This window comes from Spea bombifrons, chromosome 5 (genome assembly GCF_027358695.1).
Source record: "Spea bombifrons isolate aSpeBom1 chromosome 5, aSpeBom1.2.pri, whole genome shotgun sequence".
NCBI classification, from domain to species: Eukaryota; Metazoa; Chordata; class Amphibia; order Anura; family Pelobatidae; genus Spea; species Spea bombifrons.
Genome location: NC_071091.1, coordinates 78,527,851 through 78,588,798, shown reverse-complemented (window position 1 = coordinate 78,588,798; position 60,948 = coordinate 78,527,851). Strand labels below are relative to the sequence as shown.

At 37.8% G+C, this 60,948-nt stretch overlaps 1 protein-coding gene across 1 annotated transcript; it reads left to right on the top strand.

Moving 5' to 3' along the window:
* The first annotated feature begins 1,031 nt into the window (after nucleotides 1-1,031).
* Nucleotides 1,032-44,670, top strand: SMCHD1 (structural maintenance of chromosomes flexible hinge domain containing 1). Its single transcript, XM_053468109.1, has 48 exons — nucleotides 1,032-1,263; nucleotides 2,914-2,989; nucleotides 3,954-4,115; nucleotides 5,865-5,947; nucleotides 6,045-6,175; nucleotides 7,919-8,033; nucleotides 8,542-8,661; nucleotides 9,119-9,282; nucleotides 9,412-9,505; nucleotides 9,941-10,151; nucleotides 13,458-13,584; nucleotides 14,576-14,759; nucleotides 15,430-15,627; nucleotides 16,525-16,638; nucleotides 17,077-17,183; nucleotides 17,264-17,346; nucleotides 17,572-17,685; nucleotides 18,104-18,181; nucleotides 18,272-18,391; nucleotides 18,565-18,709; nucleotides 18,820-18,916; nucleotides 19,186-19,258; nucleotides 21,356-21,495; nucleotides 23,200-23,334; nucleotides 26,660-26,887; nucleotides 27,856-28,004; nucleotides 29,070-29,158; nucleotides 29,450-29,568; nucleotides 29,776-29,940; nucleotides 30,513-30,638; nucleotides 31,766-31,851; nucleotides 32,429-32,586; nucleotides 33,545-33,660; nucleotides 34,014-34,075; nucleotides 34,644-34,728; nucleotides 34,810-34,941; nucleotides 35,297-35,449; nucleotides 35,536-35,665; nucleotides 35,932-36,051; nucleotides 37,545-37,630; nucleotides 38,463-38,585; nucleotides 38,832-39,022; nucleotides 39,400-39,509; nucleotides 40,752-40,822; nucleotides 41,882-42,053; nucleotides 42,897-43,055; nucleotides 43,912-44,070; nucleotides 44,590-44,670. The coding sequence occupies exons 1-47, from the start codon at nucleotides 1,105-1,107 to the stop codon at nucleotides 44,028-44,030; spliced, it is 5,979 nt and encodes a 1,992-aa protein (XP_053324084.1). The 5' UTR covers nucleotides 1,032-1,104; the 3' UTR covers nucleotides 44,031-44,070; nucleotides 44,590-44,670.
* The last annotated feature ends 16,278 nt before the right edge of the window (nucleotides 44,671-60,948 follow it).

Below are 60,948 nucleotides of genomic sequence, written 5' to 3'. Positions count from 1 at the left end.
GGGTCAATATGTAAACGTGCCATTCGTAGGGAGGGAGCAGCCAACTAGTATAAGTATTGCAGGAGAGGGACTAGGAAAGGTGAGCTGAGGGAATATGGGAGGGCGTTAATGTGCTATGTTGTAAGAAGCGGGTCCTAAGGGATTTTTAGGAAGGACCGAAGGCAGGGGGAGAGACGGATAGACCGGAGGAGAGCATTCCAGAGGATAGGGGCAGCCCTGGAGAAATCGGAAAAGAGTGCATGAGAGCTAGAAATCAGAGCAGAGGATAGGAGATCATTGGATGAGCGGAGAGACTGGTTAGGAGTGTATTTAGAGATGAGAGAGGAGATGTAGGGAGGGGAACCACTATAAAAGTAAGGGATAATGAATCCTGAAGCGCACAGGCAGCCAGTGAAGAGACTGACTGAGGGGAGAGGTGTTAGTAAAGTGATGGAAGAGGAAGATAAGTCTGGCAGCAGCATTCATGGTTATGGAGGGGTGAGAGGGAGATCAGCTTAAACAGAGTTACAGTAATCAAGACGGGAGATAATGAGGACATGGACAAAAGCCTTAGTGGCATCCTGTGTTTAAGATTGATTCCACTCAGCTGTGATATTTTTGCAACAATCTCACATTTGTTTTGTTTCCACAAACAGGTGAAAGGTTTATTTACATATTTACACCCCATACCCTCGGTTTTACCATTTCGTTTTTTGTTCATTAGCTTGTTTGAAGTTCGCTGGATTCCACTGAAAATAATCTGGTAAAGAGCCCAGAGACAGCATTGCTACTCAATTAAGATGGCGCTTTATAAATTAATAATAATAATGCAACAGACAGGCAATATTTCAGCGCTGGTATTTCAGCTGCGACTCCCATGACACAGAGCCAGCCGAACAAGGTGGCGTTAAGCAAGTGTTTGTCTCCTATCAGCCGCGGTTTACACAACCGCGCTACCAAGCCTCGTACACCTTCTCCAAGGGACGGCGGGTAGGCAAGACCAGCGGACGTGACGTCACGGACTGCTTTGAATCTGTTGCCGGGTTGTTGCCTTTCCAGCGTCCCATAGAGGAACTTGAAGCCCGTTGGAGCGCTCTTAGCGCGCATCTTCGCTTTCCCTCAGACATGTCTGCTGTTAGCAGCAGCTCCAGCGACGGGCAAAGTGAAGGCGCCGTGGGCCCACAGGTCCGCCTGTTTGACCGCCGCTCCGACCAGGCAACAGAAGAAGAGAAACGTCTGCATGTCCGAGGCAGCTTTGCACTGTTCCGAGAAGATGTCTGCCAGGTGAGGGACACCTAAGGGTTTTTAGGGACACTGTGCGACATTTGGGTCCCTCATAGAAACTTCTTAAGTGATTCTCTCGTCAGAAATTACGAGGGAACTGAATGCATAGCAAGGAGCGGGGTGGATAAATATGAGTAGCCGAGGCACATGGCTTTATTTGCATGGGCTTTAATTATATCTATAACTAGGACACTGAAGTCATAAGTTACCATAAGCCTATGTTACTATCATATCCTGTCAATAGTGCAGTGTGTGTGTAGTCCTCAGGTATATTTGCCAAAGTAAAGGTAACAAAACGTGTATTTTTCAACTAATTCAGTGTTATTTGTTACTAAGTGCTGTTTATGTAACAGGTACAAGGAAGGAATAAGCAACTTCCAATATATATATATATATATCATTATGTTAAAGAAAAAAACACACATTTCATCCTGGCATTTAAATTACTGTTAAAAAATAGAATGTCTGAAGTCAATACAAATGAGTAAACTGCAACATCCTAAAAACATGAGCTAATTCAAACTAAATAGAAAAAAAACACTGTTCTTGATAATAGTAACACAAGGAAATGGTGGGAGTTCCCCTTTAAGGATATACACATTAATCCAGTGATATTCCTTTGACATCAAAAGTAATAGGAATAGACTATTATCATAGCAGATTACACTCTAAATCAGGGATTATTTCATTTAATGTGAGACTAGTATGAAAGGGGACACTTTTTGTGACAGCTGATGAGTGCAAAAGGCCAATCTCAGCAAATCAGTGATCTTTAGAAGTAGTGAGGAACCTTATTACTGTTTTAAAGTAGGAAGTGTCTGTTCCCCTGAAAATAGCAACTTCAAACTTATTAAACAGAAGATGTATTCTGGCAATTTGGGGTTATTGGGAAAAATAATTATGTTATTGTTTTTTTCTGGACAAAAAAAATCAGCATCCTTTTCCATTAATAGTAAAATATTAGGCTTACGCCACATTTCGAAAACAATTTTTTTGTTTATGTCAAACCTGATAGTTTGACTCTATTCTTGCCCACTGCGGGCAAGAATAAAGTCAAACTATCAGGTTTGACATAAACGAAAAAAACTCCAAAGCAGCTCCGCAAATGCTTCAGAAAAAAAAAAACACCCACACAAGCTAGGTTATTTTACAATACCACTTTTCAAGCAGCGATTTCTGACCATCGTCTTCTAAAAAGTGTGTTAAAATAAAAACTGAGTTTCTAAAACGCCATTGCCGTTTAGCCCAGGATTTACTTCACAAGATAGATGCCCCTGCTTTGAAACAGGACAGAAATATTCTGGGGGTACAGTAATATACCACATACACTGGTTTTTATGTCTAGGACCGAAAAGGGCTGTCATTATAAGAGGTTTACAGGTGAGCGTTGAAGACATAAGCAAATATGTTCATTTTTAAAATGATCTTTCTCCCTCTCGTTCCCCTTTTACATTTTCCTCACACTGACCCTATTTAACTTAGAAACTACTCTAAACTGGCTCCGTGACATACCAGTCAGCTTTTCTTGACCTATAACATGTTTTCTGTTTAGTATTTTTTGATTTGGCAAAAGCAGTTTGATACCCATGTATCCCCCATACTACAATACAATTGCTTGTCATTTAATTATTTTCTTTGCTCCTTTTTTAGGCTTTTGGAATACCTTCCGATGAAATGTTTGTTATCACCACAACAAACAGAAAAGCAGTCACAGAAACCAACTTTAGTAAGTTCCTAGACTAGTATGAAACAGTTGTGCTTCAAACCTAAAAGGGAGCTCCTGCTACCCTGCCCATTGTTTTCTTAAATAAATGAAGTATGTAAGTAACACATACTTAATGCTTTGTCTTATACCCCCATCATTTTTTTTTTATTTGTACTTAATGTTTCACGCGAGTATTTGCCTAACCATGATTCCCTAGAACACTTCATCCTCTGCCCTTCCTACTTGGGAGCCACCTGGAAATTGGAACACTGCTACGATTATGCCACCTGCAAAGTGGGGTGAGCCATGATTGCGTATGTATAGATAACAAATGGCATCTAGCGTCCCATACAGAAGACCTGTATTGCCAAACAGGCTGAAAAATGCTGACTTTTATATTAGCAATACATGGGTTCACATATGGTGTGTCTGGGATCTATGGTGGATAGTACAACCCTGTTAAGTCTGGAGTTTGATTAGGGGAGGTGATGCTGAATTGCTGTGAAGAAAACATAGCAAGTCATGCACATGGAGGGGAACTAAGGACACCCATGCAAAGTGTCAGGTAACTATCTACTACGGACATATCACTGGGTACCCTACTCACTGCATAACCACTAACATAATATTGTGAATATACCATCATTAAGTGGCATGCCCACAGTGTTAGTGTGTATACATATACAGATGTGTACACCAGTAGGCTACAAATGCATGGTTAACATTTCTGTTGCTGTAATCTGATTGTACAATGTCTAATATGTGTAATCTGGAAATGCACAAAGCCAGGTTATAAATATATTCACATTCTTTCACTTGTATTTTTTTTGTACATAAAATGTCTCTATAGTGCTTTTATTAATCTGATGCTAAAGATTTTATTTCTGTTTAGAACAGTCAAATATATGCATTGAATTGAAGCTCAAACAAACCTTAAATGCTTAAAAGTAATGTTTGTTACATATGTAACATATTTATTTTGTAGGTGTGGCTATCAGAGAGGGCACAACATTGTACATTCTCAAGTCTACTGACCAATTACTAATTTTATCAACAAAAGAGAAAATTGAATTTTTACCGCACTATGATACATTGGTAAAAAGTGGAATGTATGAATATTATGCCAGCGAAGGACAAAATCCATTGCGTAAGTATCTTGTGTTTTCTGCTCTGTTTGTAAATAAATGTATGACACCTGGGACTATCCCAGGGTTCAGTGCATCATTGTATCAATAGTTAAATTGTTGGCAGCTAGTGATCACCAGCAGGGAGAGACTATAAATTTAATATTAATCTAAACTCCCAATTTAAGTCTGGGCTTGCTGAGAACATGTTCATCATTAAAAATTTTAGTTTGGGCACATTGGCTTTTTACATGTATTTTGCTGTTGAATAGCGGCCTTCTAGTCATGAAAATCTTTAGGTTACTTCACATGTATTCCCCATGTCTCACACCGCATACTAAATTCCCTTACATGCAAAGATGATCACACAATGGACATTCTATTTTTTTTGTCCTGTGCTCAATCACTATCATAGATATCACCTTGTTCCCCCTCTCTGAGCACAACCTGTTACCCTGCTATCTTGCTCTGCATCCTACTCTACCCCATGCCATCTGGTCAACCTTGTCCACCCAAATAATTCTCCACAGATCTACTACCCTTACTCTTCCCATCTCAATCTCTTTGCACCTAATTTTAGCTACCTCTCTGTACAGCTTCACCTCTGTATCTGACTTGAGAAAGTAATCCCAACATCACATTTTCAACCCCGGCACACAGCAGTAACAAGCTATCTTCAATGTTGCTCCAGAACGTCTGAACGTAGCTGGTGGTAGTCTTAATCTCTGTTGAACTTCCTGCAGTATGTATTAATCCTGTTTTCCTATCACTTAGCCATACATCTTGCCAAGCAAGCCTCCTCATTGTCTTACAACCTTAAACACTTCCTTAGTACTTCTGGTTTGCTACTACGCCCGGTCACAACCACCCATTCCACTACCCTTAATTGCCTCCAACTTTGCAACTTACTTTAACCCCTTAGTGACACGTAATGTCACATCCCTGCAAAAGCATGCTTTAAGGACATGGAGGTAATAGTATGTCCGCAACCACTTTCAAAAATCGTAGCAAATTTCTGCCAGGATCGGATGGGGACCACTGCTTTTGGTCTGCCCTGGACTTCCAGCAAACAGCAGCAGTCTCTCCTCTGATCACAGTGGGAATTGGCCGGGATTGTTAAAAAGACGCAGGGGACCTAATGTTACATGCACTGCTACCTTGAAAAAAAATATTTACACTGTGGCTAAGGATCATGCAGGCTTTACTCTGAGATTGGCAGCTTCAGGGATTTCCCACCATGTGTGCAGTCAAATCATTGAAGGGGTTATCTCCTGTGTCTTCAGGTCCCACAGGTCTGTAGGGACCCAGTGACAATCAAGGCTGTGCTATAGTACCCATTATGTACATTTAAAAATAAAATATTTTTAACGTGACTCTAAGAGGTTAGTTATTTTAAATGTTTTTTAGTTAATATTGTGGTGGGGGTTAGTGGAGAATTATGAGTTGATAAAGATTTAGAAAATTTAAATAAATTAAATTTAGAAAGGAATCAAATATATTTTTGCAATTCTCCCCCCATTTATACTAAAATGAATCCTGGTCCTTTAAGGGTTGAGCAGCAAAAAGGTGGGATCGGTTGCTTTTCACTTTCTGACATAGGAAGAAAACAATAGTTTGAGGTGCATCTCTCTATATAATTTTGAAGGTAATTGGGAGAGTCTAAGGTGTTCAAGCAGTAATTGTCTGAAAAAAATCTGATAAATCAGTGTAAATATAGCAGTGACCTGTTATAAAACCAAAGCATTAATTGGCATCTTTTCATTTGTTTTAAGCTTTTGCACTGGCGGAGTTAATTGATAATTCACTTTCGGCTACAGCTAATAATCGAGGTGTTCGAAACATTCAAATAAGATTGGTAAGAAGTTCTGCTGTTTGTATGGTGTTTGTGGGAGTATGATTGCATGTAAATCTTATCTTTTTTCCTGCTTATTTATTTATTTTTCATTTAAAAGATATTTGATGAAACACAAGGAAAGCCGGCAGTTGCTGTCATCGATAATGGAAAAGGAATGAACTCAACACAACTTAAAAACTGGGCTGTATATCGTTTGTCAAAGTTTACAAGAGAAACTGACTTATTAAGGTTAGCTTTAGATGCAATCTAAGAGTTGGCTTGGGATATATGCATGTGTATATATATATGTATATATATGTGTGTGTGTGTATATATGAATATATAATGTATGTATATAATACACACACACACACACACACTATATGGACAAAAGTATTGGGACACCTGACCATTACACAACAGGGACTATTATGAATATACATTAATATGTAGTTGGTCCACCTTTGCAGCTATAACAGCGTCAACTCTTCTGGGAAGGCTCTCCACATGATTTTGGAGTGTTTCTGTGGGAATTTTTGCCCATTCATCCAGTAGAGCGTTTTTGAGGTCAGACACTGTTGAATGAGACGGCATGGCTCACAATCTCTGTTCCAGTTCATCCTGTAGGTGTTTGATGGGGTTGAGGTCAGGGCTGTCTGTGAGCCAGTCAGATTTTTCACACCAAACTCATCCAACCATGTCTTTATGGGCCTTATTTTGTGCACTTTGGCTCAGTCATGCTGGAATAGAAAATGGCCTTCCTCAAATTGGAAGGAAAGCATTTCCCAAAATGTCCTGGTATGCTGAAGCATTAATATTTTCCTTCACTGGAAGTAAGGGCCCCAAACCCTGAAAAACAGCCCCACACCATTACCAAGACTTAATCGCTACTCAATCCGACACTTGGCATTTTCTTGGCGATGTGAGGCTTGCGTGCAGCTGCTCCGCCATGTTAACCCATGCCATGAAGCTCCTGCCACACAGTTTTTGTGCTGATATTAATGCCAGTGGAAGTTTAGAACTCTTCAGCTATGGAATCAGCAGATTGTTGACGACTTTTACACAGCTTGCACCTCAGCACTTTGTGACCCTGCTCTGTGACTTTACATGGACTTCTGCTTCGTAGCTGCTGTTCCTAAACGCTTCCACTTTCTAATAATACCACTTACAGGGATGAAAATTCACAAACTGACTTATTGCATAGGTGGCATCCTTTCACTGCGCCACGTTTGTATTCATTGAGTTCTTCAGAACGACCCCTTTTCTTCCAGAAACATTTGTAAATGCAGACTGCATGGCTAGGTGCTTGATTTTACGCACCTGTGGCAGTGGATCTGATTGAAACACCTGAATTTAATAATTAAGAGGTGTCTCCCAATACTTTTGTCAGTATAGTGCATATATATAATTTTAAATGCAGGTGTATGTATGTTTGTGTGTGTGTGTGTGTATATATATATATATATATATATATATATATATATATATATATATATATATATAATTATAATCTGTCAATCAACTTTTAAATGTAATTGCTTGTATTAAATTACACATTGAACAAGGTTAAATGTGTATGAAATTACTGTTTTTTTCAAATAGTCTTTAAACATTTACTGAAATAACCCCCCTAGTTATTCTATTCAGTGACAATATGAGTTGCAGAGAGTGCATATGCTTGTGTGTGGGTTGATGTGGACTTTTTTAATAGCACATATATACTTTCTGCTTCTCATGCGCAGGCTGTTCACTTGGTGCCTAAAAGCGGCCATGCTATGAATTCTTAAAATGTTGCTCTAAGTGTCTGATGGGAGATTAACAAATCCCTAGTTTAGTGAATACATCTCACAACTGTTAACCACATATAACAACGATGGTTTTCTGTTTTCTAACCGCAGTGTACATACTCATAAATGAAATCAAATTTAATAGCAAGCATCTAAAGTTTAATGGCAACAATGACTTGTGCTATTGACCGTTTTTCTTTTCCAGCGATGAAGTATCCTATGTTCGTCCTCCACCAATGCTTCGTAGCCTTAATAGTGACATCTCCTATTTCGGTGTTGGTGGAAAGCAAGCAGTGTTCTTTGTTGGTCAGTCTGCTAGAGTAGGTATTTTTTTTTTTTTTAATAAAATGTTACACATACCTGTGATAGTTCTTTCATTATGAAGACATGTTTGAGAAACATTCTTTAAATGGCAGCAATGGGTCATCATAAGTATGTTCTATGTCTTAGGAAAAGCAACCTAGTTTGAAAAGAAAAAAAAAAAAAAGTTAAATTCAGATCCTGTTGCAAGATCTTCTGAAGCTTACCTCTTTATAGCACAATGTGTCACAACCTGTGTCCTATTGTTGTAAGATCTGCTTATCTTTTAATGTCACACGTGATCGTGAGCAAATTAGAAGAACTGCATCTCCATGGCTCCTAAAATTTCAGCCTTAACTTGTTTTGTGCTGGGTTTTTTTATACTCATCCCTGTGGAAATATCCACTATTTACTCTGTGCATTGTAGTAAAATAAAAAAGTCTGGCAAAGTAGCAGAAATATTGTACAGCTTTTGTGTTTGGAATGAAATATGCATCTAATCAGGACTACTGCTTTTATGCATTTTAGATTATCACCAAGACATTGGACTCACAGGATGTTCATGAATTTGTACTCTCCAAGGACGATTTTGAGCAGAAAGAAAAAAATAAAGAATTCATTTACAGTGGCTTCATTAGAAATAGAAAGGTAACATTTAAGATTATGTGCATTTTATTTAATTTGTTCATGAGGTACAACGTTAACCTTAATACCAGTGCACCCTTAGACGATAAACTACACATGAAATAATCCACATAAATGATAAATTGGGTGTAATCCCATTGAACGATTTATATTCATTTTTGTTTTGCTTTTTTACACACTTTTTCTGCTATGCATGTGGACTAAATATGCTTTTTAATGTACCCACACAATAACACATGCTATAACATATGCAAATCGGGTTTTAATGTACCATCTCTTGATACCATGTTTAGATATGTATAGTACAACATTTTAGTATGGAGAAAAAAAAAACTGCATTATTTGTTGCCTTTGCTGTAATGGTCATTAAAGTAGTTTGGTTGACCAAAATATATTAAATTAACCGTCTTAAATTTGGAAATGCCTTATATATTTGTTTTTTTTTTTTTCTCCAATATAGCCAGCTGATTCTACTCATGTAACAGATGACGAACGCTTCCTTCATAACCTTATTCTGGAAGAGAAAGGAAAAGATAATTTTACAGCCGTAATTATAACTGGAGTACAACCTGAGCATATACAGTACTTGAAGAATTTCTACCATTTATGGACAAGGCAATTAACGTAAGAATTCTAATGTGCTATTGTAATGGTGTTTTCAAAGTTTATGGAGAGTTTATGCATAATGTGAGTTAAATTCATTGGGCATAACGTATTTCACATTTTTTGTATTTTTTCTTTCTTTCACTTCAGGCACATCTATCATTATTACATTCATGGACCACAAGGAAATGTATTGAATGTTGCCAAAGGAAATACAAGACCAGGAAGCAATATTGACATTGAGGTGAACACTAATTCCATGTTTATGATATACTGGCTCCAGGACAGGCCATGAAGAGATTGGATGCATTAAAAGGTTAACATAAACCAGCCATGTGAATATCTGGTTGTTTGAAGTCCTCATTGTGTGGTCAGATTTTTTTTTTTTTAAATTTTTTATAAAAACTTTCGGACAGGATCTGGCATTTGTAAGGTGCTTTGCTCACCCTTTAAGTTGAGTCGAAAAAAGATAACTCGAAAGATGCATCCATATGGGATATATATATAAAAGATATATCTTTAAGTTAGTAACAAACATATTGTATGTATTTTTTAGCCAAACAAAAAATGAATAATATAAGTCAGTTTGAGGTGTAAAATGTTTGTCCACACTGATTTTGATTTGTGTAGGTCTTAACTTTGTAATTAAATTGTAATATGAACATAATTTATCTTGCAGATCTACATGTTTGAGAAAGGGAAGTTACCCCGGATTATTAACCTTAGAGAGATCAAAGATGATATGCAAACACTTTACATCAACAGTGCATCCGAAAGTTTTGAGTTTAAAGCACTTGTTGGGGGAGATGGCGTTGTTGAGGGGATTATACGTTATCATCCATTTTTGTATGACAGGGAAACCTATCCAGACGATCCATATTCTTCCTCAAGTAAGTGCTTTTTTTGTTTTAATAGGAAACCTAACTTCAACATAATGCTTTCTTTTTATGTCGTTGATAAATTATAGATAGTTACAAGTATAAGAAATTCATAGTTATTAAGAAGTACCAGCAATTGGAAACCTTGGACAGTATGTCAGAGTAAGATATAATATTGTAAAGCATTGGGTATCAGGCCCGGACTGGGACAAAAAATAGGCCCGGGCATTTAAGCCTGAGCAGCCCATATTTATTTATTTATTTATTTATTTATTGTTAAAGCCCACCCTTCATGTACCATCTTTGCATTTAATCATTCAGACAAACCATTAACACATTCATTTATGCAGTCTCACAAATCAAGCAATTCATCCTCACATGAATTCATTAATTGTCATACGCATTCACACTACCCCCTCTCTTCATCTTATCTGCCCCTTCTCACTATGTAACCCCCTTCCCCACTTCTCAATATGTACCGCCTCTATCTATCCCCTCTCCCCCTTTCTCACAATCTAACCCCCCTCTGCCCCTTTTCACTGCACCCCCCTCCCTCACCCTACTTACCTTGTTGCCGGAGCAAGCAGCAACTGCGACCGGGCCCGCGGCAGGGCAGGATTGACTTAGGGGCTGATGGAGCTGCAGCTCCAGGCCCCCACCTTAAAATAGGCCCAGTCAGGACCGGACTGACTGGGCCTATATTGGCCGCATTAACACAGAGCCCCTTAAGCCCGCCGCAACTACCCCCTCCTAACTATCTACCCTCTCCCTCTTTGAAGTTCACTTACCTTTCAGGAGTCCTGTGGTGGGGGTGCAAGGCCTCTGCCTCCCAGCTCTGCCACTGTATGGAACAGTATAGAGTGATGGGAGTTATGATGTACTTTTAGAGCATAATTAGATCATGAAAAAGACATTGGAAATGGTACAGCATAACACCCATCACTCTCACGCACATACCAATCCACACATATATACCAATCCACACGTATACCAATCCACACGTATACACCAATCCACACGTATACACCAATCCACACATATATACACCAATCCACACATATATACTAATCCACACATATACACCAATCCACACATACACCAATCCACACATATACACCAATCCACACATATATACCAATCCACACACATACCAATCCACACACACATACACCAATCCACACACATACACCAATCCACACACACATACACCAATCCACACATACACCAATCCACACACATACACCAATCCACACATATACACCAATCCACACATACACCAATCCACACATATACACCAATCCACACATATATACCAATCCACACATATACACCAATCCACACATATACACCAATCCACACATATACACCAATCCACACATATATACCAATCCACACGTATACCAATCCACACACATATACCAATCCACACACATATACCAATCCACACACATATACCAATCCACACACATATACCAATCCACACACATATATACCAATCCACACATATATACCAATCCACACATATACACCAATCCACACATATATACCAATCCACACATATACAACAATCCACACACATATACCAATCCACACACACATATACACCAATCCACTCCACACATATACACCAATCCACACATATACACCAATCCACACATATATACCAATCCACACGTATACCAATCCACACATATACACCAATCCACACACATACACCAATCCACACACATACACCAATCCACACACATACACCAATCCACACACATACACCAATCCACACACATACCAATCCACACACATACACCAATCCACACACATACACCAATCCACACATATACACCAATCCACACATATATACTGATCCACACACACATATACACCAATCCACTCTCACTTAATGCTTTCCTACCTTTCCTTTCTTCTTTCAGCTTCTTTTCCTCCTCTTCGCTCCTCTTCTTCAGTTCTTCTGTCTTCTCTATCTTCTTCCGGGTCAGAGGGCACGGACAGCGGTGGGCGCGGCTTCAGTGCTGTGCGCCGGGATCTGAAAACAAACCCCGGCGCACAACAGCTGTTGCCGCGCGGATCACAAGGGAGCGGTATCGGAGGTCTTTAACAGACCTCCGGCTCCCTTGAGTGATTTTAAGCCGGGTTCAACCCGGCTTAAAATCACTCAAGGGAACCGGAGGTCTGTTAAAGACCTCCGATATCGCTCCCTTGCGAGCCTGCTCCTCCAGCGGCGGACATTACTGTCCGTCTCTGGAGGGGTGCCGGGTGCCGCAAGTTGGCACCCCCTGATGACCCAAAGGTCGGCCCTGCCCTAAGGGGCCGGGAAGCCCCCACCAGGGCCGTCCCTAGGGGTCTGCGGCCGCACAGGGTTTAAATTAAAACATCGGGGTTTTTTTTTTCAACTTTATTTAACATCCTCCATGTTAAATAAAGTAAAAAAAAACCCCCGATGTTTTAATTTAAGCCCTGTGCGGCCGCAGACCCGCAAGGCCGGCCTTGGTGGGGACTTCCCGGCCCCTTAGAGTGGCGGACCCGGTCGCAGTTGGTAGGGTAGGGGCCTGGAGCTGCAGCTCCATCAGCCCCTAAGTCAATGCGGCCCTGCCATGGCCCGGCCCACCGGGCAAATGCCCGGTGTGCCCGATGGCCAGTCCGGGCCTGTTGGGTATAATACACATTTGGAGGTAAAACTGCAGGGACATTATGCATATGAGTTGTAGTATTTTCTATAATAAAAACTATTAAATTGTGTTTAAAAAAAAAAAAAAAAAAAGTTTTACCGTGGTCACGAAGTATATACATTGTGCATAAAAAAAAACAATGAGTATATATTTCGTAAATTATATTCTGCCCAAATATAATGAATTTTCAAATATATAAATATCTCATTATTCCAAGATAAAGGAATTTGATTTTTTTTAATGGAAAATTTATTTTTTTGTCACAAAGTTAGTATGAAATGTGGTGTGAATTATATTAAAGGTACTAATGTTGCTCCATGTATATCCTGCTCACAGCAACGACTGTTCAATTTGTGCACCAATTACTATGAAAGTTTATCTATGCACTACTTCCTACATAATGATGTTTTATAAAGGAAACAAAAACTTTTCTGAAATCCAAAAAATATTTTTTTATTGTAGAAGCTACCAGTAGCATTAATTTTAGTTGTTTCTTCAAAACACATTTCCTACAGTAAATTCAGATGATCAACTACAATGCATCAACTATGTAGTAAAACTGAAAACCCGTTGTATTTTGTAATTCGGTTATAAAGATGTTGAGGGATTCCAATTTTTCAATTTGATTTTGTAGGGGCTGGTGAAGACAGTGATGACACAGATGACGAATGCTTCATAATTGAAAAGGGAGGTCGAGGGAAAAGACCAATATTTGAATGTTTCTGGAATGGCAGACTGATTCCTTACACTACAATTGAAGAGTAAGCTTTGTGATTTAAGCCTTGATCACCTTTAGGACACACCTGTACGTCATGTATTTTTCACAGCGTCAGGGACATGCCTGCCTGGACCATTCCTGTGAGCAGCAGCCAACATTGCTGACTTTCTGCCAACCAATCGTGTAAGGGCGCTCTCACTGTTGCATAAGGAATGCCCGATTAGGCATTCCCTTCTGGTAGGTGTCATTGCATTGCTGACACCTACCAGAAGCTCTTTTTAGGAGTGGAGAGATCGAGTAGGCTCTGTATCTCCTGCTGGGATCTCTGTTTGCTCCCCTGCTGGCTGATTGCACACATTGCGATCAGCAATGCAAGGCTATGCAGCCCTGTTCGCTGATCAGTATTACAGCAGCAGAGATCGGGGAAGAGCGCAAGAATCCGTTTTCTTGAAATATAAATACAAGTTAAACAGTGATGTCATTGTGATATCAGTGGTTATACATAAGATGTACAAGAGACTCCAAAAAGCATCTATATAGTATCCTATATTTAAAAAATATAATCACTACCCCAAAAATACTAACCTATAGAGCACAACATAAATCGTCATTGTTCATCAGTGGTGTCTGCTGTGTAGAAGAAGTTCTAAGCACAACTGCCAAAAAAGCTTTTTTTATTTTAATATAGGGGGTTTTTTTTACATTATCAAACCTTGGCACAGAAAAGGGTTAAATCCCTTAGATTGGTGTAATGGTGAAAGCTTTTACTAAACAAACCTTGTTATTTTGTAACTGCCATTATTTCAGAATCACCTGAGAGGTGTGCAGAAGAAATTGTTAAATGAAATTTGTGTTCATCGGTGCTTAATAATTCACTAATATTTACATTGAAAATATACACACACACATTTTAAATCAGAAGAAGCCAACTAAAAGGGCATCACATTGTTTATTTAAAATATTGTGTGTGTCTACAAATTACACGACTTTCCACCCTTCTCACTTCTTCCTTTTAATCTTGTCTCTTTTTCTAGTTTTGATTGGTGTGCTCCCCCAAAGAAGAGGGGGCTGGGTCCGTTGGAGTGCTATAACCGAATCTCTGGCGTGTTGTTTACCAATGACAAGTTTCAAGTCAGTACTAATAAACTGACTTTTCTAGACCTAAGTTTGAAGCTGCAAGAAAAAAACACACTCTTTACAAGAATAATTAATGGACAGGTGAGCATTGTGCGCATATTGCAACTCCAGTTTCCATTTTAAATAATTTTATAAATATAGAGTAGATTATACATTGCTGCATTTTAAAGGTACAGTCCATAGCCCTACTATCAATAAGAATGCATATTAAAGTAAAATACTCTGAGTATATATTCTTCAGGAACATATATATATATAAATATAATATAATATTATATATAAATATATATATATATATATGCTACTTGCCTCTCTTGGTCTGATGATTCTTGAAGTTTGATAGAGACATATAATTTGACAGCAGATAAAAACCATTCAGCACATCTAAATTTTTTAGATTCAAACCTTAATCAGTGCTTGGTCTTCTCTAAGATTCTTTATAGCTTTATACCTATCACATGCATTTTGATGTTTAAAGCAGCTACACAGTGTCAGAAAACATCGCAATGGAAGCACAGACGAGCTTGGTAAATTTAAAAGGGGCACTGTCGTAGGACACCACTTTGCCTTAAGTCAATTTGTGAGATTCTGTCCTGCTACAGTGCTGTTATTGTAAAGTATGTGTGTATGTATGTATACTATACACACACACACACACACACACACACGCAAACGCAAATAATTGAGCTTGCGACCATGTTCAACATTGATATTTCATTATTGACATTTTTGTGCTCCCACCTCAAAACAGGAGCAGAGGATGAAAATAGACAGGGAATTTGCATTCTGGGTGAAGGAATGCCATGAAAAATATGACAAGCAGATAAAATACATTGGATACAAAGGTACCATCACACGCACAGACGTTGCCTCAAAACGTATGCAAAGTTCTTGGGCCACCTACTCGTCCATAGAATGGGATGGAAAGGCATACAGATCTGGGCAACTGGTAAGATAAATTGTCATCCTGATCCAGCAATACATTTGGGATCTGTTGCAAGGTCCATAGTTTGTAAATCAAATTCTGGTTTCATCCTGTCAAATCAGTTTATATTGTTAAATATGGCTTTTATCCTTACGCCATGAAGAGCACATCAATAGTTAAATAGAAAATAAGAAATCCCTAGAACATCTAAGTACTTCTATAACAAGCATTAATATTTAATTATCTATACAAGTAGCAGCCACGGGAAACGCCCCTTAAATACCGCCCTTGAGGTATCTTCATGATTTGTGAGCATGTTTGTCTCGCATGTATAATTATCTTTTTGTTTTTTGCATTATACAGATTGTTAGGTCTTTCACCATTACCTTAGATTGTAAGTTCCTGCGGGAACACGGCCCTTCATTCCTCTTGTATATCTCTATCAATTGCTGTATTGTACTTGTCATTATCTATAACACTTTCATCTTTGTACAGTGCTTTATAAATAAGTATAAAATAATAATAATACATCACATAGCACTGATAGCATAGCATTGATGGCTACGGTCTCTTATTTAATATGCATTATTTCCGATTACAAACCTCGTCAACTCACTGACAAAGTGAATTATAATTATGTGTGCCTTTGCTCTTAGATTATATTCACGCTGTTTTATTTATGTTTAACTCCATATTGGAATATATATACGTATACAAGTTACATAACCACTAGAAATAATTTCCATTATTATTTGATCATGTCAGACATTAGTTCTATCCAGTATAGGCAGTGGTATCTAATGTGAGCTCAGCCTGGTGTGTCAGGTTTCAGCAGCTTGTTGTGAGAATAAAGCTGAAGACAATTTGTATTTCTGTAAATTTATTATTGTGTAATAGCATTACATTTTATGTTGCCCATAGGTAAAAACTGTGAAAACTGTGCCTTTATTCTATGGAAGCATAGTAAAGTTTCTTCTACACGGAGATCATGAAGGTGATGTTTACGCTACAGGAGGCGAGGTTCAAATTGCTTTGGTAAGCATTCAAGGTTGTTTTGTTTTTTAAGGTTGTCCTATGCATTTTTTTATTTATTTTTATGAAGGAAAAATTACCCTGAAAGCCTGTGTTCACTAGAAAGCATACAGCCCTTTTAAATGTAACTGAAGTATGTTAATTTGCCACCACATCGGTTGAAAAAGCATCTCAGATCTTAACTTCCCAGTTGGCATATTTTCAAGCCATATTTGGAAACTCCGTCTTCATAGATGTGATCTTCTATTCAATTTATTAGTACTGCTAATATGTGATTGAATGAGAAGTTTGGGACAGGCATTTTTGTCAGCTGTTCCACTGAATCACTGCAAGAGACTATAGACTGAGAGAAGGATTAAATACAGTTCACGTTAGACAGACATAAAACATATGATGTGAACAGATGTCCATATCAACTAATCTTTAGTTTTTTCCTAATAGGAACCTAAAGAATTATATGATGAAACAAAATGCGTCCCGATTTCAAAACTTGACAGACATGTGTCAATAGCTTCAATTAAGAAATACTTGGAAGATGAAATGGCTCGGTAAGAGAATTGTATGTGGTTTTGTTTATTATAACATCTCAATAGTTGATCAGTTCTATATAAAGATTATCTTGTGTTAGGTTCCCCACGTCATTGTCGGTGACATGGCCTGAAGGAGACGCCTTACAAGAGAATGATGAGAAAGATGCGGGAACCCCGATAGGTAATTATCAGGAGTTGGAAAGTAAAAATACACTGCCATGTATGTTATGTCGCTTAGGTATTTTGTTTCTTAATGCAAAGTGTAATTTTCATTTTTTCACTATTACGATGGCATTTAAATCTGTTAATTATTAGCAGTGTGTACTGTTTTGTAAGGTTTTATGCATGTCTTTTGTTTTATGTTGATTAAAACCCTTTTTTTGTAATGAAACAAATTTCATTTAAGGTGCTTTAAAAGTTGAAATATTGAACAAGAAAGGTGAGCCAATGCAGAAACTTCCAGGTTCAAGCCATGGCACAGCAAAGAAACTCTTAGTGGAACTGAAAGTGATTTTACATTGTAAGTTTGCAAAATGCTGCAAAAACAATATCTATCTCTCTCTCTCCAGACTGGAATATGCTGAAGGCAAGATAGAAAGAGGTCCTTGAATTATTATATTGAGAAGCAACATTTCTCAGTCTCTAGTTAAAATAAAAATAGCTAGATGAATTTAAATAAAAACATAGCTATAGGAAAGAAATGTAAATTGTACAGGTATATTTCCAAATATCACGCAGACAGCAATCCTGCAAAGCTAAAGTAATTAGCTAAACAATAGCAATATATATAGGTACTTTTTAAAAATTGCATTTTTTAATTTGTGTTCCTTAAGGTCTTAAAGTAATGGTTTGCATCAGCTAGTATCATATTTGTTTGGAATGAATTATTAATGTATAATAGTATGAAAAGTAGCAATGTATCTATATTATATTTAAAGCTCCGAGTGGCGATAAAGAAGTTATTTCCCACATCAGTCAGCATGGTGGAAAATGGCCTTACTGGTTTAAAAAAATGGGTAAGTCTCCTCCCTCAAGTCAGTGTTTTGGGTAATTGCATGTTTTCATCATGTTTCATGTTGCCTATGTGTTGATTTTCATTGTCCTAGAAAACATCACTAAGCTTGGAGAGTATACCCTGAAACTTCAGGTTGTGCTGAATGAGAGTAATGCTGATATGCATGCTGGAAGACCACTGCCATGTAAAAATATTCTGTTTAAAGTAGTAGGTGAGTTTAAAGTTATTCAATTTTTTTTCTGCTGACATAAATGCAAACAAGATTTATCGCAAGACTTCCAGGTCATTGTGATATAGTGATTAGACTAACTGAATATATATATATATATATATATATATATATATGAGTGTTTTGTTTATTTAATTCATTTTGTCTCTTACTAGAGGGTAAACCAGTCAAGTTTTCCGTTGGTATTTTGGAGCCTCCTTTTCGGGTCGGCGTGCCTTTCAACATACCACTGGACTTGCATGATGAATTTGGTCATTCAACATCACCCGTGATTGGAATTAAACCAGTTCTTGAAGCTAGGTGTTGCTTTTTTCTCTCAATTTTTCATCTATATAATTGAAGAGGAGTCTGAGATTTATTTTCTTGATGGGGCTTTTATAAACTTTTTGTTTTGTATTTATTATGTTCAGTGACCTTACAGTTGGTTATGAATCATTAAGGATTGACCCTGGATTTACTATCAAAGGTGTTATTGCTAGAGGAAGGCTGGACAACCACCAAGGCAAGGTAAATTGTTCTAGGATATATTAATATTTATTGAATTCACTTTAGCTAAAAAAAAAACACTTTGTTTAAAAAAAAAAAGAAAAAAAACAAAAGAGGACACACATTTCTGTTTTAATATAAATGGCAAGATTTATTTGCTTTTTACTGTTAGATTTTTTTTAACTATAATAACACATTTACAGTAATGTTTTGAGGATTGTTATATTGCTTTCCCAACCTTCATGTGTATGGGTTTTTTCATTTTATTAATTTTTTCTGATTTTCTACAGAATTTCATACTGAAGGTAACACTACCTGGATTAAAAGAGGACACTCAGAATATCAAGCTACGGTTACTACCTGGTGAGTACCTTTTTTTCTTTTTCATATTTTGAAATTATTAGGTAAGCTAAACTTGAGGCTTGCAAATGAGTTCTGTATAACAGAAAAATGTAAGTCATATTTTTCTGAAAACTACAGTGACTCCTTGCTCAGCATCTCAGATAGGTTCATGAAACCTGCGACTTTAAGTGAAAGGATATAGGGACACTAAAGTGGTCTGCGGAGAAGGTAGGGAGACATTGACCGCGCGGGTGAGTGGTTATCAACATTAGAAAACGTTGCTTTTGTTTGTTCTCGCTTAACAAAGTGTCCTAGAGACTGGAAGCTGTTTGGAGTGCTGGGATTCCTTTTCTTTGTTTGTATGATTTTATATATTGTTGAATTCTTTTTGTACTGAAGGTTATTAGATACCCAACCAAAACCTAATATTAGACAAAATGTTATATTTATCGTTCTTATTTATTTACCCAAGAAATGTATGCATTATAATTTGAAAATTAATTTAGGAAAAAAAAATTTTTTTTTGTTTCCTTTTATTTGCCGCTCTGCCCCGCAGATATGCCTTATAAACCCATACATGCCAGTCTGCCTCCCTGACATGTATTTTAACCCCCTATTTGCCACTCCCCCCCCGGATATGCCTTATATACCCCCTATATGCCACTCTGCCTCCCTGATATGCCTTTTAACATCCTATGTGCCACTCTGCCTCCAGAAAACCATTGAATCCCCCCCCCCCGACTTGTGGCCGCTGCTTCAGATTTTGTGGCGTCTAGTGGGGCAGCCGGTGGAGGTCTGTGCGATGCAGAGCTCCGCTGCTGCTGGCATTTACCCCCACCGGGGCTTCTATGATGCAAACGTTCACCGGCTGCGGGATGAGCACAGACAACCTCCTCTGCTGCCAGCCCTTCTGCCAGGGCTTCTACGGTGGAGCACCGGAAGGTCATGTGATGCCGGCACTCCATCATAGAAGCCCCCAGAGGATGTGCCGGCAGGCCCTCCTGGGTTACCTTGCTCTGTACGTCATTTAGAATGTGTCCTGGAGAGAGACCATGTTGGACCATCTTTTTTCCCCCGCCTCGTGGCGAACCAGACGAGGAGTTGTCTTTGGCAGTGGTTAGGAGGGCCAGTGTGGCCCCCGCCCCAATTAGAGGGATCTTTGCGGGAGCTTCAAGACTATGCTGCCATCTTGGATCTTGGTCAGCCACTCCCCCTCTCTCTCATTATATGTGTTTAACAGACATTTTCTGTTTTTTTCTGTGTTGGTTTTTCAAAAAATGTGTAGCTGTAAATAATGAAAAATGCTTTATAGTGTAAAGCTACTGTGTGTCAAAAACTGTCTGTCCATCTTGTGTGTTTATGTGACATAAGCTTTGTTTATTAGATGACAACTTAGTTATGTTATTATTTTATTACTGGATGATTCACTTAATGATATTTGATTTAAAATGAAAATCACTTTGTACGATATATTTGATAAAAATTGCTAACGGTACAAAACACCTGAACTGTTGGGTGGTATTTTCCATCTGAATTACCATTATATGCTGCATGCATTGCATATTGGGACTGCTCTGTTAAGAGTCTGTGGGGCAAAATAGAAAATACAAATATCTGGTCTTTAGCATTCTCTACCATATAAATACTTTAATTTCCAAAAAAAAGACTTACTGTTACATGTTCTAAAAACAAAAATGCATCCCAATTTACTGTCGACAGAATCCCAAAGGCATTCAGGCAGGAAACCAATGTAGAGTGCATTCAGTGCATGAAGCAGCTGGTGCAACTTTCTTGCATTTACTGGACTGTGTGTTATCAGAGCCCTCCTGGTTTATTGTCACGTTACCCGACAATGATTCAGTTGCTATGCTTCCCACCTTTTTCCCCTGCTGCCTTCATCTCATTCCCATAGGTTTTTGGGTTGCCAAACTAAAAATGCAGTGTTCCTTATGGCTACTACCTTTAGGCAGAACAGTTTTTTTGTATTATTATTGTACCAGGGCATGTCAAAACTCCATTGATTTGTTCATTATTAAGTTTCTTACAAAAACATTAACGATGTCTGCAACCTGTGTTCTAAAAATTAAGAATTAAAATCACATCTAAATGTTTCCACAGGGCCGCCAAAGAAACTAAATGTGGCTCCGGATTCTGATGTCTTGTTTATAGAGAATGGGACACCTTTCCCTTTCCGCGTTGAAGTCTTAGATGAGTCCAACAATATTACAGTGCAGCCTAAATTAGTAGTTCAGTGCAAGGTGAGTGTGTATTGATACCTTGTTAATGACTGTAAAAGGCAATTGTTTTTCTCTTCTACATCAAGGCCAGATTAAGGAACCTGTAGCACTTACACAAAAGCACCTCTTTTCCGCGTCAACACAAATAAAACCTAATATAAAATAAAACCTCCACAGTCCCTCTTGATGTCGCAACGGTTCATATTAAGTGCTGGTAACACTATGTCCCTAATCTAAAGCCTGGTCACTACACTTGTTCTGATGCATTTCACTGTGAAATAGGCACTGCACATGTGGAAGACAATGCAGTGCCAATCTGTTGTCACATAAAGTAGGCCTGTAGGCAAGTTGCACAAGACTCCTGGTTAAGACTGCCCCATATATAATCTATAACATATTACATTTACCACACAACACAGGTGGGGGGGAAAACTAGGCTCTTATGATCCACTAAGCCTGCCCAGAGTTTTTATCAGCGTTTGCACATCAAGACACTTGTTGCCTTTGGGCTGCTGTGCTCTCATCCACAGAGTGCAAGCTCTTTCGCAGCCTTTGACTGGGCACACAGGCTCGTTAAAATGGCGAGTAATAAGAGGCGATTAATGAAGGAAGGCAGGGAAGGATGAGACTGAGCTCACTCTCTGACCCAAAGCCCTCAAATTCTTCTTTTGTAAACATGCAACCAAACCACTTTACTAATGTATCAGTTTGACATCTCTTACGGACCAGGGTATTTTTATACCCTAAACCCTGGATATATATATATATTTTTTTTAGTTGTAACATGAATGTTGCAGAACCTTGTAATCCCTCTTTATTGATAATTTCTTTTAAGGGCAGGGTTGGTACGGAATGCGTGGGGAGGTTTGTTATAACACCAAAACACCCCCCCCCCAAACTATACTGGGCTTGTGTGATTTAACATTTAACCTGTGTGTTTTATTTCGCTGGTCAGAAATGCATTTGACTTGATAAAGGGAAGGCTCCTGAAAGCTTGTCATTACAAAATACTGCTAGTCCCATAATTATTATTTATTGTTTTATATAGCACCTTCATATTCTGTAGCGCAACCACGGGTAGACAGGACATAACAAGTAGTATATAACATAACAAGAAACCGGCGAGGAGGGCCCTGCTCAAACAAGCTTACGATCTACATTATATATGTGGCATCTACATTACTGGACTAAAACAGCTACTCCGAACTACACAAGGTTAACTTTTGAAATAAATATCTCCTAAATAAATATACCAATTCACAAACAAAACAGCTATAGGTAAATTTAACCCCTTAAGGACAATGGGCGGTCCCTAAACCCATTGAAAACAATGCATTTTGAGCCCGTACATGTACGGGCTTTGTCATGAAGCGGTTAAAAAAATTAGTTCTACTAAACACTGGGTATTGATGGGTATCATGAGTGCATGATATAAATGAAAGATGGCATGGCATAAAAACGCAACCTTGAGTAGTTATTTCCTTTCTATGAACTGACAGTGTGTTAAATTCTGTCCTTTCAAACTGGCTTCCTTCCTTATTTAGCTTTGTTTGATTTTAACATTACACTTCAATTCATTCCTTTTCACTCGTACTAATTTTCCTTCAGTTTCATCCTTACTTTTTATCATTGCTTTTCTTCTCTTCAGTTTATGTTGCATGAAGTACGCATGTGTGCAGTATTTTGAGATGCATAACAATTCTTCATCTTTTTGCTCCCTAATAGTTCTCTGGAGCTTCAGATCTCCCGGTTTACACGCTAGATTGCAGCAATACAGGAACTGGCATTTTAACAGGCCTTGCTATTAGAGTCCAGGATATAAAGAAAGTACAAACACTGAAAGCAAGGATTGAAATAGTAGTAAGTATTGCATGCTTTATTTTATATCTGGCTAAGTGTGTTATTTTAAAATGTATTTTTACTCCAATAAATAGTGCGTCTTAAGTATCTAACAGAAATTTGTAAAAAAAAAAAAAAAAAAAAAGTTTTTCAACTTAGAAATAATATCATGTATTACCTGAGACTAGACAAATTATTTAGGGTTGTTGCTACATCTCTATCTCGTGATCTCTCCCCTTTCTCTTTTACCCACTTTATTTGTCCCCTTTCACACTCTCTCTTCCATTTCTCTTTACTTTGCCTCTTTCTTCATTTCTATATTCTCTCACCCTCATTTCTTTCTTTTTTCCTTTTCTTTCTTCCCTTTCTCTTTCAACTCATTCTCTCTATCCATCATTTCTTTATCTCCCCTTCATGTTTATCTCTTCCCTTTTTAGTTCTTTCTTTTCACTTTTTTCTTTATCTCTTATCCTCTTTCTCTCTCCCCATTCTCTTTATTGCTTCTCTGTGTTCTCCTTTTTCTCTTTCACTCACCTGTTTCTCTTTTATCTCCCTTTCTCATTATATCTCCTTTTTGTAGTTATCTCATGTCTTCCATTCCTCTTTATCCCTCCTCCTACTTCTCATTATCTCTCCTTGTCTCTCATTTCTCCCTATCTCTCCTCATCTCTCTCCTCTTCTTTATCGCTTCATTTTGTCTAGGGCTGCAACAACTAATCGATAAAATCGATAATAATCGATAATGAAATTCGTTGGCAACGAATTTCATTATCGATTAGTTGAATCGATTATTATCGATTATAAAATGAGGGTTTTTTCAGAGCAAACGCTCTGAAAAATCCCCCTCATTATATAATCCGTTTAGTCTGACTCACCGTCTCACAGCAGCAGCTCCTACTTACTCCCCCTCCCTGTAATCACTGTGACAACTGGCCCCGCCCCTTCCTTCTCCAGGCCAGAACCACATGGCTGTGACACTCATCTAACTGTAAGTATGTGTGTGTATATTTATATATATATATATAATGTGTATATATGTATGTAATATATATATATATATGTATTTGGGCTACTGAAAGTTAGGGGAGGTGGGGGTTAATTTAGGGGCAGTTATGGTTAGTGGGGTGTTTAGGGTTAATTTAGGGGCAGTTAGGGTTAATTTAGGGGCAGTTATGTTAATAGGGTGTTTAGGGTTAATTTAGGAGCAGCTGTGGTTAATGGGGTGTTTGGGGTTAATTTGAGGCAGTTGTGGTTAATGGTGTGTTTAGGGTTAATTTAGGGGATGCTGTGGTTGATGGGGTCTTTAGGGTTAATTTAGGGGATGCTGTGGTTAAGGGTTAATTTAGGGGCAGTTATGGTTAATGGGGAGTTTAGGGTTAATTTAGGGGAATCTAAATCCTGGGGGCAGTGAAGTGACATATCTGGGGGTATAAGGCTTATACAGTATATAAGGCATATGTGGGGAGGGCAGTGTGGCATGTCTGGGGAGGACGGAGTGGTGTATCAGGGTGTATAAGGCATATCTGGGGGTAGAGTGGCATATCTGGGGGTAGAGAAGTGGCATGTCTGGGAGGCAGGGTGGCATGTCTGGGGAGGATGGAGTGGGGTATCAGGGGATATAAGGCGTATCAGGCACAGTGGCAGATGTGGGAGGCAGCGTGGAGTGGCAGATGTGGGAGGCAGCGTGGAGTGGCAGATGTGGGAGGCAGCGTGGCATATGTGGGAGGCATTGTGGAGTGGCAGATGTGGGAGGCAGCATGGCGTGGCATATGTGGGGAGGGCAGTGTGGCATGTCTGGGGAGGATGGAGTGGTGTTTCAGGGGGTATAAGGCGTATCAGGCACAGTGGCATGTGGGGGGTAGAGTGGAGTGGTAGATGTGGGAGGCAGCGTGGAGTGGCAGATGTGGGAGGCAGCGTGGAGTGCTGTGGTAGGCAGCGTGGCATATGTGGGAGGGCAGCATGGCATGTCTGGGAGGCAGCGTAGCAAGCCTGGGCTCAAATGTGCATATATTGGGGGGCTGGTTGGGAAATAAAGACAAGAAATGTATTATCAAAGTTTTTTTATTCTGCTGTTTGTATTTAACATCATTTGTTTAGTAAATTATTTTAAATAAATGAAAAATTTACATTCATTTTTTTTATCCGATTAATCGATTAATCGAAAAAATAATCGGCCAACTAATCGATTATTAAAATAATCGTTAGTTGCAGCCCTAATTTTGTCCCAATCTCTCCTCCTCCTTATTATTATATTTGTCAGGGATTGCGTTGTAGGGCAAGCTATTACTGTATTTGCTTTATTATAAAACATATTAATCTGAATATAAGACGACCCTATAGGAAAAAAGTTCATGTAAACTATTTTTTTTTAATAAAAGCTATGATTGAGAAAAATATTTTTGCTTTATTTCCTTTTATTTTCCATCCTGCTCCCCCAGTTATGCACATCTGCCCCCATGCTTGCCACTCTGCCCCAGAAATGCCTTATGCCCCCTATTTGCCACTGTGCCCCATGATATGCATTTTAACCCTCTAAATGCCACTGTGCCCCATGATATGCCTTTTGACCCCCTATGTGCCACTCTGCCTCATGATATGCATTTTGACCCCCTATGTGCCACTCTGCCTCCAGAAATGCCTTATACCCCTATATGCCATTCTGACATTTAGGGGGTTAAAAGGCATATTATGGGGCAGAGTGGCATATAGGGAGGTATAAGGCATTTCAGGAGGCAGAGTGGCGTATAGAGGGTTAAAAGGCATATCTGGAGGCAGAGTGGCATTAAGGGGGTTAAAAGGCATTTCATAGAGCACTCTGCCTACAGAAATGCCCCCCATTTAACACCCCCCCAACCTACCGGTGCTTCTGACTCCCCAGGTAGACGTCTATGCGTTACGCGATTCGCGTAGACAACTTCTGCTGCAGCCGGAAGGAGGTGCGGTTAGCAGCTGGGGTTGTCTGCGTCCATCGCGCATACACCCTCCGACTGTCAGAGAGAATTCCCCACACCTGTGGTCCCCTGCAGCGCTGCGGGGGATCTGGATCTTAGACCTATTTGAGGTCTGGTTATAAGACGAGCATTTGCTCTGGGAAAAACCTTGTCTTATAATCGAGTAAATTGCTGCCCATTCATGGCTTCTGGAGTTGTTCATATCTCTGTCTCTATATCATCAGCCTACCTAATGGCAAATCCAAATTAAAAAACATAGTAAGTATGTCACCTGCTTTGCTATTCTTTTAACCTGCAAGCTAAAAAAAAAAAGAATTTTTCTCTCCTAATTCTCGTTTCCTAGACTTGTTTCATGATATATAGATGTCTAACTGTATATATTTTTTTCATTAAAGGGATGTAAACAAGTAAAAGCTGTGGAGAAAACTATAAAACTTCAACCCAGCACCCGCGTGGCAAAACTTCTAATTTTATGTGTCGATGGTGAAAAGGCAATCCAAATTAAACATAAAGATGAGATTGAATGGGTTGCAGGTGACACCATGCAGAATCTTATTTTTCAGTTGTATGATGAAGGTGATAGAGAAATTAATATTACTTCAGAACTTGCTGAAAAAGTCAAGGTATGTCAATGTGTACTAGCTTTTACAATGCATTTAGCACATTTGCATTTAAATTCATCATCATGTAGCTAACATCCTGCAGGAATATAGATATATATTGATATATACGCTGAAGCGCGTAACATGTAAAAATCACTCATCTTTAGCATAGCTCAATACAGAGTTCCAAGCTGCATCTGGAAGCAACACTAGCACTGTTCATGGGGAGCTTTTATGAAATAAGTTTTCATGGCAGAGCAGCTGCACACAAGTCTGTGCACAAAGCAAGGTCCATAAAAACATGTGTTTTTTTGTTTTTTTTTTCCTATATCAATCTTTATTAATATTTTTCAGAAAAAAACATGTTTTTGACAACTTTGGTGTAGAGTTCCCAAAGTCCTGACTTTGACGCTATTGAACACCTTAGGGATGAATTAGAACAGCGACTGTGAGCCAGGGCTTCACGTCCACCATCATTGTCTTGACCTCACAAATACTCATTTGGCTGAATTGGCACAAATTCCCACCCACACTCCAAAATCTAGCAGAAAGCCTTCCCAGAAGAGTGTAGGCTGTTGTAGCAGCACACAGACAGATTTACCTTCATATCAAATGATGATTAATGTTTTATGTTTGGTTAACTTTAGGAATAGTATCTACTTCAAATAGTAGAAATCTCCCATACAGGTGGTTCTCAAATATCGTATAAAGTTGGTGGATCTTCTTAGCCGGCGCCTTGCCTTTATTTATCTTGCTTAAATTGAGTACTTTAAATAAAAAATTAAGGCTTTCAGTTAGGGCTTTTTTCTGTACCCGCTTTACAGGCCTACATGGAATTTATCGATGACAAACATTCAATTTAAGCCTTAAGAAGACAATTGAAACTTAAATGTCCTTTTGGGATATTTACCAGAACCCAAATATGCATGTATGGGTTAACTGTATCATTAGCTTTTTATTTAGTTTTCTTTTCTTTTTGACCTTCTTAGGTTAATTGGACCCCCAATGTTCCCAAGGAGAATTTGGTGAAAGGGCTTTTGCCTGATGTTGAAGTATCAAATTCAGTGAAGGACATTCGCTATTGTCAAGTGTCTTTTCATGATGATCATGTATCTCTGGAAAGTGCATTTACTGTCAAGTATGTGTTGGTTGTAGTGCATCAATATAATAGCCTAGTAGACCTAGCTATACCCTTGGTGGTGTCGCCAACAGGTTTAGTCCCGCAGTCTGGTTAAATCTGACAGGGTGCTCTGCAAAATAATATCAAACAGAGCAGATTGCGTTTTCGCGGTTGAATAAAATTTTGCTTATAGGAACAAATGGACACAGGTCGAATATAGCTCAATGCTACTCGGCATGATTCCATTCAATTAAATATTAAGTCAAGCGAGTGTAGAGTTTTTTTTTAATTTCATAGATATAACATTAATTCTGTTTTATCTAGCTAAAAAATGTGAATGGAATGCATTTTATGATATTAAGAATAACAAAGGAAGTTTTCAAAAACTATTACTCAAAGGAATATTACACTTGTACTTTGACATTAATAGCAAGGTGTATTTAAGTTAAAATATGACAATGTAATTTTAACATTTTCTGTAGGTGACAGATTCAACTAAAAAAAAAAGTTATTTTTGGAAATATTTACTTAAGTTTATATATACCGTTGTGTGAAAAAGAAAGTATACCCTCTTTGAATTCTATGGTTTTATAAATCAGGACATAGTAACAATCTGTTCCTTAGTAGGTCTAAAAATTTGTTAAATACAACCTCAGATGAACAACACGTGATGGTTACAAAAATAAAGCCAAAATGGAGAAGCTGTCACACTACAACTCATAGTACAGCCATACTGCTATTTCAGACCATGTGTGCATTGGGCAGCTGCCTGCAACATCTAATTTAGTATGTATTATACAACCAAAACGTTTGGATCATCGCACACACTGAACACTGATAAATAAACACAACCTGTAAGTGATGTACATTTCACAATCTTATGCAGTTGATACAGTGAGGAGTTGTAAGTGTCCGTGGGTTAGGTGTAAGAATTTTTAAACACATAGTAAAGCCAAGGATTGTTTTCCTGAGGTCCCCAAGAGCAGTGGCACGTATTGTTTATCTGCATTGCTATTTCAGGAATCACATTATCAAAATAAACTGCACCAATGCTCTTGTGTTTCGATGGTTACTTTATTTCAGGCCTCTTCCTGATGAGCCAAAGCATTTGAAATGTGAACTGAAAGGAACTAGCGATGTTCAAATGGGTGAAGAGCTGAAAAGTGAAATTGGTAAACTGCACTTATTTTCAAATTATCAAAGCCAAAAAATCAATATAATAACCTACACACATTTCACTGCTGTATATTAAGGAAACCCTAGACTTGTGCAATTGAAAAGGGTGCATAAATAAAACATGTATGCATGTATGTTCGCGCTTTCCTGTACATGTCCAATAATAATTATTCAATAACACTACAAATGCACAAGCTCTTTTCGTTTGCTTTTCTGGAAAAGTAATCAAAAAAAAGGAATGTCCTGCTGAATTACAAATGCTTTTCTTTTTGTTTTCCAATTTATAGAATTAATGCTTACAGACCAATTTGGTAATAAAATACAGTCACTGTCCTCTTCGTGTGTGAGTTACCTGGGTGTTTCAGGACCAAACCTTGACAAAAGCAATTTAAAAATGACATACCAGGTATGTTAGACAATTTTTATATATAATATATTATAGTGTGTGTGTGTGTGTGTGTGTGTGTGTGTAGATATAGATATATAGATATTATAATATACTTGTTTGAGTCATGTTTGGCTTTCCAGAATAAGTATGGACAATTATATATATACAACTAATGTCATTAGATGTATTTATTTGACTTATCTTTTTTTTTTTCTTTCCTAACAGGAGGCCACACAGTCTATGTTCGTCACTGGGATAAAATTTCACATTGGTCCTCCAGAGGATAAAGAACTCTGCTTTGCATGGCGCTCCTTTTCATGTTACACAAGACTAAGTCTTGTTGCCGGTGTTCCTGCCATGTTGGATGTGGTAGACTGGCCAAAAACAGAGGCAAGTTTGGTATTTCTATAAAAAGTAATATTCACAAGAATTCCTTCCACAAGAGACCAAAAATACAGTCTTTATTATCAAGTTTATGTGTACACTTTCCTGCTGTCTCTTAATATTTTATTGCAGCGTATTGTGTGACATTTATTAATTGAGAATACTTAGTCTATACAGCAGAGGTTTCCTTCATAAGTGTTTGTCCAACAATAAATTTGCAATAATTAACAGCAGTTTTTAAATCTATTATGTTTATATTTTTGGTACACAATATTAACAATTGCCTAACATACCTGGTATGTATTGACTCTGTCATGTAGTTGCATAGGAGGAGGATGTTAAGGAGTCTCCTATATGTCTATGACTACCCGTTTCTTTAATGAGTTCCTAGACAGAATCCAACTGTGTGATACAACGGGATAATAAATAAGGGCAAGTGAAAGAGTTTTGTTTTTTTTCTGTCCTCTTTGGAATGCAACTAAAATTTCAAACATTTCAAAATGTAGGGTAATGTACTTTCATTAGATTTTACTTAATTCTGATGTAGAATAATGCAAATGTTAAATGTGTTATTTCAGTCAATTATAACAGTCACTGGAAAGCCATTGGAAAAGCCTCTTATTGTCCAGCTGTGTGATGCATGGGGCAATCCAACTTTAGAACCAAATGTGAAAATTGTTCTGGTTAAAGACAATGCACTTAAGGTAATCATACCATGTATAAACTATTCTAATATGGATACTTTTTTTTTTTTCCTTTAAAGATCTAGTTCTTTTTTTTAGTTGGGGGATTTATCACCTGTATATTTAGTATTATACTATTTGTTAGAAAACTGTGAAGGCCGTTCTAAAACATTTAGTTGATTTTGAGGTTTTTTGTTTCAAGTTGTGAAATCCAAATTCTTTCAAGCGTTTACTTTCTAGTCGGGTAACATTAGATTTCCATTGTTGATACATAGAAGAAAATATTGTTCCATTTTGCTGTGCCACTGGTTGTCACATATTGTCAAAGCAAAATAGAGCCATTTTCTTCAACATCTTCTCAGTTTTTTGTAATGTCCGTAATGATGAGATTTTAGCTTGGTTTAACAACCAGTGACGTGCCAGTTACATCATGAAAAGTTGTTCCTAGTGTGGTGTTTCACCAAATGGAACACAATAGTTTGTCTACATTAAAAGGTATTTATTATAAGGCAACACAGCAAAACACATTTATCCCAAATACGCACACAGCCAAACCCCACAGATCAACAACCCGCTTTTTATCTCTCTCCCCCACCTTTCTCTCGCTCTCTTGCCCCCCCCACCTTTCTCTCTTGCTCCCCACTACCTTTCACCTGTTCACACGCATAGTTTGTGATTTAACTCCGTGTCCCCAAACAAGGTTTGTAGTCGTAGTAGATTGCAACTGCTAAAAAACTACAATGAAAGCAACAGGGAACCAGCTCAGCTAAGGGGGGGGCGGGGTGACAACGCTCCAGTGGGTTTATGTAAACTAACCACGGTAGAATGCATATTAAAGTGCTTTAAAGGGAAAAGAGGAAAGATGTTTAGGAGAAACTTTTGGTTGCTTTAAGCCGACCAATGGCAGGAAAGTGCTCCACTTCTTGAAAGACAGGGGTTATTGTTGGATCCCTAGAACAGTTGTGTTAAACAGTGCTTTAGCTGGTCTGCCGAGAGCAAGAGTGGGCCATAATCATGGTTTACATCTGTATAGATTGAAAGAAGTATCATGATCATAGACAAACACATTCATAAAAAACAATATGGAAACAGGAGCTCCTAGTTCTTGGTTGCAACAATAACATTTTCCATATTACCATTCTGAATAGATGAGTCCTCAGCAGCATCATCAACATCTGAAAACTAATACTGAAGGTCGCGTGGACATGGGCTTGCTTACATTTACTGCTCCAAGGTAAGTAATATTTTAAAATAATTAAATGTGCTTAGCAATGCCATAGCATTCTAGTTTCATGCACACAGCCATACAGATTGGTGACTATAAGGCTCTGAGTACACATAGAACTTCCATATCTGTCCAGGATGTGACTCCAATAAGAATTGTATAATAAAGCAAGGATCACATTAAAATAGTTCCTGTTGTGCCATTAGTATTGTTTTCAGAAACTTGATGGTTTCCACATTCTGGCCCCTTCTGATCTGTTAAGCCCCATATGCTCCTCAGAGAAAATAGGTTCCTAAGGATAGCCAGATTTTGTAGACCATGAACCTACACTATACACTGTACACTGCTTTAACCCTCTATTGTTAAATGCAGAACTATATAAATGAATAGACAGTAAAAATGTGCTGCATATTGCAGCAATTCATCCTGTGAGTCAAAGGATGAGCAATGCTGTGAATTGTTTGACATCTCAGGTGGGGCTAAGTTAATTCACAAGGAATGTGTTTGACAACTTTTTGTAGATAATTATCTGAACAAGAATGAGTTTGTTTTTTTTTTTCTTTTTAACAATTATTAAATTATTTAGGGGAGACTATTGTTTACAGCTAAAGGCCACACATAACAAAAATACTCTGGAAAGCCACAAAATAATGCTGAAAATTACCCCTAATCCCGATGAGCCTTCACACGTTGCAGTTAAATTTGACAAAGGGGCTGAATTAGCGGCTGGGAACATTTTTCCAGGTAAGTAAATTCCAGAGTTCTTTGTGCAATAAGACTCCAATACTAGCATGCAGCCTGCCAATTTATGTACAGAAAATATGAGGAAGGCATATTAAAGTTGAACAAAGCCACGCTAAAAATGGCAGAAAAGCTCCAACCACTTAAGGTAAAGGGGTCACAAAAGAGTTAAGTAACCTTGGAATTTACAGTAGAGATGTTTTCATTAGCATGTTGCTATGCTGCAACTATGATTACTCATAAATTATTTTTCTTTCTCTCTCCTGTGATTAACATCCATTCAGAGCATGGTTTAGGTCAGGGGTGTCCAACCTGCGGCCTCCAGCTGCTGCAGGACTAAATCTCCCATAATGCTCTTTCAGCTAAGGGGCTGACTGAGGAGTATGGAAGATGTAGTCCTGTCGCAGGTTGGACACCCCTGGTTTAGGTTAATGCATTGATGGGTCATTTCATTAAACAAGCTTAGAAAGTGATCTATGATCACTTTCTTCGCTTAAACGGTGTTGCTGTAATGCATGTCTGGCCCCTCCCGGGGCGTCAACATCCGCCATACAGTGTACATACAGCCGACACCCATTTTAGAAGATTTAGGAGGCGATCAACGATGTCACTGAAATGCCTCAATAATGAAGCATTCAGAAGCATTCACACTCACACCAGGATGCGCCGTGACACCGCCACTGCGAGTGATTTTGCCAATCGCAAGATGGCACCACGTCCTTTGGAGAGGAAAAAAAAAAACCGCTAGAGACCCTTTTGAGAACTCCGGCTCCACTTGCAGGCTGAATACAGGTACTGCATGAACTGTTAAAACTCTGCCCCAAAGGGTACAAAAAGTGAAAAACAGCCTGGTCCTTAAGGGGTTCCCTAGATAACCTAAAAAAAAAAATATTCAAAGTTTAATTTTGACTTTATGTGAGTACATTAATTTTTTTCCCCTCGCTCTCTCTCTCTGATTCAGAGTTTGTGGTTAGCATTGTGTCCGAAGATAACCAAATTATTAAAAAGCTTAATCAAGCTAACTGTACCATGCAAATGTGGAAGTATCGGACGCCCGAGGCAAGACCGCCTGCAAATGTGAGTTTAACAATGTAAAATATTTCCTGTATGATGTGTGGACCCTCACACCATCACTAAAGCTTCTACACTGATTCACTGTTAATTCTGTAATAGTGTAACTGAAAACAGTATATTTGTCCATGGCAATGTTGTGATGTTTTATAGTTGCCATTTTTTGCTGATTGTTGTCTCTTTTTCATTTAAATGAATGTTATAAAGTATTTGAAAAATGCTTTCCCTTTATGGCTTAATCTGGAATGTACCTCACACCTTTTATAGCATAACATAGCATACAAAGTCAGGGATAGGTGTTACAGAACAGCTTCTTGTGGTTCAGAGTAGAACATTTTACATGTTTTGTATTCATGCAGGCATCCACATTTCATTGCAGTAAGTCAAAAGGCAGCGACATGGAAGGTTGCTTTTACTTTAGGTATGTGTCATGCGTTTTGTTTCCCAATCATTTAGCTGTATTTGCGGATCACCAGACCTTGTACAGTACTGTACACTTCAAGGGTTTTCCACTCTCTTCATTCATAAAGTTATTTGTCAGATTTGCAAGACTAAAGACCTCAACCCAAAGGACAAACACATTTCCATTAAAAATTGCCCAGATATTCTAAAAAAAAATGTTTAAAAAAAAAAAAAAATCTGAATTGACCTTTAGGTCTGGGGTAAACCATACAGAATATATTTGGTACTAAAATGTGGACTATTCTGTTTTAAATTTGAGCACACAAAAAGTAGGAGCCTTGGAAGCAGTAACCAGTAAATCCCCATATAACTACTTATAAAAATGAAAGTGGAAACGTGTGTGAATTGCCATAGATAAATAAACTTCAGCCAGCAACATTGAAATATAATGTTGGAAATACTGCATTATATAGGCTTTGTGCATCTCCCTACTATGGTAGTACTTGGGCTTACTTTTGTATATTTTGTATTTACTTTTGTTTTACGCTAAACACTTGTTTTATCATGCATATTTTTATTTGCTTAAGGGACAAAATGATACCAGATCGTGTTGGGAAATATTGTATCCAATTTGTGTTCCTTTCTGAGAAAAACACTCTTCTCAGCGAACAGGTGTGTATGTATTTAATGTAGTCATTGCTTTATCTGCAATGTCTTATTAATCTCTTCCTGATAGAACTTTTTTCTTTAAAGTTGGTAATAGATGTTGTTCCGAATATTCCTATGAACTTGGTACCGCACCCACAGCCTGCAACGCCTGCTGTATCGAATGTTAAAGATGAGTTCAGCCGAACCCTGGTGAAAAATCTGTCGCTAAAGACTGTGGTTAAGTAGCATTTTTTCCCCCCATTAAATTGAACGCATTTCCTGGAAAGAAACCATTCATATAAACACCCGTTTTGTGCTTCTTGTATACCTACATTTGAGGATTATAACACTAATAACACTCAGTATTTTGGCTAAGTGCCATTTCGGTTATAACTGACTTGCAACAGTGGAATAAATATTTGTCTCTACCGAGGTTGCTTCATACTTTTAGAATTTGACTTAATGTTTTATTTGTACAAAAAAAAACAGCAGAAGAATCTTTTAAAAAAATAAATAAAAAGAAACTTCTTCCTGTTTTAGAATTTTTTGCGCAAAATTACATGATTGACAACGTGACTATCTTTTCCTAAAGGATGAGCATAACAACATAGCAGGAGCAAATCTGAATGGCAAGATCATTGCTAAGATAATATGCGCCGCAGAGGATAACACAGAGATTCCACAGTTTGAGTCTAAAGTTGATGAAGTTGAGTTTCCATTTACAAACGGATCAGCTGAGATCGACGTGAGTATCATACGTTGCAAAAATGTTTGTTTGGTTTTTTAACAAATGAAGATGTAAGTAATGATTGGTTTCATTATTATTTATAGAGACTTGTTCTTGTTGAAAACAGTCCTGGGAAGGATAGTTCTGAATACCAGATCATGTTCACGCTTGTATCACCTTCCATGAAAGACCTGAAATTGGATCCATATTGCCTACCATTTATGTTTTATAATGGTAATGTAAAGTGTACTTGTTTTTCCCAATTACAGTTCACACCACATTTATATTTAATAGTTCAGTATTTAACCCTCCCCAAAGAATTTTGTTTAAAAAGAAGTTACCACAAAAATGAAGACTTTTATAGACAGTCCAGTGGAATATAGAATATCTAAAATGTTTAATGGGGGAGTCGAGTTCTATTATACAGATTATAGCCCCTAAAGCTAGAAATGTGTATTTCTTCCTGCTGCATCTGCACGTTTTTTTTTTTCTTCTTCCAGATTTCCAGAAACAGCAACAGATGGCGGAGCTTACGAAGGAAAAAGATCGACTCTCACTATCCGTTACAGCTTACAGGTGCTTATTTGACACCACAAATCAGCTTATCGATGAAATAAAATGTAAGTCTCTTCTGACAGACTTTTTATCTACTTCCTTCTTTAGCTATCTATTTTTATGGACATGATTGTAGAAAATGGAACGATACATAAAACGGCTTCTGCTTTCCAACTTGAAACTCTTTAACTAATAAACGCAATAAAATAAAAACGAAATTAAGTTGAGAATCAAAAACTGAAATAACTACTGAAACTACCAATGTGTTCAAATGCAGATATAAATGAAGATATAATAAACAAATGCTGAGCGGCCCACTATGGGCTACTGCTGTGGGCCCCCCAGGAGTTACTTGTGTTAGAGGGCCCTGTTCATGTAGAGTGTAGAGAAGAGGCAGATTAACATCTGCAGTTAATTAGTAAAGCATGACTAGCAAATTAGTCAATTAAACACAGGAAAATGATAAACCAAAATGTATTGCTACTAAACCCAAACATAATTAAGCATATGCGAGCTGTATTATGCAAATGATCCCAAATAGATACAGGACAATCTGGAATGATCTAGCATATCTAATTTTAATATTTGGAGAACAAACTCACAAGTAAATCCCCTGTAATGTCCTGTCTGAATTATTGCAACTCCATACGAACCAATGTCCCTCTCCTCCACGTTTCACCGCTTCAATCCACCTGCTGCCCCGCTGTGCTCCATATTCCACCTCAGTTACATTCAAACTCCTGACCTAAGGAGCCCTTAAAAAATCTGCATCCCTTTATAGCTTATCCAAATATTCTACTAACCTTCTATGGCTTGCATATAGATTTTTTATAGCTGTCATACACCCAGCCCCCATGTAGTATCCCCCGCCTTCGCATGCATACATGGGCATTAATTGTATCACAGATACCTGCATGAGAAATTAGGTGAACCCATCCCTGTGAATTTGCATCCTTAAACAACCTTATTTTGAATGGAAACAACCCAAAGTTTAATGTCACCCTTGCAATCAGTAACATACTTATCCAAACACCTACCTTTGTTGGCTCAGCAGGGGGAGTCCAGCAGCCGATGACGGCTCTCGCTTGCTTCTCCTTATCAGTCCTCACGCTGCCTTACTAAGACTTGGTGCTGGAAAATGGCATCATATCCTGGCACTCCGATATGCCCGGCAAAGGGGGATTTGTATCCCCCCTCCCGCAAAGCAAAGGCCTCCATTACAGCAGTGGGGCCAGTGAAGAGATTCTATGATCTCCTATGACTGGCTGCACCCCCTATTCTGTTCCTGTGAGGAAATCACTACCCCTGGAGATTGTCCCACCCCTTGTCATTTATTTACTTTTGATTTAAAAATAGTTTTTAAAATGCAAACACTGGATTTTGCCTCTTTTCTTACATGCAAGACATCTTGAAGAGAACATATCCCCTTCATAATCAAGTGACCGCTGTATGATAACCATATGTTTTATTCTGAGGATAAATACATGTATGTGTTATTGTTGGCAGCGATCTTTTGTGATATTAGAAGAGCTCCAGTCACACTTGTTTTTTACTTCAGGTCAAGCAGATGAAGCTAAAGCCAAAGAGATGCACCTGATGACTGAATTAAAGAAAATGGAAATAAAATTACCATCTAAAATCCAGGTATGTACTTGCACGTTACATCAATATGTCTTACATGCAAGCAGAACCAACAGGCCAAAAATATGTACTTATTCACAGCTTTGTTCTTTTAACTTTGTGTTCATATATATGTTCATAGTTAATGTTTATTTTTTTACAGCTGTAAAATTTGTAAGGGTTATTGAGAAACTTTTTCCACTATGTTGTATACCTCTAATACTCATTCCCAGAAACTGTTACAAACACTCAACTGCGGCACCAAATCATTGGACCACAAAATGTTTTTGAACTATTTTAAAGATTTTGTCATTATAGAACTATTTTGAACAACTTGACTTTTAATGCATACTTTAATTCTGTATGTTACTTATGTACAGTCTATTTATCAAAGTTTGAAATTCCGTAAGCTAGCCAAGTGACTGGTCCCCAAGTGACAAGGACCTATCTGATACACACACAGACTTTTGTGCTTGTGAATGTGGCAACATTTAAAGTTGTTGATATTGCTTCCTTTAGGCCAGTGCTGCATAACTTCAGTCCCCAAAAGCAGCAGACAGGCCAGGTACTAGGTGTATCCTTGCCTGACAACAACTTCTTTAACAATATTTTTAATTGAGGTGCCAGCATTCTTACTGAAATATATACAAAAAATACCCCTCAATGACTAGGGTTGTGCAGCCCTCCTCTGAACTATTTTTGTTGAACAGGTTTGTCACACTTTTGTACTTCTCTATGCTTTAACTACCATTATTCCATAACACAAGTTGTTTCTTGTTGAACTGACCTATAGTTTATAACTACATGCTGAACATTGTGCTTTGGAACCAAACATAACCGTGGTTTTACTTTTTAGGCTGAACACGTTGATGCTGTCATAAAAGACAAGAGCACAGAAAAAGAAGCACTAATGAGCCAGCCTAGAAGAAAATGTTCACTTCCACAATATCCAAAGAGTAGTACAGATATCTTAGGAAAGGTGAGATTTTCTTTCTGTCTTAGACTGAGACAGAATGAGACAACGAGAGTCATGTTTGGGTCATAATGATTTGATTGCAGCAAGGCTCATGTGGAGATCGTAAAGGTGGGCAAGGAACCAATAAGGGTTTCCCCCATGTACGAGAAAAATGATCCCCCAAACCACCAGGCTTTACAAAAGATTTGGTATGAAAATGATGGTGGTATGGTGACAATGACTGAACAGCCTGATTTATATTTGTTGTAGATTGCTCACTTAGCTCTAATTGAAGATGATGAAGCAGCAAAAGTCATCTCTTGGCATCTGGCTAGTGACATGGACTGTGTTGTGACCTTGACCACAGAAGCTGCACGAAGCATTTATAATGAGACACAGGGCCGCCAGCAAGTTTTGCCTTTGGATTCCATTTATCAAAAGACTCTCCCGGTCTGGGACAGGTATGCAAAATCAATAGACACTAGAAGAAACTGAAGCTGCTAGGAGGAAACAAAGGTATAAAATGAAATTAAAATAATTCATATGAAGTTAACTAAAGGTTGAAAGCTATGAAGTGTTTCACAGTAAAAATAAAAATGAGAGAGGTCAAACACAGGAGTTCTAGGAGAGTTCTGAAAGGTGATGGGCAGATAGTGGTTCAATCCAATGGATCCATGGATACTTTGTAGTAAAATGTACATCACAAGATATAATGTTGCTAATAAAAACAAGGTTACATTTTAGCTGATGGATAAATAAATGATACTGTCACTTCAATAGATTAAAGGCTAAATTATGTGTATAAATTGCAACATAGAGTAATTTTGCTCTTTTTCAGGACATTACCACACATACGAAATGGAAGGAAGGAATTTACACCACTTGGTAATCCGGTGTATGCTAGAGATCTTTTGGTATTCCCTGAAAATACTCAGCATTGCCAGAAAGGTAAATATGTATGTATTTGACATGTACAGAAATGTTCACAGGCGTTACATTGAGACTGACTGGCAGAACATGAAGAAATTGTTTCTGGTAGAGTACCTGAGAGGCTGGGCTCTCTTATTTGCTAAATTGTTTCAGATAGGTCTTTCTGCAGATGACAAAAATCAGTTACAGTGTTGATGCTGGGAGCTGTTTGTTCCATGTCCCCTTGCTTTATGGGTCCATACATACCATATGAAGTTGGTGGCATGGGACATACTTTTGGCTATATAGTGTATGTGGACACCTGAACATCACCCCTTTACGAGCTTGTATTGAGCATTTGTGAGGTCAAACACTAATGTTGGGCGAGAAGACCTGGCACAAAATCTGCATTCCAATTCATCCCAAAGGTGTTCGATGGGTTTAAGGTCAGGGCTCTGTGCAGGCCACTTTAGTTCCTCCAAACCAAACTCATCAAACCATGTTCTACGGACCTGTGCACATGGGCACAGTCATGCTGGCACAGGAAAAGGCCTCTCCCCCACCGATGCCACAGTTGGAAGCATACGATTTTTAAAATGTCTTTGTATGCTGTGGCACCAACATTACCCTTCGCTGGTCTAGCCCAAATCCTGGAAAACAGACGCAGACCATTATCCCTCCTCCATCAATCTTCTAGCATTCTCCCAGCAGCGGCCAAACACCGATTTGTCCATCAGACCTCCAGATAGTCCATCAGACACTTGGCATTGCACATAATGATCTTTAGCTGCTTGGCCATAGAAATGATGATGCTATGGAGGCTTTTTTTTAAATTTTATTCTTTTGGTGGATTTGTATGCGCTCTACACTCCAACAGCCACGTTCTGTGTGGTGCATGTGGTCTACTGTTTTGTGGCTGAGCTGTTACTCTTAGATGTTTGAACTTCACAATAATAGCACTTACAGTTGACCAGGGCAAACATTTCAAAAATTGTGGCAATAAGTTGCTTTAGTGTGATCCATTCCGCTGCTGATGTTTGACTATGGAGATGGTTGCCCATGTGCTTTGTTTTATACACCTGTTAGCAATGGGTAAAGCTGAAACACCAAAACCCAATCATCATGAGGGCTGTCCATGTACTTTTGGCCATACAGTGTATGTTCTTTGTTTCTTCTTTACCAAAGCTTTGTTTGGAGTACGCATCTCTATAATTTTGCGTTTGGCATGTATTTAATCTTAATGAGCATTAATACAATGTTTTCCCTTTTTTTTCTGTTTAGTTTTCGGTATGCTTTTAGGTGATACCATCCTCTTGGATAATTTAGATGTGGCTAATAATTATAGAAGACAGGTAGGTAACATGGTAAAAACTAAAATGAATATGGTGTTTTTTGCTCTCTGTGTTTGTGTTATATTACTCACAAGATCGGCAGCAGTATACATACTAAAACAACAATTTTCACATCAATCTATTAATCAACTTCATTTTGTGCGTATGTTATTAAAACATCAGGTTGCACTACAGTTGAGTATACATTATAGCATCAGTAACGGTTTATATATATAATGGGAATTTACTTTAATGTGTGAAACAGTGGAAGCAGTGACCTGGATTTGCATGATTGTTCCTCCCCTTGGTGTAACGTAGAACTGTGAGTGAGGGTAAAGGAAGATAATTTACCAATAAACTGGACAGGTATTGTCACCAGATGCCACAAATGTAATGTTAGGTTAATTGAAAAAAAGTACAGCCCTTATGTAGATTAATACATATTAAGTTAATCTGACAGGTCCACTTCTATATGAAAGGAGCACTCAGACCTTTTTAGTGTTAAATGTATATTGGAGTCCATTTTATATGGGCCCCAGTGCATTTTACTGCATGAAACCTGCAGTTTTTTTAGGTATTAAAAATTGAGCATCAGCCTCTTAACATCTCTCCCCAGTTATCTGACCTGAAAGCATGGAGTATACCATGATATGCTTCTCGCACCTGCTCAACATAACTCCCAGTCTTTTGACTCAATATAAGTAGCAGCAGCCACTCAAAGGTATTCTATTTGAATACTGATGTTTTGCTAGAGTACATTCAGTTGGACACTGCTTAAGTGACTTAAATGAAAGTCTATATTCTAAATTATAAAGGTTTTAGTAAAGATAGGGGAGGGAGAAAATAAAACAAAAGTAACTAAACATACATGCTTTAATTTGCTTGCAGTAAAATTAATTGGAGTGCTTATAAAACAGATTAAAAAATAAACAGTTTTCAGGGCTAGACTGTCCCTCTAGTAAAGCTGGTCTGTCCCTAGCTCATACAAATGTTCATCTCATACCAGTATGTGTAATATTGCTTTGTAATCCATGTTCTCTAGATAAAATATATAAACTGTTGTCATTCTTGTGTTTGAAGCTTGTGAAGTTTACATACTGCCCAACACTGCTCACCAGAGACGGAGACCGGATCCGCAGCAATGGAAAGTTTGGAGGTCTGCAAAATAAAGCACCTCCTTTGGACAAACTTAGGGGAATGGTGTTTGGCGCTCCTCTGCCCAAAGAGTGTGACAGACTGTGTAGTGAAATAGGTGAGTATACCATCATTTTGTAATAATAATAATAATAATAAGTAGAAGTCATTCTTTTTATATCAGTGATGAAATTTGATTGATTAATTATAACATTAGTTAACTCAATAAGACATTTGCTTGAGGATTATATATTGCATATAATCTGTCCATATGGTAAACACTTGAAAAAGGTTCAGCATGGTTTATTCACAAACATCTACGATTCAGTCTCAGAGGAGACATTTATGAAGGTACCTACTCACAGTTAGAAACAGACTGAAACAGTAACAGCCAAGTGTAAAACACACCCACTCAAGCAACAGGCAACCCACCCTAATTAGGTTTATCTGTATTGAAACCAACTGATCAAATGTTGTATTGCTGCAATCACTATACTAATATATGCATCTCCCATTAAAATTTATATAGCAGATGGCTTATTAGTAGAAAACCTGTAAAGACACCAACTTTAAAACAATGTGTTACATATAAAGAGAAATACTATAGTTAACCTCTCGTTATAAATGAGTCCAATATTGCCTACGCTGTGCTATCGGACTCCCCTATGTGTTAGCAGGCATAGGAGTCCATAGGAACTTTTTTTCCATCAAACCCAGAGAGTGCTTACTATTTTAACTGTATACTAGCCAATAGTACCTGGATACAATTTTTATTTATTTTTTTACTCTGTGGACGGCAGAGTACAATACGTATTTTATTCTACAGATTAAACACAAAGCTCAAGTAGATGGTAGTACACAATATATAATAATGATTGCATTATTTCAATTAAAGTTATTACCAAGTAAGGGTATTTAGACATTGATGTGTGTCGTTATATCCACTGACATTTATTTACAGATCTATTACAGCAATACCGCTCTGCGGTTGTCAAGAGAAACCTTGTAAATATGGAGCTTAGTCAACAACTTGAAACCATGCAATCTTCAGAAATGCAGCAGAAGAAAAAGGAACTGGATGACCAGGAGAAACATCTAAAGGATATAGAAAAGAAACTAGGTTTGTGCTATGCAAGCAGTGAATTACAAACATTGGCTTTTACTAATATGAGATGCTAGAAAACATAATCCATGGGGTAGACACATTTTTACAGTGCAAGATGTGTGCTTTTGCACCCAGTCTGGTTCCCACTGAGTTAACTTGAACTACCCTGGCATGCACAAATCAACAATACATTTTGTGCTGTAATGCTAATGTCAAAAGTATGCGGCGTACACAAATGTCTGCATGACGTTGCCTTATAAGGCTTAGCATTTCTTGTCTGGCATGTTATAATAGACTGTAGCGCACCATTGAAACATTTACAACGGTGCCTTTCTACAAACCTTATAATAGTAACCTTGCTATTAATATAAAATTGCCTTTTTAAAAAACAGAAACTACCTACCACAAATGCAAAAAAAAATCTTACCCATCTTAGAGACCCTATGCATACCCATAGCACATCCCAACTATTTTACCTTTGCGAGCACCTCCTTGTAGATTGGTTTTGAATTGTGTAAATTCTTCTTATTGGCATCAAAAAAAATTGATGACCCAAAAATGTATGCAATCAAGATTTTACACTTAAAGCTTGGTAGACATTCCAAATCCTGAACAGCAGGATGCTGTGTCCCAGTTCTTCATTATATAACCCCAGTTAAACTACAAACTTTCAAAAGCAGTAAACTTTTTGGTCTTAATGTTAAAATATACACTACCAAATTGCAGTGATAGAAAAAGAAAAGGTTACTTGTAATGTAAAATATATTTCCTTCTTAAATGCAAATATGCAGATGTTTTTTTGCACTGTGAAGACATTACCCATAATAATATAAATGTTTTTCTGTGTTTCCATATTTCCCCATGTGTGCAGGAATGACACCAAAAGGTAGAAGCATGGGTGCTGTAAAAGCTTCTGAAAGAGACATGTCTGATTCCCCAATACCTACAAAGCGCATGAGAAGAGAGATTACAAAAAGGACAACTAGGTGAAAAATGAACAGGTCTGTCCATTTACTATGAAAAAAATCAGGTGCGCAACTATATTTTTTACTATATATTTTACACAAAACACACACTGGAAGTTTTAGTAATCATTTTACTAGTTTGCCCATTGTTCTTATAGTTTTGCTGTATTAAAACAATGGGCAACAGTATTATTCCTGTATTACAATTGAAGTCTATCGATCTTAAAGTGTTTAGAATACATTTCTAGCAACATCCTGACTATTAACTATAATCTTCAACATAAAGCTATACTTCCTGAAATAAATGTATCCAAGAAACCATGAAACTGTTTGTCCGGCGAAGGGGAGTATAAGGTAAAGCTTAGTTGTAATACTTGTAGCATTTTGTATTAAACCTTTTTCAAATGTATTAAACTTAAAATATAAACAGATTTTCTGTGCGATAATTACCCTGTTAAATGAATTTTGCAATAACACATGGCTTGCTCAAATTTGTTTCATTTTGAAAACTGCAACGTTAATGATGCTTTATTACAAAATAATGTATTGTATATAACATTCTACTTTTGTAATTTCTTTTTCAGATTTTGGTTGAAAAGAATCCAATACATTGGCAGCAGATGAAGTAGAAGGGCATACAAAGCATAATTAGCTAAAAAAGCAAAGCAACACGAGTGTTAGTTTTGCTATTTGGTTTTTATAATATCTAAGGCATTTTGTTTCTGCTGGCAGCTCTTTCTTATGCAATGTCTGAATGGATACAGTTTTGTAATTTTTATTTTTTTTTTTTACATGTCAAATTGCAAAAATAGAATACATTTTTCTAAAACTGTTTCCTTTTATTGCAAAGTAATTCTTGTTGCTATGAAACAAGAACAAAAAGCCTAAATTTTGATTTAACAAAAATGTGGTGTTGGATCTTTTACTAAAGTTATTAAGCTGTCATTGCGGTGTTTTAGCCCAGTTTAATTTTTTTTTCTTTTATCCTGTCACCGATATGATCTAAGAACATATACATTTATTTACACAACTCGAGGTGCCTATTCAATATCTAATGCCGATATCTAATTTGAGTACAAAAAAAGTGTTCTTATGGAAAACACTGAACCCCACTTAAGTTAAATATGATGTAGGGTAGAAGCACTGTTCTTTTTTATGAGCCCTGTCTTTTGGTCCTATAACCACCTTAGGGCTGCTATACTTAAAGCACCCCTGTCTTCTGCACCAAATTATACTTATTAACACTGTGAATGGTACTCCAACTTGTATTTTAATTTTTTTTTGATGGCCATTTTACTTTAAATTTGTATTTCCTTAACAGTACCAAACTGAAAGCTTAACATTTTTTTTTAGTTTTTTTTTCTTTAGTGTCTTTGTTATGTATCAATTCAACAGAGAAGTTAAATGTAAATTAGGATATTTTTGGATTATATCTCAAATCAAATTTCTGTTGTAAAGTGGAAAATTAAAATGAGTATGCAGATTCAGGATTTGTCTTGATATTCAAAGGCAAATACTTTATTATACTTCTGTGCCTATTTTTTTAAGTTAAAAAAAAAAACAACAATAAATTAAAAATATAAAAAATAAAAACTTTTGCTTGTTTTTTTCCTGCCGTTTCTAGCAGTTGATGTTGTAAAATCCAACTTTCATTTTTTATATTTCCAAGGGTTAACAATTAGTATATAATTGCGTTAAATATTTAGCTTTTTGTCAAACCAGTTCAATCACATGTTCCTAGTACTGTATAGTGTGATTCCAGCTGTGACAACACTGTCAGTATACCAAAACGCATACCATTGGAAAAACTGCATGTTTGGATGTACTTTCCTGGCTTTTGGTAGAATGTAACTTCCTATGAGAGTATGTGAATGCATAATCTGCAGCTTAAGTTTACCTCTAATTATTAAATTCTTGTAAAGTGTGAAAACATATGTAAAAGAGATTTGTCTCATCATGATCTTATTAACTAGCCTTAGTAGACTGGAACATCAAATATGTAATGGGTTTGTGCATGTGCTTTCTAAGTGTATCACTGCATGTGCTTGTTTTTACTGAGGTTGTATACTAATTTAGAGTTTCATCATGGTTTCTCTGATGCTTAACCCCTTGATGACCAGAACTCTAAACCTAAAATCTATATTTCACAAAAGAAAGAAAATGTACACTTCCTAGGTGTATGGCTTAATATACCACAAAAAGGGTAGTTCATATTCACCATACTGGGCTTTAGTAGCAATGGAAATAAACGTATTTCGTTACATTACCTTTATTTGTATAGCGCCAGCAGATTCCGAAGCACTTTTACTCTCGGTGGAATACTGATTCCTGCTTGGATGAGGATGGATTGATAGGGTCCGGATGACCTGTTGAAATTGTTGATTGTTCAGATCACTTGATTAGGATGATGGCTGAGAGTGTCGGGAGGAAAGGTTGAATGCTTCTCGAAAAAAGTGTGTTTTCAGGGAGCTTTTGTAAGTTGCATATGACGGAGAAAGTCTGATGGGATGGCGAAGGGAATTCCACAGAAGGGGTACAGCACGGGTGAAATCCTAAATACGGAGTGTGAAGAGGTAATGATGGTAGAAGAAAGACGCAGGTGTGGGTGGAGTATAGTGGAGGCCCAAGAACCGAGCCCTAACCGAGTGGTAGGGGAGAGGAGTAAGTTCTTCTAAACGAGACACTAAAAGTACAATCAGAAAGGTAAGATTTGATCCAGAAAAGAGCGGTCACAGATGTCCTGAGCATAGAGGGGGGTGGTCAACTGTGTCAAAAGCTGCGGAGAGGTCCAAGAGAAAAAGAAGTGAGAAGTGGCCTTTCTTTTAGCTGCGAGGAGATCGATAGCAATTTTAGTGGGTGCAGTCTTTGTTAAATGCTGTGAACGGAAACCAGATTGTAGAGGGTCAAGCATAGCGTTCAAAGAGAGGAAATTAGTTAATTGCTTAGTCATCCCAGCAGTTTGGATGCTAAAGGGAAAAGGGAAACTGGACAGTAGTTTGATTGGGATGTGGGATCAAGGTAAGGTTTCTTTATTATGGGAGAGATGATCTGATGGCATGTTTGAATGAGGATGAGAGTACGCCAGAGGGCAAAAGATATTAAAGATGTTGGTCCAGGGAGGAGTGCTTGTCTCGGTACTGATATGCAATAAAAGAGGGAGATGGCATGTTGTGGCAGCTAAACCATATCTCGGTTGCATGGGGTGTGCCAAGGGTGCTTATGATTGCAGATAAAGGAGGGCCAAGTGCCCAAATTTTTATTTCTGCTCCCCTCCCCCCAACAGTCCTACACCACTACTTCGGTTCAAGTTGATATGTTTTTATGCATGTTTTCAGCTATGTCTAATTTATTTGGTGTTATCAGGACCTGTATCCTCTGTTTCCTATGAACTCATGATTAGAAAATATGATATAATGAGGTGATATAATTACACATATGCATATCATTACCTATGCATTATGTACAGCTAGGGATAACCCTTTATAATCCATATTGAATTTGGTGTGTTGAAACCACAGTTTTCTTCTTAATCCCACAGTGAAATAAACTCTCCATTCTTTGCTCACCTTCTCTACATGCTGAGAAATATTTTGCTCTTAGTCTGTCTTTTACATGCTTTAAAACCAATAAAGCATGTTGTGAACAGTAGGGGGAGACATGTTTCCTTGTATCACACACCTTACTATTAGACTATATCAGAATTAGAACGAAAAGAGTAAGTTCTCTTAAAATGTTTCCACAAGGTTATAAATGTGCACATGAAGACATGTACATACGGAAACCGTTTCCGGCTCTTAATATAGCAGTGATTGTGCATTTGGGCATTAAGAGAATCGTTTTCTGTAATATTTTTCTCCTGTCAAAATACTAATACGTGGATGGTTTATATTTGTTATATATTAATCTGTGTGCATATAGTAAAGCAAGGTCTATGAAGAGATGGTTGGATGAGTTTGGTGAGGAAAAAACTTGAGTGGCCACACAGAGCCTTGAACTCAACCCCATCAAACACCTTTGGGATGAAGTGGAACGGAGATTGCAAGCCAGGCCTTCTCGTCAAACATCCGTGCCTGACCTCACAAATGCTCTACTGGGTAAATGGACAAAAACTCCCACAGAAACACTCCAAAATCTTGTGGAAAGCCTTCTCAGAAGAGTGGAAGCTGTCTATGTATTTAGAATGCAATGTCACCAAAGTTCCAGTTGGTGTAATTGTCAGATGTCCCAAAACTGTTATATAGTGTGTAGGTTTAGACATTAACAGCTGTGTTATTATTATACACATACATACACCAATCAGCCATAACATTATGGCCACTGACAGGTGAAGTGAATAACACTAGTAATGTTATTATGGCACCTGTCAGTGGGTGGGATATATTAGGCAGCAAGTGAACATTGCGTCCTCAAAGTTGATGTGTTAAAAGCAGGAAAAATGGTCAGGCATAAAGATCTGGGCAACTTTGACTAGGACTAAACTGTGATGACTAGATGACTGGGTCGGAGCATCTCCAAAACTGCAGCTCTTGAGGGTTGTTCCGGGTCTGCAGCAATCAGCACCTATCAGCCAGATACCACAGCACACCTTCAGAGGTCTAGTGGAAACAACGGCGGTCACTCCCTGGTTGCAGATCCTGGCTGTCTGCCAGAGATAATCCACTCCGGAAGTGATGGCATGATATACTTCTGGGGGTAGATACAGAAGTCTTTACAAATCCAGGGCCTATAGTCAGTAGGGAGGAGGCTGGCTCCCAGGCCTCTCCAGTGGCCCCAGTGATGGGAGGGTTCTGTCACCGAGTCCATGCCTCGACGGGTCAGGGCTGTTATGGCGGCAAAAAGTGGACCTACACAATATTAGGCAGGTGGTCATAATGTTATGGCATCAGTGTGTGTATGTATGTATATACAGTATTTTTACATGCCTAGTTTAAGGCAAACCATGTAATTCAAGCACCCCTAAAACACATTTAGTAATAGTAAAAGTAGATAAAACAAAATATAATATGCAATATTAAAGTTGAGTAGCCCAGTGATAATTTTGCTTGGCTTAGCTGTCTACCTTGCATACGTTATGAAATCTAGAACTGCATAGACCTTTGGAAAATGGGATTCCTAATTACTGCTGTATATGATGCCATCAGCTAGGCAATTTGCAGCATATTTGCTATGAGATTTTATGTGACCAATCAACCTTTGAAAGACGGAGCTCCATGTAAACCCAATCTTTCAGTGAATTTATCCACCTGTGGCATCAAGCAAGTATCACATTTTGACAGTGCATTAATCTTTCTGAAATCACTACAAAACTGAATATATCCATCAAGTTTTGGAACTACAACAGCATAAGGCTAGAGCAATTACTATGGGACTCCTCTGCCACCCACCATTTGAACCTCTTCTGCCTTCATCTAACTTCTGATAAAGTACATGGCCAATTGTTTACAGTTTTACCAGATTCTTTGATTATATTAGATTTATTAACATAAGTCTCTTAGGAATCTGAGAAAAAACATATGCACTGCACATTCCAAGTTCTTTAACCTCTTGTCTTTTTTACATGAGAGATCTTTGTTGACTAACAGGTACTGCCCCATCTTCCAGTTCCTCAAAGTTTTTCTTTCTATTCATGGTTTTAAAAAAAAAAAATATATAGTCTGGTTTCCTTTTCCCAGGCTGGTTTATTCTGTAATTCACCTTGCCTTTTCTCTTGAACACTTGGCTAGAAATGTACATTGCATTGCGGGCACTAGGACTAACACCCTATTCCCAGTTTTAAGTATTCTCAGCCTGCCAATCATATTTATAGTAATTTGGTTGAGAAGTTTGGGCTTGCTGCACCTGCATGTGTTGCAATACAGTTAGGAAGACTGCATGTAAGCAATATGATGGAGAGTAGCCTAATATTACCAAGTTTTCTTAACACCTGGCAGGCCCCTGTGGAGGTCTACCATATAAAAGTTCAAAGGGGGTGTAACCAGTGGAGTCCCTGGGTACTTTCTTTGTGCCAATGGTAAATCAGGTATCAGTTGATCCTTACCATCTACCATCTTTGTCTATGGTGTTTCATAAGGTGCCCATAATGGGTCTTTTTAAATCTATCTACCAATCCATCTCTGTGGATGATCCACTAAGGCAAGCAAAAAGGAAATGCTAAGCAAATGACAGAATTCTGTAGTGAATGTGGACATAAAAGGAGTCCTTTGATAGGTGAATATTTATTTAGGTACGCCTACCTGAATAAACATTGATTCTATTGCTATGGTACTAGCAGGAGTATTCAAAAGGAGGACTACTTCTGAATATCTAGCGACATAGTCTAAAGTGACAAACTTATTTTTATGTCCGCTGGTAGTTATAGGTTATTAACCTGTAAGATCATTGGCTGTTGTCTCAAATGGTACTTTTATATCACCAGTGAAGCTTTTTCGCAGCCAGTTGGTACGCTTATTCACTATTAATAGTCATTCAAAGCATGATTCACAGAGCTGCTCAATATCTTTATAGAAGCTTGGCCAATATAACTGGTTTAATTTGGTGGATTTTAATGGAAACCAAAGTGACCACACTGCCAGTATCCAGGAGTAACATTGTTATAGAAGTTTATATTTTTTATATAGATCATTTTCTTTTGCTAAATAAAAGTGCAACCAAATTTTGCCATATTGGCACTTTGCATGCATTTTGTTTTGGTAGTAATACAAAAAATAGCAATTTTGCTCTGTGTATATTTCTGAAATTTCTGAATATTTATTTTTATTTCTGAATTTTATTAACTGAACAGGGCTGGCCCAATGCATAATGGCGCCTGGGGCGAAGTTTAAAGTGCTGCCCCCCCATTATCTACCCTATTCCCTTACTTACCTTTCAGCAGTCCTGCGGCGAATCTCCCTGCTCGGTCTCGGTGCCGGCTTGTAATGCTGAGCGGCGGAAATGACGTCATCTTCCGGCGCTCAGCATTACAAACCGAGACCGAGCTAGAGGGCTCGCAGAGGAGAGAGAGGGGCACCCAAAAGGGGCTTGGGACGGCAAACTGCCGCCTCGAGCAATTGCCCCACTCTGCTCCATGGTAGGATGGGCCCTGCAACTGAAGATCTACTGGTAAAATAACTTTAATTAAGAGTCATTCCTTACGACTATGGAGTAACGCATATTCGATCAGTTTACATTTTGCTCAGACTCTGGGAGCCTTGTGTGTTAAACTTTTTCTGGCCATCCAATTCTGAACATTTGATATATTAATTATTGAAAGGTTTAAAGTTTCATTGTTGGCCTCTGGACATTGCATGTAGCCCACCCAGACATTGCTTTGGGTTTGTTCTTAACTGTATTTGTGTAACCCTATCTTAGTTACAATATTTTATAATATAAATATATTTTTAATGATACTCCTCTTTGCTGAATTACATATGTGATGTAACAGAATGGTATGTAAATCTAAGTAAAAGCTTATGGTCCAGTAAGCTCATAATGACCTAGTAGGCGGCCAATGTAGACAAAAGTATGTTGATATTGAAGATTGAATGTCCAAGACAAATTATAAGCGTAATTACACATATAAATGTGCCCAGTTTTCCAAAGAGTTCTGGTCTAAAGATGTGTGTGCATAAAAAAAATGCTTAGGGCTGCATGTTGTCAACATCAACTACCGGGTTATGGCTGGAGATTATGGACCAACTTTCTGGAGGAGCTCACATTGATAAATAGGTCATTAATTGTATGGGTTAACTTCTACCGCAACAGTCTATATTAAAGAATGGTTATTATACATATCTGTTTGCAGAAGAAGCGACTGGGTCTACAAGTGTCTCATGTAGGCTCATTTTGGACATGTTGATAATACACCAGGATGACTAACTGTGTAGTTGAATAAAATAGTAAGGTTAAGGGGAAAATATAATTTAAGATAATGGTAATTTAGCACCTCTAATTTGTAAGTATTAACCAAAGTGCGCCTTTCAGAGGTAAAAGATATTGAAAGTAAGGGGTTGAAATCCATCAGAGATTCTGGTGTGAAATAGCAATGTCCATCTTTCCCAGTGCTATTGACAAGAGCCTTAGGTGGACATAAGAATAACAGGACATAAGCTGCACATAAGTAGGCAGTCAGTTGGCACATACATTATGTTTGGGGTTTATCAGTAGTCTCATATCCTTCAAGTCAGATATCAATATGCTACCAGCTATACAGGAGTTGTTAGCTATGATCGCCATTGAAAAATTGTGAAAAAACAAAATCAAGTACGTCCAGCATACATGTCATTCTCTTCATACTTAAATGGGGCCCCACACATGCTTATAATCTAAAGGGAGTGGATAAAGTATTTTTTTATATATGTTGCACAACCAGCATATGGAAATACTTAAGAAATTCACGATCATATAATGAAAAAGGCCAACTAACACCAATCGTCTATCTTATTATGCCACCCCAATAAAAATACTGGAACTACACCATAAGGATCTCATTGAGCAAGCAGGAAGTGGGTTTAAGTCACTGTGGTGCTTAATTACCATTTAACACATAAACAAAAATAATAGTTTAATAAATACGCAGAGGGGGCTACCAATATTACAAGGCATGCAATGGTCTGGCCCTCTGTTATTAGTGAAGTACGTCACACAATACAGAGGTTATATAGTTTACATCAGCTCATTACAGAGTTTCGGGTGTGGGGGGGGGCTATGTTGCAAGCCAGAATTATCACCTCTCAGTAGCCTAATAAAAGTCAAATGTAGTTAAGTATGTAATATAAGTCGCAAAATCACTTTTACCTGATTCTAGTGAGAGCATTTACTTGTACTGATGTAAGCACTGTCTTTATTTCTGCTATCTGTCTCTCTCCTTCTCAGGACAGTAAGAAACAGTAGTTCCCTTTTATTTATTTTTTATTTTCCTTAACCTTAGGTGAATTATTTATACATATGTTTTTATGTATATTGGGTGTGGTGGGGGTTATGAAAGGCTAATGCAAATAATGTAAAGCTTGGCTAATGTAAATTACATAGGACTATAAGGTGTTTTTCAAATCATATCAAATATATTTTTAGTATTTTTTATTTATGCAAACTGGAGAATTTCTGTAACTGTAAAATTGAATAAATGTGCCCTTTTCAATCCCATTTTTAATATAAAAAAGGAATATGCAAATGTTTTGCATGGGGGGACATGCAATTTCAATGTAGCCTGGGGTTAACCTTTAACTCCAGTGACTACAGGAGAACAGACCAGCTAGTCCAAGGGGAAACATTTTTTTTTAATTTTGAATGTCAAAAAGTATTATTCTACTGTTTGCTTATACATAACAAACAACTTCCTTTTAGTAGCAAGAATCATATACAACATGTAGATCTGTGTATGTAACCTCTTATCTGTGTTTCCTTATTTAGTAATAGCTCAGCTATTGAACGCAGCTGTTCCATAATTTCTTAAACAATGTCAAAAAAGTGAAACATTTAATTGGATATATGTAAACTGTACAAACAAGGTTCCCAAATGTCAGTGCTTCGATAGTTACAATAGATAGTTACTGTAATTAAAAGCTATAACATGGCCAGTATTCTTTCAAAGCCAATGGGGTTAGGTATTCAAAATCAGTGCGTTCCTTTATCCCTGGGATGTTCAGGGTTTAGTGATAACTACCTGTAAAAGTAACAGTCATAACAAATGAAATTCAGTATATGATCTAAATGACATGCCTACCTTGGAGATAACATTTACTAAATAATGTAAAAGATATCTAAATTTTTCATGAAACAAATACATCGCAATTTGTTGTTTCCACTGTGAAAACCAATTCATACAATGTTTAAAATTTTACAGATAGTTTTCTAATGAAGTCTGCACTTTAAGGCTAGGTTTCCACTTGGGTTTTTGTCCGGCGTTTTTTTCTTGATGAAAAACGCCAGGAAAACTGCCAAGAAAACTGCCACTGCGTTTACCTGCGTTTTGGCGTTTTTTCTGCAGTTTTTTCTGGCGTTTTAGCCTTTCTGTGGAAATTGCTTTTTTTGACCTTAGGCAGTTTTTCCAGCCTTTACAAGTTAGAAGTTTCACCCAGCTAAAAGGGATTAGGATAAATGGCAAGTATCTGCCCTCTCCTGATGTCATTTACTTGGTAGACCCTTTTGTCTCTTTTCTGTGGTTTGTAAGGCATGCTTTATTTCGAATGTCTGCTCCTCTGGGAAGATTGGCCCCAAATGATGGTGCAAATTGTTTGCTGTTGCTTTTGGCACGCAGGATCCGGTCGCGTATGTTTGTTTGTAATGGCATGTTTGTTCCAAATGGTGTAAAATTCAATATGAACCAGTCCAGGACTTTGTTTTGTGTGAAACTGTTTGTTTTCAGCCTATTTCTCGTAGGACACACAGATACTGGGTCCATCCTCTGCATTGTAACTGTGGAAAAAACGCCATAAAAAACGCCAAGGCAATAAACCCACATGGCTTTTTCATGGCGTTTTTTCTCTCCCATAGACTTCTATTGGAGAAAAAAAGCCAAGATTTCTTGCAAAAAACGCCAGAGTGTCAACATGCTGCAGTTTTGAAAAACTGCCACAGAGCCCAAAAAAGCAGAAAAACGCCAAAGAGGACTGAAAAAACGCCAGACAGAAAAACGCCAGACAGAAAAACGCCAGACAGAAAAACGCCAAGTGGAAATGGCATTTTGCGATTTCCTATTGAATTACAGCTAACATCTGGCTGCAGCCGTTTTTTACAAAAAAACGCCAGGTGGCGCTATTGGCGTTTTTATAGGCGTTTTTAGCAAAAAAAACCCAAATGGAAACCAAGCCTTACAAACCACAGAAAAGAGACAAAAGGGTCTACCAAGTAAATGACAGCAGGAGAGGGCAGATACTTGCCATTTATCCTAATCCCTTTTAGCTGGGTGAAACTTCTAACTTGTAAAGGCTGGAAAAACTGCCTAAGGTCAAAAAAAGCAATTTCCACAGAAAGGCTAAAACGCCAGAAAAAACTGCAGAAAAAACGCCAAAACGCAGGTAAATGCAGCGGCAGTTTTCTTGGCAGTTTTCCTGGCGTTTTTCATCAAGAAAAAAACGCCGGACAAAAACCCAAGTGGAAACCTAGCCTAAGGCCGATGTCCGGATATACGCAGCTGTGTATTATGTTTCTTTGCTCACAGAGAGGCAAATCGGGTAAATATGGAGCAATGTAGGCCAGCATTTTCCATGGTGTGCCAGTAGGCCGGTACGGGGCCGGTGTGATTGCACACAGAAAAACTATTTCTTCAAGAAATTCCAGTGTATGTAATAATGTACAGTGCAGCTGTCAGTCAGCTCCAAATGCTAAAAAGTGTCTCCTTTTACAAAATGTACACATTAACTTAGTCATGCTGATGTTATGGCACAGATACGCCTTCTAATTCATCTTTGTGTATAAATTAACAGGTCATTTGCTTAGGTGTGGATTTACAAATATGGGTCCCTTGTGCATTAATAGTTTGAGGCAATATATTCCTGCAAGTAACACTTGGTGTTATTTACACCAACACTCTTGGGTTTATTCACTAAACTGGGAATCGGCACAGTGGCTTGGGTGAAGCTCCTCTGTCTCTTAACCCCCATGTTTTCCCTTAAACTTGCCATCCTACCCAAACCTTGAAAACCAAATTGAGTGTTAATTTGTTTGCACAATGGGGTTAAGTATCAATAAAGTGATAACTTGGGGGCAGATCCAATCAGTTGGTTAATATGGTGAGTTAACCAATCAGTTGGTATAAATGGTTTAAACTTTTGTCTGCATTCAGACTCTTTTTCAATTGTTTTGGCATTAAACACTTATTTAGGGTTAATGCCATCTATATTTAGAGTCAACCTTCATTCTAAGCTTGAGTAAGCAAACATGAAGATGGGTTTCAGCTGCAGAAAGTCTCATTCTGTTGGGTTTTCATTCATATATGGATTATACACACTTTTTGAAAATGTTAATATATCAAAATCTCATTTACATGCTAAAGCAGAAATCCTGGCATTCGGTTAGTAAATATTTCAGTAAAATCAAAGAAAAGTTTTCTTTGAACTAAACTTCAAAGACCATGCTGTCTGTATATAACTATATAAGCCCATACCACTCGACTCACAGCCTTGATATTTGTGTCAGTGTGATCTAAGAAACCCACATCTTAGCCACTTGTTGATAACACTTACTATGGGTTTTCTCATATTTCTTTTGTCTACAAGCTGTTACATCAGTCTTTGTTCCCCCAAGGCTTCATGCTTTCTCTGAAATGCTTCATAGCAATTCAAATGAAACCCAATATCATAACACAGATAAATCATGCTTGCATGTAGATTCCCCACCAGAACAAACTCAGCAACCAGACATACCTTTAATTACAAGCCAGGTAATGCTGGATAATAAATCTAAAGGCATCCACAGCCAGCTGTCCTCAAATGAAGCCTAATACTTCTCTGATGCTATAAAATGATTTATTAATCTTATGACTTTACATTTGGTAACTTCTTTCAAACATGGGATCCATTATCTTATTTGTTTTGAGGAATCGTGACAAATAAAACTATTTATTACTAAATAAATTGCAAATTTAAGCAGATTTTCTCTAGATGGGGTGATTGCAACAGCTTATTTTTTATGCTTATCTGTTTGCACACGCCTTTCAAAGAAGTTTAACTGTACTATGTAGTAGCAGGCTACTTTACTGTGGGCAGTCAGATGGCTCATTTAACTGGAGACATTTTAATAAAAGCATCACCAAAGGTTTTAATGCAACTTTGCCAAATAATTTTACTATCTATCTATAGATTGTAAGCTTGTTATAATAATGTCCTGTTTACCCATTGTACAGCACTACGGAATATGTTGGGGCTATATAAAACAATAAATAATAAGAGTGCCTGGAGACATCTGATCACCATAAGTCGCAGTAATAATAGGAAGCAGATCTAAAAGATCCATACCATAACCAGAAACATCCCAGGAATGGCTGCCTGGAGCTCCCTCTATCCTTGAGGTGTGGTTCCTATAAGGGGACACGGCTAGCCACATGCAGGGGTACAGCTAATTCTAGTTAAATCTTATCTCCTTCATAAGTTTGGGTCTTTCCCACCCTTAACATCAGATAACCATGTTTTTCTTGTATACTGGGGAAGCCTAGGGTTAGTTGCTCCTGCATGCAGAGTGTTTTCAGCACCCCTACCCATAACTAAAATACAGGCACAAGCTTGTTTCACCACTAACCCTAGGTTCACCTCTGACACTCTAAAACTGTAGACGCACTCACACTGACACCATGCACTAACATACACACACTCTACCACCATACTCTGACTGACACATTACCACCATACAGTAACATGTACACACACATGCATACCCTCAAACTGCCACCCTACTAAAGCGTTGTGTGACCCCATTGGGCAATGCCTCAGTTATCCTTTTGTGTATGAAGTGTTTTGAAATAGAGAAGTCTGTTTCTTTCTGTAATTTTCTATATCTGGCAGTAGAGGTACAGCATATTGTGGTACACTTTTATAGTTTTTATTTAAAGGTATTTTATGTCATTAGTTACAGCTCCCAATGCAACATGAATAGATCCCCTGGGGGTATATGTCTGTTGTTTCTTATATCTTATTGGACCCCAGTGATGTCATGTTGTCAGACAAGAGAACTAGGACCATGCATTATTTAGAATATTATGTAATATTGTAACCCCTTTTCATATCCCTTCACTACATCTATGGATGTATTTACCAGTTACTCTTTGCCTTGACTACACAGATTATAAAGACAGGCATGGAAATAGTTCCTAGTATAAAGCTCAAAGTCTAATTCTATTAATAATATTCTATATAAATATCCAAACTCATCTCTAGTTCCCATCTATGTTCCATACTTGGGTATCATGGAACTATTCTGAAAGGAAATTCAAATACACTCGTTATAAATGCTTCTAACGCCCACACAGACATTAAAATTTTTATTTTATATATTAATCACTTGAAAATTAACTCCAGTAATTAGATGATCTTGTTACGTTTACATCAACTACTTTTAGACGGAGACAAAATGTTCCAGTTGTAATGATAGCCATTTCCTTTATTAGACAATAAAACTTAAAAATATGACATTCGGTCAAGTAAAGCAAAGTGGTGCTCTCACAGGAAACATGAAAGGGATGAGGAACGCTGGAAGAATACAGGGAAATGAAGCCGTAATTCATCTCAGGTGCGTAAGGGAAGAATCAGTGTTGAAGTGACTATTGCAGCTGGGTATTAGGAAATGAATAGTGAACATGGAATCCCAAACACATTTAATGATCCTCATACAATAGTGAATGTAACTTCACACACGTGAAGTACTTTCTTCTGTTGCCTGTTAACATAATATTCCTGTTGTTTTCTGCTATTACAAAAGACTTGTTTTGGAACAGATTATCCATTTTCTTCTTGACCAGCTAAGCAGATATTCGAAGCATGACTTCATGTGTTGGCTCCAGTCTTACCTTTATCTTGATTGTGTGTACTATTTTAGAACGAAAAACCCCACGGGCTTCCTGTTGTTTAGACAGGCATTTTATACTGGTTTTCATTTACACAACAAAGTAAACAGCAAACTACATGGCTAATATTCAGCCCTGATTTCTTTGAACGGAACTTGACAATGATTTGAAGTGCCCCACGTTCTTGCAAGACTTGTGCAACCTTTTAAAGGTATTTTGGAGCAAACACAATAGTGGAGCAATTTTGTTTGCTAATTTAATTGCAATTATGCCCCACTCTATTTCTCAAGTTATCTATACTGTGGACAAAGAAATAATTTTACCTTTTTCTCTGTTTTCATGTATTATTCATACATATTGAGATATCTTTAAACATGGCATACAAAGTTAGAAAGCAGCAGATGTTATTTACATACCTCCACAAATGTGCTAGTAGGTTTCTGCTACCAGCAGACCTAATGATTTTTTAAAGAATAGTAACAGTGACTAATTGTTTTTGCTTTAACACACTTACACCAAATACAATATGTTCTGATTGCCAAGCTAATGGTAATGTTATATACAGGACTAGACTGAAGATACAAAGTGGAATATAAAACTTATTTGTAAGTTTGTTGTGTGCTCCCTAATAAGAACCGAGTTCATAGTATGTATGTATGTAGTAATGCCATGTATGCTACTCTAGCATTTCCAGTATTATCACAACCTCCCCCTGGCATTGCATGCGAGTAGATATCAAGGCCATTACTGGGAGGCAGTTGAAGAGCAACACCAACTGGTGCCTCTCAACGTATCACAAGGGCAGTGTGTGGAGTCAAGCGAGTGGAATGCTACATCACCGCAAACTCAGCTGTGTTCCATTAGCGTGGTGCCCAGTTAACTTATTTTAAGATATTACTCTTAGATATCATGTCCTGGACATATACTGTATGTGCATATCGGAGGACAACTTGCATCTTTGTCAATGTTTTGCCAAAGATTACCTTTTAACCACAAGCACATATTAAATATGTCATTTATAATGTCAATTAGTTTATTTTAGAAGGGTCCCTGATTAAAGGGACTTTCTGGTCAAGCATTCAAACATGGTTTCAAAAACTACCAATACCAAAAGGGAAAAAAGATCAGCAACATCTTTTGTACTATTTGTGCTTCTTGATACATTGGCCATTTTTCACAGGAAGAATTGATAAATATTGCAACTAAAGCAAAAGCTGTTTAAGTAATGGTCTTAAACTTTTTGGTTAGGTCTTGAACTTATTAAGGATCGTTAACGCATAATTCTTACATTTTGCGCTGCTTTCTATTTTTCCACAAAGAGGCTGATCTTATAGAAAAAGACCTACATCAGTGAGGAGGATTCTAGACCTACACCAGAGAAACCTCTAACTCAATGACAGCCCTTTTGCGATGGTGAAATGATTCTCAATCCTAGCATTCCCACGCTTGTTTCAGTGCATACCATGATATTCAACAGCAGCTGTCGGGGAGTTTACAGGGCACACTGTCAGGTTCCCACATCATATCTAATACACTGTATGACAATTTACTGTATTGTTAGTGTGCATATGTTTTCATGTACATTGCACCCTTTACAAAACAGTTAGACAGCCTTTTGGCCTTCCTAAACCAAAACTTAGGTGATAATTAAGAGTGACATTCTCTAGGTACAGACTGTTTCCCAGATCTGTTACTTTTTATTTAAAAAAAATATATTTACTTTAATACTGCCATCACTTCTACCCATTAGCTTTAGATATATGAATTCTGAATGCAGCATTTTAATGATCAAATATTCATTTCTCCAATCCCCACTCCCCGTTTCTTCTGCCTCCCACCCTGGTATCCAACAAATTAAAAAGGAAAAACAAACCTTCAAACCAAAGCACCCAAGGAGGTGATTGCCCCCTTGCCACCCCCCCTTCCCCATTCAAAAGACTGGCAATGATTTAGTAGCCCTCAGTTTTAACTATGATAGTCTCCTAATTGTTATCTGTTATCCACTGCCTGATCCTTTGGTGATTTACTTAGGACTATGTTTGGGGTGCTACCACCTGGCATTGCTGCCGGTGCCAGTAATCACCAATACAAACATCACTGTTATAACTTTGTGCCAATACACTTCTTTTGAGAATAAAACGTAGTATCTCTTTTAAAACGGGTTACATTTTTAGATCATCTTATTTTAATTAATCCAATAAGGAACAAGGAATATGTGAACAATTTTATATCCTAGGTCACCAGATGTCTTCCGTTACTTTTAATGTAACAGCATGGTCTGCATTAGTAGATCGTACATCATTATCCAATGCAGAAAACAAAGAGATCCAGGAATCTAGGTACTGCATTGAGACTCCTGTTCAGACAAGGGTAACTGGCTGTTAGGTGTCTCAATTGATATCTAGGGAGGACAACTAATGTGATAAAGTGGATTTTGCAGCAATATCTGAACTTTGAAGTGATAAATAAA

Bases quoted from the DNA above. Each gene is read 5' to 3' on its own strand.
- SMCHD1 (XM_053468109.1), top strand. From the start codon at position 1,105: ATGTCTGCTGTTAGCAGCAGCTCCAGCGACGGGCAAAGTGAAGGCGCC. The intron at 4,116-5,864 runs GTAAGTATCTTG...ATTTGTTTTAAG, and splicing joins CGAAGGACAAAATCCATTGC to CTTTTGCACTGGCGGAGTTA. The intron at 39,023-39,399 runs GTATGCAAAATC...GCTCTTTTTCAG, and splicing joins ACTCTCCCGGTCTGGGACAG to GACATTACCACACATACGAA.